General features: G+C 47.7%; 2 protein-coding genes across 2 annotated transcripts; both read left to right on the top strand.

The window, feature by feature from the left end:
• Window positions 1-14,588: 14,588 nt before the first annotated feature.
• Window positions 14,589-32,311, top strand: LOC144168625 (chitinase-3-like protein 2). Its single transcript, XM_077697572.1, has 5 exons — window positions 14,589-14,774; window positions 16,520-16,716; window positions 21,040-21,250; window positions 25,031-25,701; window positions 31,598-32,311. Exons 1-5 carry the CDS (start codon window positions 14,589-14,591, stop codon window positions 31,869-31,871), a joined length of 1,539 nt encoding a protein of 512 aa, XP_077553698.1. The 3' UTR covers window positions 31,872-32,311.
• Window positions 32,312-44,932: 12,621 nt separating this feature from the next.
• Window positions 44,933-52,361, top strand: LOC144168624 (acidic mammalian chitinase-like). Its single transcript, XM_077697571.1, has 2 exons — window positions 44,933-45,340; window positions 51,167-52,361. Exons 1-2 carry the CDS (start codon window positions 44,933-44,935, stop codon window positions 52,340-52,342), a joined length of 1,584 nt encoding a protein of 527 aa, XP_077553697.1. The 3' UTR covers window positions 52,343-52,361.
• Window positions 52,362-72,089: the final 19,728 nt, after the last annotated feature.

Below are 72,089 nucleotides of genomic sequence, written 5' to 3'. Positions count from 1 at the left end.
ACAACGTAATTCCAACGCTGGAATCCCGAAGAAAAATCAACCGATTAAAATTTCTTGCCGATCTTTGTAACCGCAAACTTCACATTGACCCATCAATATATCTGACCTGTCTTTCTTCCCGGCCCAAAAGGCAATACCACCCCTCTGAATTTACCCCATTGTTCGGCCACACAAACACTCATAAACATTCATTTTTCCCGCGAACAATATCCGACTGGAACAGTCTTCCTGCCTCTGTGTTCACTTCGCCTAATCTGCATGCATCAATTGATCAGCTTTTTCACATGTAGAAATTTTTTGTCGTTTGCTATTCTTTTGTTGGTGTTTCTAAGATAGAGATTGTATAATTAAATTTGCCTGATCTGCTATTTTTCTGCCTTTCCACTCCTTCTTGGGCCTAATTCTGGCCTGCAGTATTGCCTAAATGAAATAAATTAATAAAATAAATATTATACCTAATATTCAATATGCCATTAAGCTATATAATATTCAGATTGTTTGTAGGTTTACTTATTTTAAGTTATACACATGACATACACATACCAGCGCAGTACTAGAAGGATACAGATAATTTCGCAACAATGGTAAGGAAAGCAACAATAAGGCTTGATGGCCATGTGCCCAGCGTTTATCAATACGACAATAATTCGTAGGCGACAATACGGCAGTATGCTACATCATTATGTCCGTTTTGTTGCATTTATTTTTTTCTCCTTATTAGCCGCTGAAGTAAACGGCTTTTTCTCCTCCAACTCCCCCTCCTCCTTTTCCTACTCCTTTTTCTCCTCCTCCTCCCCCTCCTCCTGATCTTTGCATTTCTGTCACGTTGGCTTTATGAAGCCCACAACAACGAATGGAGTTTAGCTCGCGTTTTGAAGACTCCTAGTGCAGTTGTTAACAGGGGGGGAGGGGGATTAAGCAGCGTTTGCGTTAAGCAGAAGCGCAACGATAGTATTTCCGGCGTAGGAAAAAAATATTTGGAACAGTGATGCAATTGTCCGTCTAGGTAAGCTCAATATGAAAAGGTAACGCCTAAGCCATACGAGCATCGCATCCTACGCGATGGTGTCATTCCCCGTGCCATCATGCGGTGTCGTCAAAAGAACATATCCTCCTCCTTCGGCACGAAAAACCAGCCCTCCGTGCTGAGTCGTTCTTGATGAACTCGAAGCTCGTCGTTTGCTGACCGCCGCATCAGCCACGGAACAGCAGCATTGCGTTGTCAAGAGACCACAACGACACCAATGTTCGCTGCGGTTGTCGTCCCCAGCAAGATGGCATGGATCTCTTCCCCTCAGCCTTTTATCTCGCAGAGAAAGTTTAGGTACACGTCCCAGAAACGTGTGGAACTCGGCATTCCACAAAACAGCCGAGTCTTAGGTTGGGCCTTCGCTCTTTGACCATTTGCCCGGGCCTTAGATCTTGTTGCCTCGGTGGTGTCTTCTCCTCCCTACCGGTGCTTTTTTCCATTCCCCCGAAACTTCAGCCAGGAAAACGATTTAGACGCCACACACCAAAGCCTACATGGAGCCCTACTGACTTTATCTCGACGACACGCGCAAGGTATAGCTCCTGCGCCGTGCGCTCCTCATCCGAGTCCGCAGGACGCGGGAGAACTCACAATTTCTCTCCCTAACAAACAGTCACACTAGCTGCTGCGCTCAAAGGAGTAAGACGCCCCAGTTTTGTTTCATCCTAGCCTTATTTCTCCCCTACATGGTTTATTTCTCTTTTCCTCCCATTTCGAGAGTACCTCGAAGGGCCACACACACACACACATAGCAGTCGTCGACTGCATCCAGCCCTGGAGCTGCGCCTGCGAGACCTAATAAAATATGCAAATTACCTCGAAACACGCGTCGCGTCTTCTTGTCTCTCTTTCTGCTTTTCGCGCGAGCAAGAAGCTGCTGGTGCGCTCTACGCGTCTATTCACAAGCCGCTTTCGTTCTGAGCTGCCTCTCTCTTTTTAAGCTACTTCTTTATTCTCTCTCTTCGTTGCTCCAGCTAGCTGGTGGATCGTTGGCCCCGAAGAAGGGGCGCCGCTAAGCAGCAAGCGCAAATTGAGTTCAGCCTCGTTGCTGTCGTCCACCCACGCTCGCGTTTCTCTAACGCGTCTGCTCTTGTAACGCCAGACGCTCGCGCAGGGACTATCAGTCTTGCCGTTCCTGTTATGCGCCTCCTTTCCTCTCCCGAGTCCGCGGCCGAAAGAGCATCTAGGCTCGCTGCCGAAATGAACAGTGTGAAACGACATACGGACAAGGTTTTATGATATACGGCGTCTTTGCGTGCATGACTCCCACGTCCGCGCCGCCAAAAACAGCATTTTACAGGTAGTCGCCTCTGCTTCGCGGCCCGAGGTGTGAGTAAAAAAAGGTGTCTCTTTTTTAAGTCAGACGCCCTTGTCTATACGAAAAACTTTCTAGTTAAAAGGACCCTACAATACCCTTTTAACTCGAAAGTGTTTTATTCCGGACTACTCAAAGATTTCCATGATGTCATATCCGTCACGGAAGTGACACCAGTACAACGAAGCAAGCGGCGCCCCTGCACCCACTGACTGTTTAATGGGAAGTGGTCTTCTTGGGGGGAAGCAACCTTTAGTACTAACAGTACGTTATACTTTGGGTTGTTCGTGTTTCGATTTTATATTTTAACATGAAACTTTTTTTTTTTACACCAAGATTTAACAGACGTCATATCCGTCACGGAAATGACGCCAGTACATCTTTGCCGAAGCGACCCGCCAGCAGGACGCCGCTCGCCAAGCACACCACCGAGACAGCCGGCGACCCTTAAATCATGTTCAACAGCACATTTGGCTGCACATTTCACTTTCTTGTTTATCCGATTCCTATGACAGAGGGATCAACCACAGTTTCTCATTTTTCTTACATATCATAAATGCTTTGATTAGGGTGTCGCAAACTACTTTAGCCAAAAATGTCTTCTCTATGCCCATCAGATAGCTTAAAAATTCGCTCAAAACAAAGTCTTCGCTCTTTCCCGGTCTTGGCTTTCCTCTACCTCTGGGATTACATCATTGCAGCGGTTTAGCGGCTATTGGCCGTCTTTCCATCAACTGCGGCAATGAACGCCTGCGATAGCCATTTTAACAAGAAAGCCACAGAAGCAAAGCAGAAACGGAAGGCGTATTTGCTGTGACGAGCAAATCACGCAGTGCCGCTCCGTGCTGGCGATAACTATAGATTTCGCAGTGGTTCCCCACGCAAAGGAAAGAGTGAAAGCATTTATCGGAAGTGTTGCAGGGTCCCTTTATTCATTCCAAGTCACCGCTCTGATGTCGAAAAGCCAAAACGCCCGTGTGTAGAGATTTCGGCGCACTTAAAACATACGCAGGTGGTCCAAATTCAAAAGGAGCCCTCCACTACGGCGCGAGATTGAGTTTCAATGCACTTCATGTTGCATTTCTATAGAGTGAGCCAAAACTGTCATCTTAAAAACTGCTGCCATCGCCTCAAAATCGCCGATTTTCGCTGACCGCTTGCGGGATACACGCGCGTATTTCAGCTGTTGTATTTTGCATGTTGCTTTCTTTTTCAGCAGACTATACGGAAATAGTGTTTTCAAGAGCTCGAAATTTTGATTGCTGTTGGCTTTTAAAGGGACACTGAAGTGATATGTAAACATTGCGGGATTACTAGCGCAAACTGTAGTCCGGAGTCCCCAGGCCATGTTTCGACCACTCTAGGCGCGTTTACGCGATTTTATTTAGTAGAAAAACTAATTCTAAAACGCTGTCCTCCTCTCTTTACGCTCGCCCATTTTCTGTGGCGTTTTCGTGTGACGTCAGGAGGGGATGAGCTGGCAATTGGCTGCGCCACGGCTGCGCTACTGCACGGCTCCCCGGCCGACAGAGTCAGTCGGCCCAGCGTTTCGTCCGCCGGCCGCCGGCGGGTCGTCGCAATCAAGGAGGTTAAAAAAAATTGCTTGGTCGCAATTCGTTCGCTTAGTTGAAACGAAGCCAGGACACGTTTGTGAATGGAAGAATGTGCCTTTCTTTACTTGGTTTGTTTGTACACTGTATCTAGCTCCAAGTCAAGGTCGCTTCACACAAGCGCTACACATGCGACGCTTCGCTGACTGGTACGCCAGTAGGAAAATATAAGGCATCTTGAAGGCGGGAGAAGAGTCAGCGAAGTCAATATAGGTACTAAGGAAATAAAATCAACTGATATTTTTACCGTACAGCGTAAAACTAGGGCGCGGGAAGCACTTTTTTGCGCTGGGCGAACAAGCCCAGCGGTCAGCAGCACGACTACGCATCTGCGAACGCTTTTCCGTCTACGAAATGCAATTTCTAGACGTGAGCTACTGTGGAAACTCGGGCGACGCTTACTGCACGATCGCAGTACAACAAATAGTCACCTAAGCGGCTTGAAATGCCAAAACTAAATAAAAGTGTAAACCGGTTGTACAATATATACCCTACATTAGCAAGGCTTTCCCGTCCCGCTCCGTGGGCTAGCAGTCTGGGGCGCTAGGTATTCACCCCAAATGTTTTGCGAGTCACGAGTTCGAATCCCCGCGGGTACGTGCTTTTTTTTTTTTGTAAGTTAACTTTTTTGTTTTCCGCCGATGTTTTCTATATTGAGTTCAGCTTTTTTGGGGCCGCAACGTTCATGGCTACACGAACTAGTTCACAAAACGCGCGCAGGCTGGCACTGGCGCGCTAGCGAGTTCTCGTTGGCGTGCTGTTGCCATAAGCACCGACTGCTTGCAGGCAGTGGGCACAGGCCAGAATGAACAGACCCTTAGCCTGGTGCGAACACGCTTTTTACGATACAGGCATGAGGGAGGCAAGCTCCAAATATGGGGGAAAAGCGCATGACATTTGGGCGTCTGCGGGTACGCGGAAGGCATTCATGCACTGCGTAGGTCTCGGCTAGTGAATGCTACGACTACAAGCCGTCCTGGGAGGCTTATCTTGTGCATTTTACAGCCGACAACATGGCAGAAGCGCGGTACGATGATTACTGAGATATTGAGAATGCCCATCCAACAAAGCCATTGGTTATGTTTTACAGAACCGAAACCGAAACTTGTGTGATTGCTAACCTTGGGCATCGTCCAATCACGGCGCCCCTCCTCTCAACGTCACAGCCTTAGTTGGTGCGGCCGCCGCAAACCGCGCATGGCAGTTTTTCTTCTTTCGCGCTTTGTAAAATAATTACCGATTTGTCAACCGGATAAACGATGAAAAGTGTGCTAATTTGAGCCAGTCTACGCAGTGCAAGCAAAAACGGGAGCTTGACAAATTCACTTCAGTGTCCCTTTAAGCGTTCATGTTGCAGTCCGAGTTTGCTTAGGTGGCACAAAAAAGGCCCCCGGGACCGCATGTTTTAAAGTTTTAACCGGGACCGCACGGTTTCGAACTGTCCTTTTTGCTCCCCGGGCGGATTCGCCTCCAGAGTTTTCTTGCTGCACTTAATGCTTCTAGGATCACCGAACCATAGAAAACATGCACTTGTGACGCCAGTACCACGTTCGTTACAAGTGACTGCCATCTCTTTGCAGAATACGGCCCCTGGATGACACCTGTTGTGGAAAACGTAAATATCTTACTTTTGACGCCATGTCATCGCACACTCAAGTCATGAAATTGCGTTTGTGTAAGAGAACACGTTTGCTGGTTCTACAAGACATCGAGACAATGTCCGCAATTATGAGACTTTATCAAGCGCAGTCATGCGTCAGTTCACAACGTTTTATTCGCATTGGTTTCCAGTCATCCTATGTTACGTTGCCATTACGTCGTCGTTATACTCCTACCACTCCCTTTTTTGTAAATTAAGGGACCTTCACCAAACTGACATCGCCACTACCATTTTACATCTATCGTTCTCCACCCACTGCCTGCTATTGGAACAAAATAATGTTTAGCCTTTATGATTTTTAGGTGAACGTTTTTACGACCATGGAGGAAGTAGGAGCTATTGGTAAACGCTGAAAATTTTAATTGCTTCTGTGTATATACCACTTAAGCGTGGTTTTCCAGTATCAACCACGGATTGGCATATTCAACTAAACAAGGCAGCGGTGAATTCTGTAAGAACCGGATCCATTCAAAACAAAGAGTCAACCCGCGGCTATCATTCACCGGATCGCACTGTCATCTCAAGCAATGATTTGTTCAACCATGACACATAGTTTCATGTTCTTTGTCAAGTCTCTTTCCCGCATTTGTAAACGCAGGTTCTTCATCAGCCCTGAAACATAGTGGCGCGAATCGAGGCTAGCTCCAATATGAGTACTTAGTTTATTTTTGCAGCTCAACAGACGCTACAATTCAGCATTTTTCCCGGTCTCCTTCATACACCTAGTTCCACTAAAAACGAGCTCCTCCACCGCACCGAATTCTACTTTAACAAACTTCTGCCTCCCACTTTCCTCCTTTTCCCCAATCGTTCTTTTCGAGCAACGTCAGCTCCGCAAAGTGTTATTGACTTTTCATAAACCAGCATTCCCAATAGCAGCGTGTTCGCCGGCTTCTTAAAGCGAGTTTCTCTCCAAAAGAGTAATACGCGTCACCATATTAGATGTACGAAGAAGCCTCGTTGTTTTTCGCTACTACCTTTTTCTTTTCAACTGTGCCGCGTTACAGGCTCTCGAGCCTCCCCTTGCTTAACAGCTTCGGCAGACAGACACCTCGGCAAATTTTTTGTTCAAAGCTAATTTTTCCCCGGCTTTCCTCTGTCTCCCGCGTTCATTCACTGCTTGTTCGCGCCTTCTTGATGGGAAAAGAATCCCTGCTGCATCTTCCTCTCGTTCTCTGTGCATCTTTCATGCGGCGCAATACGACTGACGCGAGAAATGCGCTTGTGTGCTTTCGCCACTCGCCGGGTTGCGGTGTAGGTGCGTAGCGGTTCGCAGGTGTCATCAGTGCATGAAATATGCAAATGCCCTCGTCTCCTAGGCAACCACGGGACGGCAAGTTTGCGCGCGGAAACGAGACTTCCTTCCACCTGCGGTCCCCGTGCCTTACAGTAAAACTCATTTTCCGGAGAGTTCTGTTTTCTGTGCTCTCTCTCTGTCTCCCTATTCCCTTTTTTGCTTTCCTTCATGCGTGTCTCGTTGGTGTTTATAAAGGTAAGCCGGGACATAGAGGGAGGCGCGCTGCGCTTATTCGAACAACTTTCCTCGCTTTCATCCCGGGTGAAAGAGAACCAATATTAAACGCATTTCCGGGTTTTCGTTTCTTTCGCTCACGTGTGTGATAACTGTAAGTATAAAGTCCACTTTCTTTTTCAGCCTGTAAAAAGCTAGGAAGGTACTGTCTCCTTCTAGTGATGTTTATCCTTAGATTAGTCGTCTGAAAATGAGGTGCAGTTCGCAGACGTAGAGCCTTAAAGTGCACTCTCTGTTTGCATGTGTTACGCAAGTCCTCTGCTGGTTCGGGTGACTTTCAGATGCCCTCCAACCGCTGTTCCTTTGGGATGTCTTTTTTTCGACAGGGAAGACGTCGGCTAAGAAAATTTTACATTATTCAGTTGAAAGCCTTATATGTCTTATTTGAAAGTGACCTTGAATGACGCCTCTCAAAACGGCGCGTATTGTACGTGGGTCAGCGGTCTGCTCTCCATTGGCGCAGGTATCTCTCTTTGCCGGCATGCACTGCATGGCTCTTTCTTAGAGCCCTTTTCTAACCTTCCTCCCGCCCTGCTGTTAGCTTTCATGGCACGTGACCCCGGGCTCATGCACCCCGACTCGCGCAACTCCAACTTTTTTAAAGAATTTTGTGTACCTTAAACGATTTTTTGCACCTCACACCTTCTATGAAATAGAGAGATCTGAGACATTCGCCTTAAAAAGGGATCCTAAACGGATCGTGACCAGATGAAACAGTGGTCGGGCAAGAGCAGCAGTGTTCATGTGACACTCCTGGACAGTGATATCACGGATAATTCATCTTGCTTTTCTTGGTCTACCTCAATCCTCCTTTGCAGCGACGTTTTTTTTTTTTTTTGAAGATGCTGCTAAAGCCCACGGGCTCATGTCCGCCATCCAACACGGAAGGCCAGGTGACTGCCTTTACCTCGCCCACTTCCGTGTATCAGTATAGGCTCAAATCATGTCCCCCCCCCCCCCTTCTCTCTCTCTGTGAAATTTTGAAAAGTTGAGTCACGTAAGAGTAAAAACAATCCTAGACCCAGCAGCAGTGGTGATCCGTACAGAATTTCCCCTGCTGCAATGCTTCACAGTGTATTAGACGTGCGAAGGCACTCGCGGCATCCGCGAACGACGTCAAAGTAGCAACAATCAGAAAACTTTGGCATTCCGCCTATGTTGTGGGTAAAGGACGACGACGAAGATCAGTCCTGAATAGCTGCTATCCCTTTCGACTCTTCAGTATTTGTTGTTTCTAGTGCTCCCGACGATCATTTCCTCAAAGGCAGCAACGTACATAAAGAAATTTTCTCCGTATGCGCCCCATGGGCCACAATCAGCGGCCAATTCAATAAGAGGGCATGGAAGATCAAGTGATGGTACCACCATAGATCCCGACATGGCCGCTCCGAGCAGGAAACGGGTGGCTGTTACCCACCAGGTGACAAGCAGGGGAGGCTGGCACCGAGCGCACTTCGGACAGCGCTCCATCTGAGCATGGAGAGTCCACAGATGTAGGAGACGGTGAAGTTGTGGCAGAGATGTCGGATCTTGATGATCAGGGCTTCAAGGTGGTAAGTCACCGCAAAAAGCGAATTGTTGGCATTCCTGTCGTAATCTCTGCTGTTGAAGGCGATAAGGACTTGATGAAAGTAAATCATATTTGCTTTTTGTTCAGCACTCAAGAACGTACTGGGTAAGGCGCCACTATGTAGCCATTTCACAGCACAGGGAGCTTTACTTCTTGACGTGGGAACCAAAGAAGAGGTCAATACTCTTTGAAAATGCCATCGAAGCGGAGGTATTGCCGTGGTGGGTCGTCTACCTCACTCGTACCTGAAAAAAATTTGCTTTATCAGAGGAGTCCCGACTTGGTACATGAAGGAGGAGCTATTTGCGTACCTGAAGCCGCAAAAGAGTACTTCATGTAAGGAGAGTCCTCCGCTCTATCGATGGTGAGTCGAAAGAGTAGAAAGCAACGTCCACGGACCGTGTGGTTTTGTCGTTTGCACCCAACCGGGAACGACCCGACAAAATAAATCTTGGGTTTACGAGGCATGAAGTTGTTGAATATACGGAATCGCATGCTCGCTGCTCCAAGTGTCAACGCTTCGGTCTCGTCGCTAAGATTTTCAACGGTGAAGAGCGATGCAAACGCTATGCCGGTCCCCATGACTTTAAGATGTGCAAAGAAGACATCGTATGGGCGAATGGCCATGGGAATCACCTTGATAGCTTCAGTAGCTGTCCCTTCCAGGTCAGTGCCCTAGATCGGCGCATGAAATTTATCTCGGGGACTAAAACACAACCATCAACCGATGTTTTGCCTCCTTGTGGAGACGACTTTCCAGCGTAAAATGACCAGGAGCCTGTTAACGAGGCAGACGATGTCCAAACTTCCAAGAGTGTCAGCAAAACAGATCAGCGTAGTGTCTTCAAGGGCGGCCAATCATCTGCTGAACAGCTTCCGTCGGCACCGGCGCATCGTCAACGAGAAACCTGCGCAGGTGTCATGAAGACCCAAAGCACACGAACCAAGGAGGTCTATGATGCCCGGCAGGACAAGGTGGATGACTGCAAGATTCTTCATGTCCTTTTTGCTGCCTTGCCGTCCCACGTTCCAACTGTGCCTCCCAGCACAAGCATGACTGGGCTTGAAGCGATACCCGCCCTAGAATTTGTTGTATTAACTAGTTCACAGCATCCTTCGACCCAGCGAAATACCTTCCGAGAGCAAAATTCGCTCTTCAAAAGTGCCCTGGTTTTACAGTGGAACTGTGCCGGAACATATAGCCGTCTATAGGAGCTTAACTTGTTTTTAAAGAAATTCTCTATGCCTATATTGGCTTTGTCAGAAGCAGGATTACCCATGAAAAGGTCCCTATCCGTTTACGTTGGTCATAAGAATGTTTATATTCCAACTTTTCCAGACGGAAGTGCTGCTTTATAGTTCGGCGCGGAATGCTTCAGGTATATTTGTCTGTGGTGACCTAAACACTGAAACCTTCGAGGTTGTGGCTGTGAGAATCCAGCTGGGCATCCAAAAACTAAGTGTCGCATCTGTGTACGTGTCCCCACGATCACAGATGAATATGAGGTATTTCTAGGACAAGCTGTGTGCCAGTCGTACAGCAGCGCCGATCATTTGTGGCGATTTCAATGGGCACCATCCGCTGTGGGGTGACAAAAAAAAAAAAACACCCATTCGTGGGAAGCAACTAGTTGAATCTGTCAATCGAGTGGCTATGTGTATTGCAAACGATCGGTCACACCTTATTCCGGCCTCCCTCTTCTACGCGCGCAGTAGACTTACCACTTCATACTAGTGATATGCACATCCCCTGGAACATTGCTCCAGATCGAATGGGCAACGATCGTTTACCCTTTTTATTGGTACGGCCGGTTTTCAACAAAATGAGCGCAGAGTCGGAAGTGTCGTCAACTGGGACCGGTATAGAGACGAAGTGAGTACTTCTGACGGCGATATCTTTGAGGCCATGCTCGCGGCAAAGACAGCAGGAACAACTACCATGCTCAAGCTACGGACCCACTTCCCAGAACCGGACCTCAAGCTTAGGAACTTGTGTGCCGCACGGCGAAGAGCTGAACGTCAGTTAACACGACACAGACATAGCGTATAGCTTTAAGTTATTTTAACAGGTTAAATTTGGTGATTAGGCGTTACGCAAAGAAATTATGGAGATCGCAGTGTGTTGCATTTTGCGATACTCTAAGCGTATTTACCCCAGCAACATGCATTTGAAGCGTTGTCAATGGTATTTTCCGAAACCGGTGGTCGAACAGCCCGTCCATCGCTTTAGCCCTACATAATAACAAAACACTTCATGCCTTGAGGATTTTGCTGACAGCCTTTATGGGTATTTAAGGAGCCTGTTCAGTCGTGTACCTGGTCGCTGCGTTCGTCTGTCTTGGGTGTTCCTTTCACTTTCAGTGAGCTGCTGATCGCACTGAAATGTTTGCGCCGACGATGTGCAGTGGGTCCTGATAGGATAAGCAATCAAATGCTGGCAAATTGCCTTCAGAGAGCGAAAAAGACTTGCTCCGGTATTCTAAGTTTGTTTGGATACTGTACATATTCCCGCTTTGTGGAAGCTTGCATGGGTAGCACCGCTTCTAGAGTCCGGCAAGGATCAGGCGAACATTGCCTTATACCGGCCCGTTTCACTCGCATCGTGGGTGGTTTAGCTCATAGAAAAACTTGGGAATGCTAGACTGATGTGGTGGCTCGAGAGTAAGAAAAAGCTTCCGCTATGCATGACTGGCTTCAGGAAACGTTTGCGTGCACAAGACAGCGTCGTCGACCTTGTCAGCCATGTCGAACACCAGTGATCTTATAGACCCAACACTGGCTTTACTTTTTGACGTGTCTAAAGCCTACGACAATGTCTTACAAAGCGGCGTCATAACAAAGCTGCTAGAAATGGGAGGGACAGGAAATCTCCGCTTCGAGCACGCGTTCATCACGGGTCGCTCCTTGCAGGTGCGATTAGGGGGCGTTTTAAGTAGCACTAGAAGTTTATCGCGAGGTGTGCCGCAGGGAAGCGTTCTGTCCCCTAAACTTTTCAATGTGGCTGTGGCGGGCCTCCCTCGAGCCTTAAAAAATTGTAGGTCAGTGCACTTATCAATATATGCAGATGAGACATGTATCTGGATCTCGGGATATCAACAGAAGCGGTTGGCTATGATAGCTCAAGGGGTAAGTCGTTCCGTACAACCCTATCTCTCATCGGGGGGACTAACGGTCTCCGCGGAAAAATCTCGTTTTAGTTTTTTTCCTGGAAGGCAATAGAACACTACGCGCCTCAAGATAACCTTAGGTGGCTTGCCAATACGGCAATCTAATCGGGGGAGTCACCCGTCATATATGCTTCGGTTCCACTCGGCGCTCATCTTAAGTCGGGTTCTTTACCAACTACCTTTTTTATCTCCCTCGGAGTCACAGTATGCTCATCTGGAAGCACTGCACCGATAGGTTTAGGTATCCCTAGGAGTTACCCAGCCGTTGGCAAACCAGAGGTCCTTGCCGAGTCCCGTTTTCCTTTGCTACGCTCGATGGCGTCACAGCAGCTGCTCTCGCAGCTGGTCCAGCTGGGAGAGTCCGATGCCAGAAAGGCATTGCTCAGGCGTCTCCACTTAAGGGTGGAATCTCGCATACACACAGTACTAAACATTCTGAGCGTTCCCTACTCGCAATGGCTGAAGAATCAACATCACTTGGAACTGCCGTAGTCTTTCGAGAGTTTGGAGTGTCGCCTAGTCATTCCGGGCATTCGGTCGAAGAGATGTACACCAGTGGCTGAAGCGAGAATGCTATCACTTGAGCACTTGAACCGGTTGTACGGAGATTGTGTTCACGTATTCATGGGCGGATCTGTCGACAGAGAAATACCAGCGTAGCGGCTTTAGTGATTCTCGGCATGAAAGTTTGCTGGGCAGCTGGAATTGACCATTTGACGTCATCAACAACGGCAGAATGTATAGCGATTGAGGCGGCCTTGAAAACAATCAAATCGCTTCGGCTGCGGCGTTCGGTAATTCCAACGGATTCCAAGTCAGCCCTACAACATTTGGAGCTTGGTTTTCCCGCAGATAAAACTTGCCAATACTCCCAACATCTCCTTCAGCGGTTAAATTAAAACGGACTTAGCGTCCGCTTCCAGTGGGCTCCTTCCCATGTAGGAGTGCTTAGAAACGAAGACGCGGACAAGTTGACCCCTCAAGCGACATTTTGTACTCGTGTCCTGAAAGTAGCTCCAGAAAAACAGCGCATTTAAAATGGAATCATTAAAGAACACTTCCGATCTCCTTGGCGATCACATCAACCTGGTGTTACCAACGGAATGGAGAGGATAGAGGCATCCTTACTGTTCCGCATCCGGTCCAACTCAGCGCAGACACCGTGTGGCCACCTGCTCACACTGCGGTGAGATGTGTACCCTCTACCACATGGTTTAGGCCTCCCAGAAAAACTTTTGTGTTCACAAAATTCTTAACCCTTCTCATTAGCAGTGGGAGAGAGAAGTGGTCAGCTCCAGCAGCGAAACTCATCTTCGGCTGGTGGAGCGTGCGGAGAAGGCAGCAAGCTCCAACGAGATCCGGAAGAGAAGAATCGGACCACGTGCACTCTCTCTTTTCTTTTTCAAAAAAAAAAATTTCCCCGCATTTCCCCGAGGGGAAGAATGTGAAAGTGCGAATGCACGAGTTGAATTTGCGCGGTTCGGTAATGTTCGCGAAAGAGAGATCACACACACACACACAACTACAAAGAAAGAAAGATGCATTTATTCACAGACACCTATTTGTGTTGTCGTTGTACTTGATTGCTAGAGCGGATCTCAGCTTTGAAATTTCGTGCCAGTACTCCTTTAAGCGGGTGCATTAGCCCTTCTCACGCCCGATTCCTGGCCAATCCCCCACGTGGGTATGTGCCATGTCAGCGGTCAGGCAGCGCGCGCCCATCTCCCCCCGTTGCCAAGGAAGACGAGGAGATTCCTGGCCAATCCCCCACGTGGGTACGTGCCATGTCAGCGGCCAGGCAGCGCGCGCCCATCTCCCCCCGTTGCCAAGGAAGACGAGGAGCGCGCGCACCCGCAGCTGTTGCTATGTGGACGGACGGCGGTCGCCGGAATTCAGAGTCGCTTATAAAGTGCATTCGCACTTAATAAAGTTTACTCTCTCTCTCTTATCGGCGTGGCTTCATAATCTGAACCTTATCTCGTCAAATCTGTGCCCAACGTGGGGTGTAACAGGTGAAGTCAGGCATTTTCTTATGGGCTGCCGAGAGCATGCGACGGTGCGATCAGCTTTGATTAAGAAATTTCTAAAGACAGCCGCTCCGTATGCCTCTTTAGACGATGTCATTTTCCCTAAGGCCATTGGATCACAAGGAGAGACATTTTGCACCTTATTCACCAGCTTTACAAATAAAGATTTATTCATCATCATCATAACCATCCGGTTTCTGAGGAGCACAAGCATGAGTGACTCCTGGTGATTTAGCGCGCATAGTGGCAAAAAGGTGTTGATCGGGGAGCAGTTGTCGGCATACCACGCAAGGCTCGTTCCATCCGTTAATAAAATTCATCATTAGCACCACCTTGTGGGTAAAAACCATCGTCAAAATAGCAGTGGCTGCTAGCTGAAGGAATTCTGCTGCAGTCGCTTGTAGTCCTCTCCCCGCTGTCGCTATTGTTTAAATTATGAAGCACACAGAGTGTCCGTCATGCTCCTAGCCTCGCGAAGGCGTGCTGCTACAATATTTGTCGCCTTCCGGGGCTGGTATGCCCCATGCTACATTATCATCATCACCTCCGAAACTGTCCGGTCACGTGAGTGGCCCGTGCCGTCACGAGTGAAGGAGAACGCCAGGAGCCGACACTACTGTCTCAGAAGCGGAATAACACTGTTCCGTCGTCGCTGCGGAAAGAGAAGAGTGCCTAACGATGGACGACGTCAGCGTGTCATTCCAACGCGGTAGAATCCGAGGCGGCGGCGTCAACGAGCGCAGTCACGACGGCGGCGGTGCGGGGGGCGTCATCTTACGAGCAGCCCGGGATGGATCACTTGTGCCTGTGCTGTCGGTCGCGCTCATACTGGTCATCATGATCACCATGGCCGCAATGTTCCAGGTACAGAGCGCAGAACGCTGGCGAAGCAACGCGCAGAGTAAACTTTCATTGTAACCAAATCACACCAATCGAATTCTTAAAGTATGCGAGGTTCTTTGCGATCCCAACTGAAGTCCAAGCAGAGTAAACCGGCACCGGTTTTAACTCAGTGCCGCTTATAACGTAGAAGTTTCCTGTCATGTGGAGCTCGTTATAACGGGGCTTTACTGTATATATCCGGCAAAGCACGAGTAGTGAGGGAGGATGGGAAAGCGATCGTGCAAACCGGCGTGAACGACTCTGAATCCAAGTGCTCCATACATACAACTTAATTCGCTAGGAAACGATTTCCGGTTTCACCCATTCACCTGAATTAAGATATACAAATAGGGCTCACATTTTCCGAAAAATTCCCGACGTGTGTTTTACTCTATTTTTCATTGCACTCTATTGACCGTTCGGTAGCAGGTGGCTTTTCCCCCTTAAAAATAGCTATTTCTAAGTGATTTCTATAAATAATTGAAGCCGTATTGGGGCATTGTCGAATAATATAAAATCAGTTTATGTAGTTTCCACTCTCACTGTACGTACCTGGTGCCCCTACCCGCGTCCACTGGCGAGGCGCGCATCCAGGCAACCATGTAAGTGCACCGTCACTCGTTACGTCGGATTCCGCGGGATGGCGGTACTTGTTCGCGTTAAGCAGATGACTGTGTTGCACGTTGCAAACTATACCTGGCTAAACGGAAAGTATTGCCACGAGTCCAATGTGAGTGCGAATAATGTCTCTGTTGACGCCAACGTTGAGAATCTGGTTGAAACGGTACAGACGACGCCCGCCGGTGTTTCTTTTCTTTTGCGTGTGGGCGCCGTGGCCCAAACCGCGCCATGTCCGTGTCGCATCGGCCATGTGTGTGGCCGTTTCCAGAGTTGCCAAGGGAAGAAATTGACAGCTAAACTTTTCAAAGAATACCACTTATACGTGTTACTGAACGCTTTTGTGTTTTGCTGCAAACTTTTTAAAGTTTTTCATAACCGGAAGGTTGCAGGAGCTCTGTAGGACGGGTATAAAAAAAGGTGGCATGCAAACCAGGTTAACTAACGTTTGGGTTTGGGCTAGTTCGTTCTTAATTAAACTGTGAAAGAGCGCTTAAACGAAGATAGTAAGAGAGGGCACAGACACGAGCACTGTCAACTAAGCAATATTTATTGCCTGCGGAAATATAAAGGAAAAATACCATGACGTCACACCCGTGCGTAAAAAGAAACACAAACAAATGTACAAAGTACAGGCACATCTGCAATGCCATGATAACTCAAATCACATGTTCAAGTACCCAAGTTCTTTCTTACACAAGGCTACCGAACATGTATTTGGGTACTTGAACATGTTATTTGAGCTATCAAGGCATAGAAGATGCGCCTGCAGTTTGTACATTTGTTTGTGTTTCTTTTTCACGCACGGGTGGGAGGTCATCGTATTTTACTTTATATTTCCGCAAGCAATAAATATTGCTTAGTTGATAGTCAGCACTCGTGTCTGTGTCCTCTATTACTGTCTTCGTTTGAGTGCTCTTTCACAGTTCAATTTCAAAAGACGTTTAGTGAAAGTGGTAAACCAGCACTGGTTCCGGCACAGAAGGGCACATATAGGGCGTTGGAAGCCACCGACGCTTGGTGGTGCTTCAAACGTATTTTATTTTCTTGTTAGACTAGGCAGAGCAGCGAGTTCTGCGCCATTTAGCGCTCTTCGTATTACCGCCCAGGTCTTCCTCGTGCGGAAGATCCACGGGCAAAATCGAGAGCTCCAATGGAAGCCCTTCCAGCGGTGGCGCAGCGCCCAGCAGGAGAGCTACGCGGATCAGCGCGGCGCTGAGGCCGGGGGCCTCATGTCGCACTCGGACACCGACCCGCTGGACATCGAGCTCGACGAGCGTCCGCCGGACTTTCCGGGAACTCCCAGGTAGTAAGAAGGACGGCAATCAGCCCAGGAAGTGGTGTATAGCATTCCTCCCGAGGAGAAAACCTACCATAGCACGTATACCAATACCATAAAGCTACCAAGTTCATTTACGGCATACACTTAACCGTAACAGGGTGCACTAGCGTCACTAAATAAAGGTTTTTAGAGTATCGGCACTCTTTTCTCGTATTGTTATGTGCCGCCGGAATTTTCATTTGTCGGTCGGCACCACGTGATATTTGTTTACATATGGGCGCAGCCATTTTGTTTCTGGGCGCCTATCCTCTCTCTCTCTCTCTCTCTCTCTCTCTCTGCTGCGCGGACGCTAGAGCGGTCGGTCCCACTGCCCGTCACAACCGGCAGCAGTTTCGTTGCAGAGATGGCAACACTGCAAGCTAGAAACAAAATGGCCCCCACAGGCTTCTGGGTGCACGAAGAGTCGGTACTCTTAAGCGTGGCTTATTTAGTGACGCTAGGGTGCACCATCTTGCGTAAGAACGTTCTTCAATGGTTCTTTCTGTTGCGTTTGTACTGCCATGTCATATTATCTAAGATATAGATCTTGCGTCGCGGTATTACAATTCACTGGGTTTTGATGGCTGTCTGAGCAATATGAGCGGCGTTTCCACACAGGAAAAAAATGAGGAGCGTTATTCTGAACGTGTTCATCTTACGTATTTGATAAGCAATTCACATGATAGTCGTAGTTCTTTTTTCAGCCTATTAACGACAGAATCAGGGTGAATCAGTGATAATATTAGTGAAACAGTCAGCTGAGCCTGAACGTGAACGCGTCAGCAACATGGAAACTACGACTTTCCCCTTTTCCCCACTTCTCCCGCAGTTTTACAGATCTGTTCATTCCCCATAATCGGTGGTTCTTCAGTGGTCCATACACCGATATTGCAAGCGAATCAAATAGTGTACTCTGTATGACAGAACACCTGGGCATTGCCTAGAATTTCGGCTTCATATTTTGCATTTTGCGTACTACTACTTAGGGCTTGGTTGATATCATATCGATCAAATTCCGGAAATACAGGGAAGGAGTTTCCGTCTATCTGTCGCAACCTTGACAGATACCTAATGTGTCGGCTAAATGTCCCTGCAAACGCGAGGTAAGTTTCCAAAGCGCTATTGCAGGTTCAAGCCGCTGTAAAATTCAGGCCGAAACTTGAATGCTCTTTCGCTAGTGTCGCCTACTGTCTGAACAGGCGTTACACGGGCGCGAAGTTTCACTTTACATTATTGTCCATTATACCACGTAGTGCCACGCGAAGTCACGGAAGCTAAACTGGTTTCTTGAAAAAAGATATGGAGTAGCTTTGTATTTGATTATGCTGGGGACCTTTCACGGTAATTTCAAGCCAGGGACATGGGAGCTCATAGCTTGGGTATTCATATTTTTGCCATGCCCTGGTGTGCGTGTAATCACGTGGCAGTACTGAGCAGGAAATCAGGCCGCCTGTTTTCCATCTCGGAATACAGGAATACTCGATATAGAAAGCAAACACGACTAACCATGTTTCTCCTCGTGTTAGCGCATCGCGATTTAGGTTAATATCAAATCATTCCTGACGTCTAAGCTACGGCTGATACTGCAATCACTTATGCTACAGAACGTAACGAAATGTGCAGTGTTTGTGTGTTGGTGCAAACGTATGATCAAAAACGATGAACTCGATGTAATATACATACAAGGGTTTAGGAGTTACCTAGTGCGCCACGTGCACAATCGTTGTCAGGTTCTTCAAACATTGCCGCAACGATCGGCTTAAGATATACAGGCCTCCAAGCTGCGCTGGCCGTATGCGGCCCGTAGTGACTGCAACCTGTTCTGTTTTCAATTGACTCGTAGCAGCGTTAATATCTGCTGTTACGGTAGGCTCTTTCGTCAGTGCGACATGAAGTGTTTTGACTTTTAGAAGTGTTATGATTTAGAAGAAAATGAGAAGGTCGTTTCACCATGTGAACCCATATTTTACGTCAGCTTACCTTTCTTATCTCTATTGTCATTGTTTATCTAATCATAACTGCATTAACAATAGAGGGGGAATGTCGGAAAAAGAATTTTCGCTGTTGATCCACGGACACAGAGCGGCAGAACAACAGAGAGCGAGGTTCGTGTGCGTAGAGGAATGACATTAAGCCCTGCCGGCGGGTATATGTTGAATGCTGTGGAACTGCACTCGCGCCTTGCGGCCTACAGTATCTAGAGGTAGCGCCAAGTCGAGGCGGCAGCCGTGGCACTCGAGCACGTTTTTGCGCGTCTCGACGCCGTTTGTAAGCCTCGATGCGTAGTATGAAATGGAGTGCGAAGCGACTGCAGGGCCGGGTAGACGACAGAAAAGATGGAATGCCAAAATTTTTGAACAACAAAACCAGCGGCAGGTATCCAATGCCAGCCTTAAATGAGCCACGAAGAGAAAACACGCCTGATTCATTCAAAAGCTATTGCCTCGTTACAATCATACTGACACCACTTCTATCGTAAAGTTCGCCCAAATAAGCTACATGATTAGGAAAAAGGGGAATGGTCATGCGACCCACCAGCCCATTTCCCGCAACAGAACCTATGATGTCATACAAGCCAGCTCTGCGATTCGCGGAGGGCGGCAAAAGCAAACGCAAATTACGCAGAGCTTATAAGCTTGCCGGACGAGCAATTTGGGCTTAAATTTAGGGGACATTCTTTTTAAACCCGTAAGAATGGTGGGACAAACAGTGGAAGTTACGAAAACGCACGTGAACATAGAAGTACCCATGAGTACTGCTGTTTGTACTGCGCGTATTGTGCTTGCTTTAGCTGCACAGGACTGCGGGGCTTTGGGGTCGTCTCAGACGACACTGGCTGACTGACGCAAGCGACGGTGTCTTACGTGACATATTTGTCGATCGAGCACTATGTTTTACGAAACGATTATTTTCTCCCTTAACAAAAACAATCCCGATTTAAATACGTCAAAAACAAACCAAAGGCAGAAAACGGCTTGTCACGGTATGGTTGCGCCATCTAGGTTCACTAACAGTAATCAAGGCTTCCCAATCGGCTGTAGAGCAAGAGTGAACTAGAAAGTATTCTAGTTCACTCTAGTAGAGCGGTCGGTTCCCGTGATGTCATTCCTGACAACGAAAACACACGATTTAGCGGGAAAATCAAAAATTTTAACTTAAATCAATTAATTTCTCAGGGAATAAAGCATCGTTTGCATTCGGACAAGCGCAAGGGACACTATAAAACACGAAAACTTTTGAATAACACAAACTTGTATTTTGTCTTCATGGCTCCTTTCAGAACGCGAAGGGGACTACCGAGGCAGTGGTACAACACGAAGTGCGCTTGGCACGATACGCGGATTTCGCTCGCAAACAGCCAAAAAAAAAAAAAAAAAAAAAACGCCGAGTTGCGAGCTTGGAAAACGAAACCAAGGCGTGCAGTTCTAGCCGTTTCTTAAGTTGTCGAGGCAGACGTGGCTGTGAGGGTGATGACCGATTATTGCTTTTGATAACATAGGGCAAATGTCAAACAAACAGTTCTAACGTTGCCTGCGTAGTCGGAGCAATTCTAATACAAGCCAAAAATTACGTCTCAACGGTAAAGTAATGACACAACTTCACGAAGATAACCACATGAATCCTAAAGGATGCGAAGTTGACGCATTATTAAGGTAAGCTACTTAAGCAGGAGCTAGGCTCGGCGACAAACCTAGACAAAAGACAAATATTTGAAGACAAAACAAACTCGAGAAAGAATCTCGAGAATAATTGAAATCATGAAACAAAAAGTTGTTGCATAGAGAGCGCAGTCTTTCTATTGTGCTAATATTACCTCCGGGATAAACATACGTTTAAACCTGAAATGTAGAGCTCATACAAGTCTCCAACAATGCGCACGTACAGGTGCCGTCAAAAATAATTGGAACAGGGTCTCGTAAACTTACTGGAATTTCTTCTTCAGCAAACTGCCTGACTCCATTGGGGTGTGTTTAAAGAAGTCCTCCCCAATAGAAAAATATTCCCGTCAACCGGTAATGGGGTCATAAAACCAGTAAGACAAATGTTTCGTGATATCCACAAATCCTTGTTCCAATTACTTATGACGGCACCTGTGCACCGGAACCATAGCTGCATGGTGCCATGTGTGTGGCTTGCTTTTCGTCGTCCTACGCCCGTGCGATAGGCTTAATATTCTTCTCTCCCATTTACGTCAAACTAATCACCGCTGTTATCTCTCAGTACACTAAAGAAATACCAAGCGAGCTATGGGCCCTCTCTGCTTTGGCGTGACGCCATCTGAGTGACGAGTACGTCCTCTGCTCGCAGGCACCCACTGCTGGCCGACGAGTTCTACTTGGGGGACCGAAAGACCTTCTGCCTGTTCAACGCCAAGAACTCGGGGATCTCGCGACACGGCAGCGTCTTCAACCTGAGCAGCTTTCCTTACCACCTGTGCACGCACGCCATCTACTGGTGCGCCACGATCGACAGCGGCAACCGCCTCCAGGCCTCCAACGTTGACGTCGACCTGCTGCAGGTGATGAATGTTTCGCGGAACCGGCTGCGCCGGAGAATTGCAGCGTTCCTTCACACGTGGCCACGAACTCGGCTAAAGAAACATATCCGTTTGAGACGGTCACGGGGGGTTCGGGGGTTACATTTATATTAGTTAGAGGAATACGACCTTGAGTTCATTTATGTAGAGGCGTCGTTCGGTCTTAATGAAGATAAAACATAATTTTGTTCAATATAAAAACTAGCCTGTAGTGAACCACGCCACTCCGGTCCAGCCACGAAAGACTTTTAAAGGAGCCATGAAGAGAAAATACAACTTCGTTTAATTTGAAAGAACTAGGATTCAGTATCTCACTCAGCTCCATTACAGCCACAAAAGATGTTTTTTTAACAAAAAAAAAGCAAGAAGTATTTAAAAACTTTCAAATTTTGCGCCACAGTGACGTGTTATGAGCAAGAATGACGTCATACGGGCCGACAATAAAACATAATTTTCAGTGCGTTAACTGCCCGTTAGCAGTCAAGTGATGCGGTCAAAGGGAACTAGAGGCCCCATTACAGACGTCCAGTCATGTGTCGTCACGACAGGTCAGTTAGGCTGCCGCCAATCGCACAAACAAGGTTCTGTGACGTCATAGAAAAGTTGCGGGAAATTGGCTAGGGGGTCGCCACGGCTTCACACGTTTTATTTAATATCTCCGTGATTTGTTCTAAGATTGCGATGATATTGGTATCATTGTTATCGGGACTAAGCAGTCTTTCTAATAAACCCAACTTGTATTTTGTCTTCATGGCTCCTTTAAGTGCGAATGCACTTTATAAGCGATCCCAAACCATCCACCGCCGGCGGCGGCGGCGGTGGCGTCGGCGTCCGCAGTGCTCCTCTATATTTAAATAAGAAACAGCATCCGGCGCCAGGTTTCGATCCGAAGACTTTGCGGCCGCAGCGCGACGCTCTACCGACCAAGCCACGGACTTTTTTTTTTTCTTTATTGCCTGGTTTGGGTCAATACATACATGCAAATCATCGACAAAATTACACCACGTGAAAAAACACTAGCTCATACCTTGCTAGTGAGCCACGGACACGACGCTGATATCAGTGTTAGTGACGCGCCTTATATCTTGAACGCATACAAACTACGTCGTCAGCGGCGTGCGTTGGCGACTCAGCGGCATTATAGCGGCTTGATAACTGCGTGGTGTACACGTGATACTACAAACCCGATGGAAGAGATGGAAGAGAAGGCGGCGAGGCGGTGGGCTGCGGGGGCCGAGCGCAAGCGCCGCAAGCGGGCCGACAACCGTGCATTCGCACTTTCACATTCTCCCCCTCGGGGAAATGCGGGGGAATTTTTTTTTAAACAAAACGCGAGAAACATAAAAAGCTGGGGTTTTTCGTTTACTTTTAGTGACGTAATATGGGCAGGAGTGATGTAATATGGGCCAGCACTAAAACATAGTTACCAGTGTATCATTTGACTGTTAACATTCAATTAGTACAATCAAACTTAACTAGAGGTCCCACCGCAACTGCCGAGTCATGTTTCTTCACCGCGGACCATGTCGGCGACCGCCAATCTTACAAACAAGATTCTCTGGCGTCGTTGAGAAATCGCCGGAATGTGTTTGGGGAGTAGCCACTGCTTCATAAGCTTCCTTTGACAGCTCGGTTACTCTTTCAAAACTTGCAGTACAACTGCTACTTCGATGTTGGGACAAAGCAGTATCTTTAATGAACCAACTCTGTCTTGATGTCCCCATTAATAGTCGAGACGTCGAGACATTTTGTGCAATGCTCTCACACGAGTCCATAAAAGCCCCACCTGTATCAGGTTATATCAGACTCCTATGCTGCTGGTGAACTTAGAAAGACACGAAACGGCTCCTGGGGTAGACGGAAATGCCGTATTTACTCGATTCTAAGCTCCCCCTTTTTTTCTAGCATCGCGATGCCCGAAGTAAGGGGGTGCTTAGATTCAAAAAACCTGAATTTCCTCCCCCCCCCCCCCCCTCGCAACTTTTTTTCGCGGGCGTATCTCGACAAGACGGGTGCAAAGAATAATATCTAATTTAACGAACATTCAAAACAAAAGTAGGTACAAACAGTAAAGTCACCGCTTACGTACGATACTGAGTCACCCCCACTACCATTCGGTCCATTGGGCCACTTGGGCCGCCCCTTTCAGTATCTCCCAGCAGGTCGTCTTCTGTTCCGTTAGGTGGTTTTTAAGGGAAAACATAAATGGCTTGGCCACAACATCAAATTTGACCCGTGTTCCCGCGTTTTAAATCCACCTTATGATGGTTTCTTAGAAAAGGGGGGACTTAGATTCGCCTGCAAACTTTTTTGCAAATTTTTTCCCGAAAGTAGGGGAGTGTGCTTAGAATCGGGAAGTGCTTAGAATAGCAAAATACGGTATATTAAAACTTGCGGACGTTAATAATTGTTCACTGAAATCCTTCCTCCCCATTTTTATTGCTCTCTGACCCTGCTCCGCCTCCTCGCTTCCACCGACGGTCTTCATCATGATTCAGCTAAACTCCTCGCTTCCACCGACGGTCTTCATCTTGATTCAGCTAAACTCCTCGCTTCCACCGACGGTCTTCATCTTGATTCAGCTAAACTTGACATGTTCTCTGTGACTACAGCGTGTCCACAAAGTGGTTCCTGCCCGCTTACATCCCGGACAAACTACAGTCCTAGGAATTCTCGAGGGTCTGACGGAGTGGTACTACTGAAGTTATACCGAAATGTACGGCTTAATTCAAGTGTCACGAATCGAGCCCATTAAGAAATTTGCTATCGACACAATTACGGGGAACAAAAAATTCCCATGAGAAGGTAGGGACCACATGGTGGACCCATCCTCCACGTGCTCTTTAATCACTGTAACTTCATAACACTAGACTTATCTACTACCCAGCGGGGCTTCAGACATCCTCGGGAATGAGGGCAGTAGTGAGGGTTCTGCAGGCACCGGGGGCCATCACTGTTCTTGCTAGGTCAAGGGTTTATCAAAAAAATCTTAGGGGCGAGTTTGTCTCTTGATATGGCAGGATAAAATGCGCGAAAAGGATGGGACGAACTGAAAGGAAGCACTACACACACTGCGCTGTGGCGTGTCATTTTTCTGTTCGTCCTGCCATTTTTGTGCATGTTATTTATTAAGGGTTCATATTTTTGGTGGTCTTGGTGTCTTTGATCGTCCTATCTAATGACCATCACCACGTTTTAGAATAAGGGCTATATAACCCACTTACAAAATTTTACCTGCATATCACGCAAATCATAAACATTTTTGTAAGCCTAATCATACAGTAACCAAACACCAGTTTTTCGCGCTCTTTGGATATCGATGGCCTCCACGCTAATAACTGCAAATGCTACTACTACTACTACTACTACTATTGCTACTACTACTACTACTACTACTACTACTACTACTACTACTCTACAGACCTTTGTAGAAGCACGCGTATTTATTCCCAAATTAAAAGCATTCTCAGTTAAGCTTTTTCTAGTTTGATAAAGAACAATTTTTATAAAGATAAAGAGAAATTGATAAAGATCATTTTTTTTTTCAAGTTTGCGTCATTACGTTAATATTTTTGGCACAAGTTCTTTTGGCACAAATTTTTGCCTCCATGCGTAGCACTGGTAACTCTGGTACTCAATCATTTAATTTTAAAATCGCAGGAAACTGGTGGATAGAATTGCATGACTGCACTTAAAGCGAAGCAGCAGAGCACGTGCACGTGCCGTGCCTTTACTGTTTCTCCCGATTGCGCATGCGCGCAGAACGCCTTCGCCAAGTTCCCGGGTCTGAAGTCTGGCAACCCGTTCCTGCGCGTTTTTATCGGCGTTGACGACGACCCCAGCCTGCACCGCATCGCGCACGACGCCGAGTCCGTGGTGAACTTCACGCTCAAAACGCTCCACTGGGTCGTCGAGCACCGCTACGACGGCGTCTTTCTGCGCTGGTCGCCTCCGCTCAAGGAAGGATCCTCCCAGTTCCCGGCTCTTATATCGCACATGGTAAAGACGTTCAAGAGGGTGCGTAGCCTCTCCGTGGGCGTCGTTGTGCCGGTGTCCTCTAGCGGTCGAGACTTCTACGCCGACGTGGGACACCTCCTGAATATCCTCGAGCCCTACTCGATTCTTGTCGACCCGCTCACCGCGGCCGGCTCCAACGACGGAGGTGGCACGTCGTACTTCCGAAGCTTCTTCCCTTACACAGCGGACAGCATCGCCAAGTACCACGACTTCTTCGGGCACACGGTGGAAACGGAGCGGGGAAAGTACCACTACGTCTGTTACCCTCTGGCCATCGCCGGATACTCCCTGGCAATCGAAGATTCCATCGGAGCGTCCAGGAGTCGACGGATGCCCCCTCAGGGTGCCGGTGATCTTAAGGCCGGACTGACCGCGCTACCGTACGATGCCACGTGCACCAGAAGCACCAATTCCAGGTGGGTGACCTGATATCAGTTCCAGAGCATGGACCAATTTGTTGTTTTTAGGCACGTAGTCGGTAACTGTAACATTGCAACGAACCCATAAGGGAGGCTCTAGAGGCCGCAAAAAGAACATTGTGGGTAGGAATACCTTTCAACTCGACATTTTGAGGAGATGTTCTGGCACACGACAGCCCACTGCTTATACTAGGTGCGATGGGTTTCCTGCAAAGCTCCGGCTTAAGCTTGCCTTCGTCTACTCACCAGACTAATCTGGTCCTCCAGTCGACAGCTGCAAAGTGTGCCCCAAAGACTGGGAAGTGGGGGGGGGGGGGCAGGAGGATATATGTGTAGTACTGTGTGTACGCATTCGAGGAATATATTGTGTAGGGTGCCTAACTGATATAAAATTTGCACTTAGATGGGGGCGGTACTGTGTGTACGGATTCGAGAAGTATATTGTGCAGGGTGCCTGATTTATAGAAAATTTGCACTTAAATATGGATGGTACTGTGTGTACGCATTCTAGGAGTAGTGTAGGGTGCCTAATTGATAGAAAATTTGCACTTAGATAGGGGCGGTACTGTGTGTACGCATTCCACGAGTATATTGTGCAGGGTGCCTAATGTATAGAAAATTTGCACTTAAAGGAGCAATGAAGACAAAATACAAGTTGGGTTTATTATAAAGACTGCTTAGTCCCGATAACAATGATACCGATATCATCGCAATCTTCGAACAAATAACGGAGATATTAAAGAGAACGTGTGAAGCAGTCGCGACCCCCTAGCCAATTTCCCGCAACTTTTCTATGACGTCACGGAACCTTGTTTGTGCGATTGGCGGCCGCCTAACTGACCTGTCGCGACGACACATGACTGGGCGTCTGTAATGGGGCCTCTAGTTCCATTTGAGCGCACCACTTGAATGCTAACGTGCAGTTAACGCACTGGAAATTATGCTTCATTGTTGGCCCGTATGACGTCATTCTTGCTCATAACACGTCACTGTGGCGCGAAATTTGAAAGTTTTTAAATACTTCTTGCTTTCTTTTCGTTAAAAAAAAAACATCTTTTGAGGCTGTAATGGAGCTGAGTGAGATACCGAATCCTAGTTCTTTCAAATTAAACGAAGTTGCATTTTATGCACTCCAGGAGTATATTGTGCAGGGTGCCTAATTTATAGAAAATTTGCACTTAAATATAGATGGTACTATGCGTATGCATTCCAGGAGTATATTGTGTAGGGTGCCTAATTGATAGAAAATTTGCACTTAGGTAGGGGCGGTACTGTGTGTACGCATTCCAGGAGTATATAGTGTAAGGTACCTAATTGATAGAACATTTCCACGGAGCAGTGTACTGCGTGTGCATAAGTAAGTGCATTCGGACTGGGGGCACGAACGTGCCTGTTTGTGATTGTGACGATACGAAGGCTGTTAAGTATCAATGTCGGCGGAGGGCGGAAAGGACATGCTGCTGAACCGGTAATGACTGCACTTATACCCCAACCTCGTCGAAATATCTCCACTTACGAACATGCAACCCAAGGCTAGATTGTACATATCGCGGGGACTGTGAAACTTGTTTTAGTGGACAGGATAACTGGATGAGTTATTTTTCGAAGTGGCATTTGAAATCAGCGCTTTTTGAATAAAAGAACGAAACGAACCTACGTAAACAACCGCGGTTTCTCAGGCGACTTTATTTGCACATTCCTAGAAGATGTATACAGATGATCAATAGCAGACCCGCAAGCTTACAGTAAAGACAAAGAACAGATATTGTAAGGTTAAAACGAACCCCACGCTTGTTAAACTAAACAAACTCACCGAAATGGAATGACGCCCGGATAGCCGTAACGCCTAGTGTTACAATACCTTCCCAAAGTAAAAAAGAAAAGAAAAACACAATAACCAATTCATTCATTGAATAGTTTTATGGGCACCCTGAGGAGGCAAGATGAAAGATAAAATCATACATGTATGTTTAAAAAGAACACGGGAAGACTGGCTGCAACGGAACGGTAGCACCGTTTATTTTGAGGAAACTGGGGAAAAGGTCAATGACCCCGACGCTTACTTACAACCCGGTTGTAATATAGATAATAATACTAATGCTTATTTCATGAAAAGTTGCCTTTATTTTAGGAATATTATTAATAATCTACATTTCACATGTTTCAATGTGTTGGAGTATACCTGCATTGACAGCCAAAAAAAAAAAACAAAAAACAATGAAAAACAAGAGTGTGGTAATCATGTCTCTGTATCTCACCGCCTTACATCATTGCTTTGCCGTCCGAAATACCTGCGTGTTGCAACCCGAGGATGAAAAAGTCGATTTCTTTTTTGGGGTGGGAGTGCGTCACAGAGGGCATGTTAACGCAACCGTCGTTCAGTGTTTCTATTTCGAGGGTACCTGGTTACCAGGCAAATAATTGAAGTCACGAGGACGAAAAAAACTGAAATGAAAATTGAATGAGCATGTTCTCCTTGGGGCTCTCCCAAAAAGGGGGAGGAGGTTAAAAACGTTCATTTATGGAGAATAAAAGTGAGATATGGAATGTTTGACCACCGAATTGCTTACACATGTTGCTATCGACGCAACGCCCGTATACGTGAGTGATGCCGGAGAAGCAACGCACTCGGCGACACGTGCCTAAGTTGTTCTAACAAGTACAGTGGAATCTCGTTGATGCGATCCGGCATAATACTGTTTTCTTTTCATTCCCCGCTGATGTCCCTTAGAAACAATGCATTCACGCGCGTTTAATACGATCACATTTTTGCCAAAAATTGGATAATACGATCGCGAAAGTGGACCTTGACCGAAATTTCTAGATAATTACTTTTATTCTTCGTTATACCAGCTCAACCCGCCTTCCAACAAGCCACGATCTGCACTTTGCAGAGCCGCTGAGGCCGCGGCAGCGCCGGTTTTGCGGAGCCAACATTGCTGCCAGGCGCGGCCGCTCTATCCAATGATGATGATATCTCAGGCGATCCACCGCGCCATCTGGCAAAACGTACCCTAATCAAGGCAGGTGCGCAACGTGAGCAGTGCTCTCGGCAGGCAGCGACCTCCCTGCCTGACTTCTCACCGTGCACTCTGTTGCCCACGCTGTTCTTAGTTCTCTTCCCGCCTTGTTGGTGCTGCTGTGGTTATGAGGTATTTTTAAGTGCAGAGCACTTTAGGGGCTAGCCTTTTAAATGCAGAGCATTTCAGTAACTCACGATGTCACCCGCGTTGACGTCCGTAGTCCGCACCCTCCCTACTATATAAAAAAAAAATACTATCCGGCGCCCGGTTTCGATCCCTTGACCCTGCGGGAGGAACCCACTGCGCCACAAAGCCGACACAGAATGGGACGCTACGAACGCGCCTTATATCGTTGACTCATTCAAATTACTGCTGACGAGCGCTCTCTCGTCAGCAGTTGCCACAAGTGCAACAACATTAACGTAACGCAAACTACTTAACGTCGTGCGCCCCCGGAAATGCTCTGCATTTGATCGTGCCCCTCGCGAGGGGGATGTTTCACTGCGTCTTCTCTCGGTCGCGGGACCCGTGGCGCCGTCTGGCGGAGGCGCGGCACAACTCGTAGCATTTTGAATTTACTCTTGCGCGCATTTTTCGTCGTAGCTCGCTCGCTGGACCCAAGTAGAGCCTCACGGCGTTCCGTCGTAGCGGCTGTCTTCACGGCGTAACCCAAGGCTTCGAAAGCCAAGCTGTTTATATAGTCATAAGTGTTCGAAGCTCGTGAACCGCTTGCGCTTGTCATACATCTCCCCGTTGTTTAGCGCAAAGAAAGCTGTAGGTACATTTGAGACAAAATATACCTAATTACCCGCCAGCGCCCGCGTTAAGTTAGGAACGCTCGTTGGGTTCGTATTTATGATATAAGTGAAAAAAAAAGTGGCAGTGTAACGCCGTCCCGTGCGAGAGGAAGAGCAAGCACAAAATGAACAGAACTCCCGCTGCCGCAGTTTCAGGCAGACGGCACGGGAGCACTGCGAACGCGGGAAATTTGAATTTCATTGGGTGTAGCAGTTAGCGGATAACGGCGCTACAGCCCAATATGGCGAATCACTACTCTGCACTTCCGACATCTTTCACCTTGAGTGGAGCGGCTTTAATTTTTTGTTACCCTCTGGCTGCCCTCTTGCTGCGCACGATGGTGCGACCAGGCTTGCGACAACTTCGAGAAAACGAAAGGCACTCCGTTGAAAAGAAATTGTGCGCAAGTTCGAAGAGAACCCAAAGAGCAAGCGCGTGGACTTGGCATGCGAGGTCGGTTTGCCAGTGTCAACGCTCAATACTATTGTCGGTCAGCAAGGGTAACTGCGGGAGGAGCTGTAGTTTTTCAGCCCCGGTGTAAATTAAAACGCGAGATGCGAAGTATCAGCAAATAGAAGACGTCCTGCTTAGATGGTTCAGGATAGAGAGGTCGAGAAAGCTGACAACATCGCTCTCTTCTTGGACATCGATGACGTACTTCTAAGCGTCCGGCGGCTGGATTCATCGATTTCAAAAACGGCACGTATTGTCATACAAAACAGTGTCAGGCCAAGCGAAAAATAACCGGCAGATTCCTTTTTTATGTTTCAGAAGAATTTACTCCTGGACGTTAAAAAAAGAAAGTGTAGCACAAATGCACCGGCTACTTTAATGTTGCCCAATAACAGTGAGTTGCTGACGGAATATGCCTATTTTCCTCTTTTTACCCTCTTTGGATAATACCATTTTTGCATTATGCGTTTTATATTCGGGATCCCGTGGAAAGCGTATTAACGAGATTTTACTATACCTTAATAATGCATCAATGATTAGAAATGTCCCAGCCTCATATGCTCTTCCAACCACTCACTTGTAACGCTAGATAATGTCTTTCTTTCCTGAAGCATTTTTGTTGCCTAACACAGGCTTTTAGATCAACCTGTAAAGCACTACTCTTGTCAAGACACTATCAGACGAATGATGTGGAAAATTGTCAGAAACTGTAAGTTAACCACGCGCGTTTCCGTGTAGTGTCGGCTTTCTCAGCAGATTTTAGCTTGGGATAACTGCCTCGTGGCTTCGCAACAAAATTCAACTTTACCACCCCGAACTACAGTTTATACTCCACAACGTTGGAAATCTTTTCCTAACTTTTGTGCAGTGCGTTTACGTAAAGCTGGAAGCACCGTGCCGAGTCCTTCATGACGGCAAGGACTCGTTGTCACTGTCTTTTGATTGTGGAGAGTGGTCTTTCTTTCTGCGCCGCCATAAGGGGAAAAATTGGAATGAGGATCGGAAGCGACTACCGCCTCACGCTTCGCATCCCTAATGCGAGGTATGAAAGGTTTCATCTCCGCTCCTTATTCGAGACCGAGACGCGCACTGACGCGCAAACATCGATACCTTTGTCCGGTGCCCTGCTAATTATCCCCGAAATATAAACATTCGATTAGTTTTGCTGGGAGAATAACCAAACTTCTACATGCACAAAGCTTAGCACTAAGACAGCGCTAATAAAGGAGTAGAACGGACAATCGGGCTAGTTGGGAGCTGCTCATCTTGAGGGTGGAAGCACTCACACAACAGGGGCAAATTTAGAAAAACCAGAGACAACACGGCGCTACCTCGCACGGCACTAACAGGAACGCACCACGTGAGATGTTGCAAGTATGTATTTGTGTTTCTTTTCAATAAACAAATGGTTAGGAGTAAGCGCCGTGTCGTCTCTGTTTTTTCTACTTTCATCCCTGTTGTGTGAGCGCTTCCAACCTCAAGATGCTAATAAAGGCTTGCTCAGAGCTGAAGAATTGCTGAATTCAGTTGGTGGCAACTGCCGTGCACCGAAACTATGGTCGGCAGACAACGTCAAAGTGTCTTCTCTCTCGTTCCCTCTTTGTCCCCTCCCTTCGCAGCCGAAACATGAGCATCCGGCTGAAGTACGGCGTACTGTCCGCGCGCAAGCTCCAGTGGATTGCGTACCAGGACAGGAGCAGCCTGTCGCAGCTCCTGGAAGCCTTGCGTCACGTGACCGGAGGCGCTCCCTGTCTGGGCGTCTGGGACCCCGAGTGGGACGACTTCTCGGGGCACTGCGGCCCGCCGGGAAACGGAACGGACATGTACCCGCTTACCAGAACCATCTTCGCCAACGGCCATTACGCGCTTTCGGCCGCCTTCAATAATACCTGAGCGCGGTTGCCCCGCCAGAGCCGTTTGCATGGCCTATGCTGGGGCAACAATTGTTTCATAAAATGTCGTAGTAATATTGACTGCATACAGAAGAATAGTTCAATTGTATTTCGTACATAGCCGTATTCTTCAGTGTACGTTATTTGGTCATTGCAATTATAACGCTGTATCAAATTAGTTTCTTCTTGCCATACGGAACCACGTGCTGAACATGTTTAAGAAAAGGGATCCTCTACACATGCATTTTGGATCGTTGCCTTTTCAAGTGAGGTAGGGGGGTTGCACTAGAATGATTTAGAATCACCCACTGACGCATCTTCTGACGTGTCTTTTTAACTACGAGATGTCTTTTATGACTTCTGCGAAAACATCTTCCTCCCACGCTTACGCCATGAAGTTCCGGCCTGAACTCTCTCCTTGTGATGCTCTGTTCTCCTTGTGAAGCTCCGTATTTTCCTCCTGACATGAGGCCTACCAGATGTTCATCCATGTAACTAACATTTGGTTCCTGCAATTATCTGTTGTCTGAAATAAACAACGAAAACAAACGCAAAACACGCAAAAAATATTCTATGTATACCTACCTTCTACGTCGCCACTTTAATGTTGTCCGCAAAGCCAACTAATGCGTGTCATTCAAGCTTCACCATCACTGCTCAAAACATTTCACCTGCGTTGTATGAAGCTTGTGTTTGAAAATTACTTTCAGTGTTGTGCGGCCGAGTAGTTCAGAATGGGTCTGACATCTTTATATGGTTTCCCGTATGTCAGGCTGATTCATAGTGCGCAAGAACTGGATGCCTCCTCAGTGCCGAATATGTTTAATGTCCTGGATAACACAGGCTTCAAAAGTTACCAATATTTTTGCTGGGGTACCTGAACTATTTTTACGTGAGAATGCGCGCGCACCACATATGTAAAAGTTGCGTAAGCATTCGACGCCGCACCCAAATGGGAAGTAATCACTGGTCATTGCACCTGGGAGGTCATTATGTTACGGCTATATTCAGCCTTAATATTACGTGACCTTCATATTGAGCATTACGACGTGCCAAGCAATGTCTAGCTCACTGTACTTAAAGAAGTGGCTACCGATTTTAGACCCCAAAGCGCTACGTTATGGCTAACATCTGGCTGCTGGATATCGCCGCTTGCAGCCACGTTACCTCTCTCCGCATCCCATGGGATGTCGGAACTGCAATTTCCTCCCACCCTTCGCAGCCAATGGCAAACTTTGAGAGGTCTGTGGCTACACACAGCCTTTTGTGCCAGGTTCTATCCACATGCATCTGGAATGACACTTCTCAATGCGTGAACGTCACACACATTACTTCGGTCAATTGACCAAAAAATCTGCTTCCCCAGAGAAGCGCGATGCTAGAACCTGTTGTCAAACCTCCTAATGGCTACTAAACTTATCGTCAAATTTATTACTTGCTGAGTATAGCCAGAAACTGGCCATAATATTGCCCTTTGGCTGCAAACGATGGTATGTGCCGGCCTGGCGCCCCCTTTGTCAGCGAAGGGGCCTGTATGGCTGCAAACCGGCGCCAACTATGTGGCAAGGCTGCATCTGCGCGGGCAACTCGTATTCTTTCCTTTTGGCTCCAGGAAGCCAGTTAGCATACTTCACATCAATAAATTAATATATAAAAATAAAGGGAGGGGCTAAATTCATGCGAAAAAAAATATGAACTGTGAGCAATAGAAATCGGACTCTGAACTCCGAGATACTTTAGTATAAGAAAAAAAAAACGTGTGGAAGCGGATATATACACAGACTCGCTCAATGCTGTGAAGAACCTGAAAAAGTGAAAAAGACTCCTTGATCTGCCAGCAGATTCGCAGCCCCCACAAGAAAGCACAGCTGGTGATACGCGTACATTGGGTACAGGTGCACGGGCAGAGTTTTCTGGACCAATTAGCAGACAATCTTTCGTACTCTCCTTCCCCACTTGAGTCTACCCCTAGTCCTCTTCCTTGCGATCCACGTTCCCGTCTTTTAGCCGGGACATCTGTCCACAATGCCCCCGCGTGTCTGCTCGCCCCCCCCCCCCCCCCCCCTCCTTCCCCCTATCTTTCCCGAGAGGAAAAAGTTTCTCTCCGGAGGCGTCGGGTTGAGGTGGCTCTCACACTTTCAGTCCCCTGGAATTTGGGGCCCTCAACAGAAGACCCAGGAACATGTGCCAAGTGTCCGGCTCCTGCGGCTGAAGCTGACGTGAAGCATCTCTTGTGTATGTGGATAGTAAACAAGGACAGCTCGGCACAATGAGCTCAGAGAGGATGGTCTTCAGTGGGTAAAACCGAGTGACTTAAACCGGTGGGTGCAAGAAGACCGCTACTGCAGGTCGCTAATGCAATTTCAACACGAAACCGGACTGCATGCATACCTGTAGCCTTGACTAGTGTTATCGGTTTTGTGACTACCTGCGATTTTGCTACCCCATCTCTATTTTACTTTCCTAGTTTGTTATCTTTCTCTTTATGTCATACTTCTCTCTTCACATCTTTCCTCCTTCTTTCATGTGCAGCATGGCGAAAACACGAAGTAAAAATAAAACTAACCGGGTAGAGATAGGGAGAGAGGAGGGCACTACATTATTTGATCGCAAAATGGGACGTACACCTGATTGGCGAATTTTTCAGTATGTACAGTCTTTCTCAAAATTTTCTAGGCCAAACTTAGGCCTTCTGGACCATAAAGAAATCTAAGAATAAGCTTAACCTTTAACTGTGACGAAGTTATTTTATGACAGTAAGAAAAAAAGCGTTTTCTCCAGGTTTACGGCATAAAGCGTTTCAGCCTCGCTTGTACATCAAATTTTTTTGCGGCCTGTGCGTGGCCTGTCAAATTTTGACAAAAACTGCATGTTACCAAGGCACCTCCTGTTCAATGTTCCCTCTGGCTGACACAAATCAAAATACAGTGATGGTTGTCGAGCAGGTTCGCTGCTGGACAAGTGCTTTAAGCATCTTAATTACACTTGGAGTATTTCTTTCTACATCATACATCAACGGTTACGTCGCTATGTCTATTCCGGCAATGACGCCTACGGTCGCGAGAGATTCCGACTGACCTGCCAATAATAGCTTCGCTATGAACAATTTTCATATAATCGGTAGCTAAGCATCACTGACATAATGTATTCTGCCGCCTTGTCTTCGTAGTATCATCAGCACAGCCCAAGTGGCGCGTGTGCCTAAGCCGGCCGCGTGAGCATGCACAGAAGAAGCAGTAGCTGCAGGCAGCGACGAACGCTTCCAATGCGAGTCGAAACGCACGAACTGCGCCCAGTAATCGCCAGCACCTCCCGCAGCGAGGAGCAGCCTGCAGAGGACCCGGCGCCCGCCATCGACGACATCGCGCCCCCGCTGCCAGACCACCGCGTCGTCCAGCCCCAGGCGCCTCGACCTCCGCCGCCACCCGACGAGCAGGCAGACGCCTTCGCCTCCACCGCCTTCATCGCGCTCACCCTCGTAGTAATGTTCGCCCTGATGGTGACGCTTCAAATCTACCTCGTGGAATCGCCCACCATCCAGGACTTCCTCGGCTTTAATATGAGCTTCAACCCCGATACACTGTTCGTTTCAAACGCCTCGGGCCCACCGCCCCCTCCTGCCGCTGCGACGCGCAAGTCCCCCATCTCTGCATCCAGACGCACCCCCGAGTATGGGCGCGCCACCACTGACGACACGAAAGGAGTCCATGAACGCGGCGCTGGCCGCAGAGCGGGGCAGTTCGGCGACCTACCCACAGGCAGACCCGTCCGTCCCGTAGAGCCGACAGCAGCAGAAGAACCAGCGACCGGTGAAGTTCTGACGTCTTACACGCTCTCGTCGGACGCAATGTACCACCGCTACCGGTCCGTGTGCGTATACAAGGCCCGCAGGAAGTCTCGGCTGCGAGGCGGCCGCAGCTTCGGCATCGACGTCTTCCCCTACCACCTCTGCACGGACGCCGTGTACTGCTGCGCCGCCATCAACGCGTCCGATGCTACCATTAGGCCCGGCGATACGACGGTAGACATATTCCGGCAGGGATGGCGCAACTTCAGTCAGCTGAAGGACAAGAACAACTTCTTGCGAATATGGATCGCAGTGGGCGGGGGTGCTGGGGGCGACGAAGAAGCGGATCGGGGCGCCTTCAGCAAGATTGTGCGCGACGAGTCGATGGAGTCGCTGTTCGCTGCCAACGCGGTCGACTGGCTGGAGGCACAGTCCTTCGACGGTCTGCTGCTCTACTGGAAGTTCCCCGAGGTCCACGAAATGAGCGGGCTCGTGGACCTCCTTCGCATCACACGCGCCTCTTTCCGACGCCTCGACCACTCTGTCGGCATCGTAGTGCCGCTGGACCACCGACTGCGCGAACGCTTCGACATGCGGGACCTGGTCGACCTCATGGACGACTACAGCATCCTTGTCGACCCCAACGAGGCCGTTCCACCCACTTATGGGCGCACAGCGCTGAAGTGGACGCAGGACAACGTCGAGCGTTACGCTGAGGCCTTCCGTGAGACACAGTACACCATTCGCGGTCATCGGCGTAGCGGACGCTTTCAGCTCTGCTACCCTCTCGACATCGCCGCCGCATCGTACACGCTGTACGCGACAGACGCCGAAGACAACACGACGGACGAAGGTGTGGACGCGTCGGGACCGGGACAAGAAGGCCGAAGCACGCGCTCGCCGGGCAGGCTAGCGTACGACGAGCTGTGCCTGAGGCGCCGTTGGGACGCCATGCAAGACCGGCCCTATTGTCGAGTGTCCCTCTATGGCAACCAGTGGATCACGCACCCGACGCCACACACGCTGGGGGCGTTCGTGCGGGCGCTCATGAAGGCGACTGGCGGCACGCGGTGCCTGGGCATATGGGACCCGTGGTGGGACGATTTCGCGGGGCACTGCGGTGAAGGGGCCTATCCCTTGACGCAGACTATCTTCAATGCGGAGCGTGGCATCGGCAGAAAGAAACAGCGGCACCCATGAATCAGACTGGCCGCGGTTGAGCGTGCGCCGCCGGCTGCCAGTTAAACCTTATCTCGTGCTTCTCACAAGGCTGTTCGCGCACCTTTCTATACAGTGCGGCTCTATTTCTTTTTCTAAAAACTTTTGGTATTTTTACATTTACAATTGATATTTTTCTCCCGTAACTTCAGTAGGAAATACGTAGATTAAAATACTACACATATTTCGAAAGGAAGTGAATTTACTGCAGTAGCGTAGAAATTTGGGCTTGTTGGTACATAACTTTCAAACATGTAGCGGAGAAGACGAGAGACACAGAGGAGTAGACACATGAAATGAATTTTCTAAGACACGCTCTCTGGACTGTGATCGGGGAAAAGTTCAGCCACCGTACTAGTCCGTGCGTCACTGGGCTATTTAAGTGAAGCTTGAAATTACTGATTAAAGTGCGATGTGGGTATGTTAAACGCCATACAGTAAAGCGCACCTTAAAAAGCTCTGACGATGATGATAACCTGAATTCACGTTCGCAGGTCTGTGGGTAAGCTACTGGTAATTTGTTCGGCCGAACAGCAGGCGGTTATGAAAGCACGTACCCTTCGTCGTAATAGTGAGCGTACTCGGGAGCTTTGTGCGGACCCCGATTTCTGCAGTTTCGGCAATCGGAAAGCCTGGAGAAATGACATGAGCGGGTAGGTTTGGCAGGGATTACTCGAGATACCGGTTTACGGTTTCACGGAGTTGAACAACCTTCACGCGCACCCATGTTCCCGGTATCGGAGGGGTTCTTATTGTTTTTTTTTTTTTTGGAAGCACATCTATAATGCTCAAACGGCCATAAGCTTTACCTATGGCTTAAATATTCCTTGGAGGAAAACTTGACAATGTATGCCGTCTGACCACGAGAAGCGAATGACAACGCATTTTTAACAACTGCTGCTAGAACCCCAACTCGGCTACATATCCTTCAAGTAATGTATGGCCCGTCGTAAATGGCCTTACAGCAGTAAAAAAATATACAGCATGAAAATTCAATCGGGAGTGTGTTTCATGGCCAGCACTGGTACTGACACTCAACTGCGTTGATGTATCATGATATCACCCGCATATCCACGCCTTAGTCCTATGCAGTGCGTTCGCGCTGCTCGAACAGCCAGTCAGAGGAAAATAACCTGTAAACGAAGCCACAATCGCCAATTCTCGCGTTATTTTCTGGGAAACATTATGCGGTTTTTATGAAAAAAAGTCACCGGATGCGTGTAATTAAACCATGAATTACGTGCGAGCTGAGCAGGTGAGGAGGTGGGGCTGCGTTCCAATTCGCGGACAGCTTGGTAGACAGCCTACAAAGCAGTCTAACTAGACGTCTAAAGGAATAAAATTGGAACGGCGCCGCGGTCGCAAACGCAACACCAGCGCAGACGACAGCGTCGTAGCAGATATGTTGAGATGCGCAAGCCGCAAGTATCGTAGCCAATATTACCGTTGTTATTACAAACATTACGTGATTGAGAAATTAAACAAAGTAATCTTCATCACTACTAAATTATACTAAATATTTCAATAAAAGAACAAGTGTTTCTGTTTCAACATTAATACGCAAAAGGCGGCGCTGGCGTCACTTATTAGTTTAGACCTGTTAAGACAGGAAGTTAGCCTGCATTGTTGCTGACTTCGATTCTGTCTACTCGAAGCAGTCTCAGTGTTGCCAGCTGTAGGGTTTTCGCCCTACATGTAGGGCGTTTTGGAAATTTTTTCTTGTCGTAGGGCCGTTCTGCCATTTTTCCGCCGACCGTAGGGCGATTTTAAACTTTTCTGTTCAACTTTCCATTTTGCGCCATATGAAGCCGCGAAAATCTGAAATTATGTCCTCAACTAACTGGTTGTAATGAAAATTTTGACCGCTAGGTTACGCTTCCGCAACCCGATCTTTCGGTGGAGAGGGAGTGGAGGGAGCAAATGAAGAGCCATGGAGGAAAGAAAAGCTTGCGAAGAGCAGACGCAGCAGAAAGGCACAAAAGATCAAACTCTGGTGTTGCCCTGTGGATGCCCTGTGGCATGAACAGGCTGCTGCGTTGCAAAGTTGGTTTCCACCGCTGGTAGGGGGTGTAGCTATAATGAAGACCGTGAGGGCATGGCCGGGCTGGCGCGGGAGGCGCGCGCGCGCAATTGGAATTGCTACCAGCGCAGCGGTACAACGGTTGCTATGGGGGTAGCATGAAGGGTGCCTCCATAGTGCTACCCCCACGGTGGAGCGCGTGTTTTCGAGCCAGCGCCGCGGCTAAACATGTCGAAACCATTTCGGAACTTGTGTTCCCGTGATAAGGCGCCGATTGGAGATCTCGCAGATCGCGGGGCGCCTGCTCCATAATTTTCGACGTTCGATTTTTACAGCAGTTGTTGAAAACTGCCTCTCAGAACAAAAGGTACTTTTGAAAAACATCCTGGGCCTGGCATGTGACAACGCCAGCGTTATGCTTGGCGAACATATTTCCCTGGCCCAAAAAATTCAGCGCAAGGCAGACAGGAGTTTCGTTAGAGTGAACTAGAATTCGTGCTCATTCGCTGCATATGCCATTCCACCCACATTGTTGCCAGAAAAGCTGCAATGAAGCGTCCCAGATACCCGTAAGATCTTCTGCGAAACATCAAAACAGCAAGAGACAAGCACAAGTATCTGGACTACAGAAGATCCTCCAGACTGAAAAAAGGAAGATCCAGCGGGCATGCGAGACCCGGTGGCTCGTGCTTTATGCGTACGCTGAGCGTGTACTAAAAAATGGGAAACCCTGCTACTCTTTCTCTTGCAAGCCTCCGTGGAAGACCGAATAGTGGCCGCCGAATTCATTCTAAACCATATGAACTATAGTGTCACAGAGGCTTCTTTCAGGTTTATGAAATTCGTGCTCAAATTTTTTAACAGGCTACGGAAACGGAAGGCAACGGAAACGTCATCGGAGAACTCCAGGCAGAGAGAGTGAACGCCTCATCCGATGTCTGCTACAAAATTTTGTCCAGCCGTCTGCTCTGGAGAGGGATGACATAAATACCATGGACCCAAGAGTTCTGCTGCCCCTTAAAGAGGTATACCTGGGCGAAGGGTGCAATTCTGTGCTGAAGTGTGCCGGTTTGCGACCTTCGTATTCGCTGTCTGTCTTTTTATCAGACAGCCGCCGTTGAGGTGAACAAGAAGCTTCCAGTTTCCGGGCTCTTCGTCATGACCCCGGTTGCCATGACTCTTTGTCAGTTCGTCACCCCGAAGACAGCCCTAAGCACAGAAGATGGAGGGAAGCTACCTGCCTTGCCGACGCTACAGAACCGCTACGCACACAGTCGAGGAAGAATGGCGAATGCTGCCTTCCTACTTCAGCAAAGATGAGAAGCTGTCATTGTTAGTCAAACCACCTGCTTTGTTTTGGGTTGATCTCCACTAAATGAGAACGTTCGGAGACAAGCAGGAGTTTCTCAACATCGTAACTTTGGCTCAGCTGGTACTATCTTTGCCCCACTCCAATGCCGCTACTGAGAGGAGTTTTGCACATGGCCGACGTGAAAAGAAAAAAGCACAATAGGCTTGGAAATGAGAATCTCAACTCCGTGCTGGTCATCAAGTCGGCATTCGCAGCTAGTGGACGCACTTGCGCTAACATGACCGTGGAACACGGGCACCCGAAGCTCCACAGCAAGCAGATGTATTGATTCTGTAGCCGAAGCTAAATAACTAAAATTAGTACAAACAAAAATTTTAATATTAGGAAACAAAACAAAACCATTTAAAATAAAAAATTGCAATTTTTTGGCGTAGCGCGGGGCGTAGGGCTATTGCGAATATTGTGTAGGGCGATGTAGGGCTTTTTGAGGTGCGGTGTGGGGCGATCTGGCCGAAATTGGTTGGCAACACTGAGCAGTCTTCGTTGACTGCTTCGTTCGAATTGGAACGGGGCTTAACATGGCGGACTGTCCGCGAAGACGGCAACGAAGCTGTCTAAACGGTAAATTGGAACGCACCCTAAATGTCTAGTGCCGCAAAATTCTGGTAGTGGTAGAGCCGTTGTTTTTATGAGGACTCACCCGTTAACATACCTATGGGACTTACTGCTTCGTGTCCCACGCACTTAAAAAACATCGTGCACCAATAATAAAAGCTTTACAAATAGATGTCGATGTTCGCAACGGCCTAATTTGCTTATTCCAGAGATAACTCACTTCTGTACTGAAATAAAACAAAATAACACTCTTGCTTGCTAGACACGTAGCGCCATCTAGTGAAAACTGGATAAACCAAAATGCGCTTCTTGATTATTTTTTGGATTTCAGTAGAGAAGTGCTGTATTTCTAAAAGAAGCAAACCAGGCCGTTAGGAACATTTCTACAAATTTCTAAAACTTTGCATTGGTACACGGTACTTTTTAAGCCCGTGGGTCCTGAATTACAAAGACCTATGGGAATCTGATCGGGTGAGTACCCCTTAAACACTGGAGAGGATGCCGCCAGGGCCCACGGACTCCTGGCGGTCGTCTGACGGGAAGGGGTTGACACTACTCTCCCAGTGATCAACTCTTTTTGCGCAGCAATCGACAATAGAGTTTATCTGACCTGACCTGGAGACCAAAAATTTAACTATTGGGGGAGGGGGGGGGGGAGAGAAAACACCATGGGGAAGAGTTCAAGGCACACTGAAGTAATTTGTAAACATCGCGGGATTACTAGCGCAAATTGTAGTCTGGGGTCTCTAGGGCATGTTTCGACCACTCTCGCTGAGTTTATGCGACTTTATTTAGTAGAAAAAAATCAATCCGAAGGCTCTGTTCTGTTGTCTGCATCCTCCTTGCCGATTTTCTATGACGTTTGGTATGATGCTTAGTCAAGCAGGCTTGGCTTGACTGCGCTACTGCACGACTCGCCGACCCTCCAGCAGAGTCAGTCGGCCGGCCGCCGACGGCTCGTCGCAATTCGTTCGCTCAGTTGAAACTAAGACACGACATGGTTTGTGCCTGGAAGAGTGTGCCATTAGTTTGTTAGTTTGTAGACTGTACCAAGCGTAGTAAGGTCTATGAAGTCAAAGTAACTCAACACAAGCGCACCTGCTACGCTTCGCTGACTATACGCGAGGAGAAAATCTAAGGCGAATTAAAGGCGGGAGCAACAAGCCCTTCAGTACAACCTTTTGCGAGAGCAAGGTCACAGAAGTTAATATAGGAACTATGGAATTACAGCCAACCGAAACTTTTATTCCAAAGCATGAAACAGATTTGCGATCGCATTTCCTGCTAAAGGAATGCAGTTGTGAATTAGGGTAACGCTTACTGCACAAGCGTTATTCAAGATATAGTCATCTAAGGTACTGGTAATGTTGAAAATAAAATAAATAAACAGGCTATACGATATATACTTTATATCTCCATTCAAATAGCGTTGTGGCTATGGCCGAGTGGTGCGAAGCACTGGGTGCATTTTATCACAATTAGCAAGTTCAAATCCTAGATAAGACTTGTCTTTTTTTAGTTATTTTTTTTCTACATAGGTAATGTTTTATATACTCAATTCACCATCTTGCGCTGAAACCTTAATTGCTACACGAGCGAGTTGGCAGACTGCGGCGCTCTGTCAAGTTTTCGTCGACGTGGTGTTGACATAAGCTGCTTGCTTGTGGGCCCAATGCAGAACTCAGTCGACTGTCGGAGTGGTGCGAACATGCCTCACGGACACGCCCATGCTAGCTCCAAAGGTAGGAGCGAAGCGCCTCGCAGTTGAGCGTCTCCGATGAGATGGAGGGCGTTCAGTCACTGCGTATGCCTCAAATTGTGAACGTTGCGAATCAAAGCCGTGCTGGCAGGCCTATCTGACGCATTTTGCAGCTGGAAACGTGGCAGAAGCGCGGTATGCAATTCCTGAGATATCCAGAATGTCAAATTAACGATAATGTCGGACGCCAAGCATGTTGTTGCACAGAACCGAAACCGAAACTGGTTTGAATTTCAATCTTGGACATCGTCCAATCACATCGCAACTCGAAAACGCGTCACTGCTGTTGTTGCGGCGGCCGCAAACGTCGTACGATGTTTTTTTTTTTTTTTTTTCAGGCTTTATAAAAAATAAATGGTGCTTTGTCGACCATATAGACTATGAAAAGTGTGTTTATTTGAGCCAGTCTATGCAATGGAAGCCAAAACAGAGGTTTTGCAAACTCACTTCAGTATCCCTTTTAAGATGGGGATGATGATCAGCGCGCTTGAGTGCTGGCGTCATTGGTCTGATAATGCTTCATGCGATGAATGAGTAACGATATCGGCTTTTACCACAGAGTTATTTTACGTCACAGGGTACACATTTGCGCTAGACACTGCAGACAGTGCATTGAGAGTGCACTTGCTAGGCCGAATAAAAAAAAAAGAGCATGCATTGCAAGGGGTGCCCTTACCTACATTTTGTCTCCCGTTGCTACTTTTGCAATGCCGACACCACATGAAAAAGCAACGGAGGCATAAATACGCAGTTACGTGATGTCCATATAGCAAACTCGAAGAAGAAGATGATAGGCACGATGATTATTATTCTGAAGATGGTGAGAGCACATACTGCTGATAATAATAGTAGATGCTGAAGAAGCGCGTGGCTTCATCGTCTTTTTCCAACGTCATTCCCGGCAAAACCCGTTTACCGCGGGCATTCAACATGGGGACGTATTAGGTCCGTGGTCACGTGCCTCATGTGCGACAGAAGCTCTGATCGCATACCTGTGAAACACAGGTTTGGACGAGGCACTGGAAAGGACTGAACGCCTCCATGCGCATCACCTTAACAACATCCCCATCTCCATTATCATCGTCACCAAATTCATCTAGTGTGGCCAGCTCGGCATCTTAGCTCGGCTAACTTAACCAGACTTCATTAAAGACCCTTTTCTCTCTCATAACAGACCGACGGAAAAATTTCCATAAGATGACGCGTGCATGAGCTGAATAATGTGGGCTGGCGGCACGGACTGCACAGTAAGACCTACTTATAATTGTTCTCGGTATCAGAGATTATGTTCGGATGATCATCATGTTTGAATAAAATGATGTTTCAATAAACAAGCTTCTGAATATTATAAACCGGGAAAGGTCGGCACTGGGACCAGCCGCTCAAAGGTATGTAATTATACCTGTCAAACACCACTAGATTGTGCCGTTCATACACGGTGCGCCGGCAACAGTAAGAGTTGCAAATAACAGAAGAGAACGACATCTGGACGCAGGTATTGGCGCACGCGGTGGTTGCTGAACGGCGGGGGCATTCGCGTGCCAGGTGCGGTGGAATTTTCGCAGTTCGCATACAACTGAATCTAATGGAATTATCACCAGGCTGATGACCACTGCGCATCGATGGCGTCTGCTATATCGTTCTGAGGGTTCGCTGAGAGATAGCTGAGCATACAAATACAGTCTACACATTTCGGTTTAAGCTTCCCCGCCAGGTGCACAAACGACGCCGCAGATGTGCGCAACAGCCCGAGGCAAGCTGTTGTAAGCACAGGAGCCAGGACTTACAGTATCTCCGTAATTAAAGAACGATCTGAGTTTAGTTTCGGCATCTCATGGGTGTCTTTTTCAAAAAAATTGCGAGAATGTTCCACATGCCCCACCCCCCACCTGCGAATCCTTAGTGCTTTCAGACTTCACAAACCTAGCCTTCAAAATGCACGCCACGCGCGCATCACCTCAGCGTCCAACTAGGATATTACCAACTCTAATTACACGTTTTGGTAGGTGAAACCGCTCTAGAATACCAAACAATTGTTATTTTACAAAGTCGCCGTATTCTAAAAAATGTATTTGAGGTACTGGCGCTAGAATCCAGGCGGTAAGTGGGAACCCCGACGACTATACCCATACTCCACCGAGGCTGAAAAGCGTAGCCGTTTTAGTAGTTGCTCACAAAAATACATGGAAAGTGTTAAGCAAACCAGTAGGTGGTATTAGTGGGTCAAGCCCGCACACTTGAAGGGCCAGATGAAATGCGCGAGCACGCCTGGCTGGAAGCGAGGAAGAAGAAGAACCACAGCGAGGCCGTCAGGACACGATAAAGTTCTGCCCCGAGGAAGAACCCGGACGATGGAGTCAGCGCTGCCCGTGACGGTCGTTCAGCCGAGCGACCCTCCCACATCCAGTAGTGCCGAGGCGGCGAACCCAGCGGCGGAGAGCCTCTGGGCGAGGCAACTCGAAAATTCGACCTCGGTCATGTGCATCGTGATGACCCTCGTAGTAATGTTCGCCCTGGTCGTGCTGCTTCAGACCCGCATGACGGACAACTCGTCCTTCCGCGACCTCATGATCCTCAGAGGGGTCACCATGGGCCGCAAGCGCACCGGGAAGTTCGACCTACTTGAACCGGACTCCGCGGGCGACGAGGGCGTCAACGGCACTGCCGCACCCGCCGCCACTGCTCCCGCAAGGAGGCTTGCTGCCCGTCGCCGAGCCCCGTCAGCGCTTCTGCCGAAGCAGGTCTTTGACAGCGATGAGGTTAGGCTGCTACGGCTACTCACTACCTGTCCTCACGCTTCACCTTCTCAGAATGATCGTTAGTTGCAAATCAGCACGAAGAACCATTGCGGCCAGGTAAACTGGCCTTACCATGAGGCGGCTATAATACGCATGCCCAAAACTGGCCAGTGTCGAAGGCTTGACAACCTCATTGTCAGCCTATTTTATGTCTCCTGCAAAACGAAGGCCTCTCCCAACTCCGCCACCCGCTATCATGCGCCCTCCAAATCCAGTTTAGCCAATAAATTCTCCGACGGGCCTCACCCCTGCCTGTATTTTCGCATCTCGGTAGCCGTACTGTTACTCTGGTGGACAACGAGTGTTCAGTGTTGCGAATGACATGCCCAACCCAAGTCCACTTTTCTACCACACCACATGGGAATGCCAAAGCGCAACGGCTTCCCCAAAATCAGAAACCCTAATGCGGAGCAATGGGAGGCACTGCTGGCCAGCGCCTGCTGTGAAGACCAGATCGGTCTGATTCAGCGGGCGCGCAAAGCAGCAGAGACCGTTGGAGCCGTGGACCGAGGGTACCACCCCTGCTGACCCCGACGGAAACTGTAGCACGTGGCACGAGCCCTCGGTGGAGTGCCGCCCAACCACTGAAAAACAAACGTTTTCCCTCCTCCTCCTCCTCCTTCATTTTAGCCGCAATGTCTTCCACCCGAGTTTGTTTTCTGATATGGGACGGTAGTTTCCTATCCCTTAGAGTTGCTGCTGTCACCATTCTTTCAAGTTCTGTTTGGGCCGATCTTCATTTGAGCAGGGATAGCGTTTCTGCCCCATCCACAACTCACTACCGGCAGTACGCTTTGCTCGTATAACTTTATTTTTACCGACACAGATAGCCTCCGGTTCATTACTTCAGGGTGTTTGTCGAATGCAACACAGGCAAAGCTAATACTGTGCTTGCTCTCCTAACGTTTCTTATTGCCACTAACCACTTGTCCAAGTATTACAGGCTGCTATTGTAACCTAACCGACGATGTAAGGGCGTACTTATGTTTTGTCTGTATGCGTAAAGAGGAATACGCATTATTGCATACTTGCAGGTGTGACATAACTGCGATCGCTCGCGAAATATGTGTATACGGCACAATTACGGGTAGGTGATGACAGACGTCTGGCGTCCGAAATATCTTCCAACTGTGCTGACGTGCCAACCAGTCTTTGTTACACGGCTGCTACTTGGGCCCTTCATGCCACTTGTTAAAGGAGTACTGACACCACATTTTGACGCCTAAACATTGATACAATTGGCTTCAGTAGTTTGTACAGATGTCTCACAGAAATTTTTGCAGCGATCCGAGGCCGGAATCACATCTAAAATCGATTTTGATTGTCTCGACAGCGAGCTTCCACAAATCGGCAGCACTAGCGAAATCGCTTTCGGTGTGACGAAACACCGGCCTGCGTGTCTGGCCGGTTCAGGGTGACGTCATATAGTCGTTTGCGGAACCGGAAACGATATCCTGCGCTGCTGTTGTCGGTGGTATTCGTTTGGGCAGGAGACGTGGGCGTAGCTGTGTGAGCAATGCTTGTAAACTTTGCGTGTTCAACGTCTTTGCTCTTCAGTTCGTGGCCGGCACATGGTGTTCCCTTGCACTGGTGCCGAAAACTGCGCGGTGCCGGCACCGCGCGGTGCGCGATGTCGACGAGCTCCGCGGTGCACGTCGACGAGCTCGCCCAAGTTGTGCTATGGCAAGCTCGCGGAATGCGAAGTACTGCTTGTGGAAGCCTGTCCGAGCAAATCGACGACGACGCCAAGATGCATTATTTTCCACGCGACGACATGCAGCGCTAAACGTGGACTGAGTTCGTGCGCGGTGGCGGCCGCAAGAACTGTCGCCCAAGCCAGCGGGCTCGGCGTTGCTCTGGTCAGCTTGGGTGTTGGGAACTTTAGGCGACTATTTGATCGCTGGTATCTGTACAACTGCGAATGACCATCCCTTACGCAACTTTTCACCACACTATCATCCCCTTTTTCGCGTATGGAGCTTTATTTTGGCGATAATTTCCGTTTCAGCGATCGGTGACCAAGACATCTGTCGTGGTGGCGCCATCTAGCGCGCAGGTGGCGCCATCTTTCGGCCGCTCGCCGCACCGCGGTGCCGGCAGTGCTGGGTCGGAGCGCCGAACCTCCGCTGCCGGTCAGCGTAGGCTTACCATCGCAGCAAATATCTGAACGCCACTTTTAAATTCAGCGCTGATAAGAACCTCTAGCACAATTTTTCAACACACTAACATCTACTTTCTCGCAAGTGGAACTTCTTTTTCGCAATCAGATTGATTAGAAGAGTGGGGACAAGCTGTTGCTATCACGGTCTGCGCCGGTTCAAGCCGCAGTGATATTAAAAAACGGACGACGGCGAAGACATCGCGTGCCTAATCGCCTGGCCAAATAAAGTTGTTCTGTCTGTCGGGTGGCAGCGACTCATCCGAGTCTGACGATTCCGACATCATGTCGACTGCGCGGGCGAGTGCGGACCATGTGCAATCGTAGCAGACGATGCGGCGACCGTCCCTGACGTCACGGGTGAGACCGTGACGTAAGGCTGGCCCCATGGCTGGCGCGCTTGCAGGCTGGCCTTCGAACGGCCATTTTCTCGCGCGGCGACCAAATTTGAAACTGGTTGCAATAAACATGCTATAATTAATTCTGCGTTGGCGGCTGACGGCTATCGGTTCGATTTTCGTAATTACTGGGCCAATAGGTATTCTTTACAGCATAAAAACTGAAATCGACAAATTTCGTGTCAGTACTCCTTTAAATGACGTGGCGACTCCCAAGCTGCAGGCCACGTCATCGTTATGGAGTGGCTGCAAGGAACGCGAAGGCGACTAGACCTGAACTCCTGACGGAAAAGACCACGGGATGCTGCGTCACCGAAGCGCTTTCAGTATTAGCTGCCATCAGCATAGGGCACGTCTTGTGGAACTTGGCATTACCACTGTCATGAGGCGAACCAAGAGAGGAGTGCCGATACACAATCTGGATGTTTCGATGATCTGCTATAACAGATGATACCCGAGACAGTAATATACCCGCCTGAATACGGAATGGGAATGTGCGAATAGGAAGCTCTTACTTCGGCACGTCACGTGACCGCCATAAAACAGGGTATTTTTGACAAATATATGGTAATCAAATAGTACATTCGCTTCAAAAAAAAATTTACACCATGTTCGCTTCTCTAAGACTGCCAGAAACGTCAAGTGATTGTCCGTAGGAATTTTATATATGTGGAATGTATGGAAAACACATGGCGTCTAATTTCGTCTGTTATTGAAGGCAGAAACACGAAAACTCTGGCAAACGTTTTTATTGTGAGAATAACCTAATTGCATGGTTTTTCGAAAGAATATCTGGTTTAGTTATGCCTCGGCACGATATGCTCTGTATGAACTCCGTATTCCCATAATTCCGTAAATACAGAACGTTTCAGTACGGTACTACCTGTAATATTTATATTACCTGTAACGTTATGTGTATACTTCATGTGGGCCTTACGAAGGCGAGAGGTGCTGGCCAAAGAACAACAAAATAAATTAACATGAATACTTAAAACAGCGCTTGGGATTGTGCTTCCCACAAGGAAACACATTAATCAATTTCCGCTGCGCTAGGCCGCAATTTAAATGTTCAGAGATGTGCGTAAAATTTGCAACACACTCACCTAAACGCCACCGCACCAGTTTTGCCGGCATAGTTTGATGAGTGCAGTTTATTATATACCATGTACAAAGTTCACGAAGATTCCGCTGACTATGCTGACTCCGGTGATTCCGCTGACTCTGAACCGCAGAGATGGCTCAGAGGTACAGCACTCGCCTGGTATGCGGGAGGTACAGGGTTCGGATCCGCGTACCACCGGACACCCACCGGTTGCTTTAATGGGTACAGGCATCCCTGGTCGAGTGCGGACCCTTGAAAGGGGAACTCACCCCTGAAACGTTGCCTTTACCCTTGCGAGGGCCCCTGACCCTTGTCCACCTGGCGGTATCCCCTGCCATTATGCCACGTTTCCGCATGGCCGGGGTTTGAAAGAGTCTGGCGGCATGTCCTGCCACAGGTGGTTACAAGTTGAGCGTCCACAGTGGCTGTGGAAGGCACCATTTGCATTGTGTGCCTTGGTGGCGCCGGGCACCTACCGGTAAAATAGGTACAAGCGACTTCCCTGCCTGGCGCTCAGCCCTTGTGTGGGACTAAAACGCTTGGGAAGTTTACTCGGCTTGCACGGGAAATCGCCACTATGGAAACGAGTGGCTGCAAAAATGCAGGAAACTCTTTTTTTGATTAACCGGTAACTTTATTACTTGGAAGTAAATTTAGCGGATTAAATGTGCACCTTATATTCAGGGCTCACGGTTTTCGAAGTTTATTTTTAGTAAAATTAGGAGCATGTTTTTCAGAATTTATTTTTTAGTGAAATTTGGTGTTTTTCGAAGTTTATATCTTGTAAATATCCTATTATTCCTAATCCGGATTTTATACCGTTCTATTTTAAACACTCCAAATAATAGGTGAATTGATATCTGTACACGAACAACTCCAAACGGTCAGAGTAAACTTTTGTCTCAGAGGTTCCGATGGCAGGCACATACATATATGCACAAGCACGAAGAGTTACACACAAGTCATGTATGTTTCTCCTATTACAACCTTAAAGCTTGTTGGGGCAATACAATGTTATTTCATAGCTCTGGAAGTTTGCAAAATCGTTCATGAGCCGGTTTATGCCACTATAGATAACCCTTGTTTAGACAACTGTACTAGTCTAGAAAGAAAACAAAGGAGCCCCGTTGTGGGACCGGTGGCCATTCGTAGTTATCGCCAAAAAGTGCGGAGGTCCAGGGCGGCGCCAATACCTTGCCGTATATCTTGAAGTCCGAACTTCAGCATATACCGTCATTATTAACATGAAAGTGTTTTATATCTGGGGTCCACCAGGATCTCACGACGTCACATCCGTCACGGAAGTGACATCGCCAGAGAAATTTCGAGTGACGTGGCTGCGCCGGGATTCGAGCCACGAATTCTTTCGCTGCAACGGGAGGTACGAAAAGCGGTCCCGACTGTGCTATGAACAAACCCGTGAATAGGCCGACAAATGCGCCTTAATCGTTCCTTTCCGATGGTGCTGCCATCTACGAGAGGCGAAGCGAAGTAGTGCATCATGACGCTAATGAGCGCCGACAGTTGGCGCCTCGATGCCACCGCCTACGTGTACGCGGGACGCGGAACGTAACTTGTGGATGTCGTAACGTAACTTGTGGATGTCACGCTCGTGACGCAGTCTGCTGCTCTTTTCGCTGCACAAACGCTTCACTGCCAACACGTTTGGTTTCGTTCGCACGGGCGGTTTGCGAACGCCAGTGGTTTCAGTCAAATTTACGCAATGCTCCGACGCATGCAATCCAGTGTCTCACGTTGATGCGTATAAGGGTGCCATACCGACGAAATATAAATAGCGATGTGCAAGATCATATCGGTGCACAATAAATATTCAACTGCTCTTGTGAAGGCACATTTCACTTTCGTGTTTTACCGGTTCCGATGGAAGAGAGAACAGCCACATTTTTTTTTCAGCACGATGGTCATTACGGTCATATTTTGGCGTCCTGTACTCTAAAATCGGTGTTTATCTGATAAATCAGAATAGTCCAAACTTTCACCGGCGATTGTTTTTCGGATTTTCTCAGATAAATTCGAAAACCCGGAGCCCTACTTATATTTACGCCGCATTATAGTACCATAAACCATTTTTGTTCGGCATTTGTTTTAACGGCGTACTTTTTTTTTAGGTGGTGGCCCGAGACGACGCCGTAGAAACTCCTCCCGAGTACGCAGATTTGACCTCCACGTTGCTACCCGAGGCTGCCCTGGGCCGCACTGCACGATCCGTGTGCATGGTTCACGACCACCCGAGCAACAGTGGCCGGTTACACCGACCGCGCACCTGCAATTCGACGGCACTGGAGCCCAGCCAGCTGCCCACCCACTTCTGCACTGACATCGTGTACTGCTGCTTCGGCCTGGACCAGTTCTTTAACGTGACCACGACGACAGAGATGCTCAGGTTTCTCCAGAATCTGCCCCGCAAGACCGAGTTGACGCGCTTTTGGCTGGCGGTCGGAGACGGAGAAGCGGCCAACGGAAGGTTCTCGGTCGCTTGTCGGGACGAGAAGTCGGCTCTCATTCTGGCCATGAACATCCTAAGTTGGCTCAAGGCGTACGACTTCAAGGGAGTCTTCCTGCACTGGACGTACCCGACCCTCCAGGAGACCCACCTGCATGTCAGGCTGCTGAAGCTCATGAAGGAGCTGTACAAGCTCACGGGCAAGGTCGTGGGCGTCGTCGTGCCGTTCGAGCAGCAGCTGCGGGAACGCTTCGACATGCCGGCCCTCGTGTCTCTTCTGGCTCCCTACAGCATCCTGGTGACGCCACCGCTAATGGCTGCGCAGCAGCCTTCTTTCTCGAAGACCTTCGCGCCATTCAAGATGGACTTTCTCTACAAGTATCCACGCATCCTCTGGGAAACCAAGGACAACGTTCTTCGCAAGGATGGTCGCTACCACCTCTGCTACATGACTTCACTCGCCGGCTGGTCTTTCACCATGGCTCGCCCGACCAACAGGAGCGGCTCTGGAAGTATGGCTTTGGGTCCAGGCAGAGCTTTTCCAGGTTCGGCGCAGCCTGGGCGACTGGCGTTCGATGACGTCTGCAATGCGACGTACGACATTGAAGACGACACGAAGTTCAGCGTGCTGGCAGTCAGCGGCCGGAACTTCGTGGCCTACACGAATCCCAAGGTGTACCTCAAGATACTGAGTGCGCTGGCCAATTCTACCAAGCATGGAGGCTGTCTTGGTATTTGGGACATGTCTTGGGACGATTATTGTGGCTTCTGTGGCTTCGGTACATTCCCATTCACTGGCGTCCTTTACAGCGCCCTCTTCGAAACTGAGCAGGGGCATTAAACGTGGCTTCAAACCTGCCTTGACACCCATTCAGTATTTCAACGTTGATGAGTGTATCCTAATGTTGCCGCTACCAGAATACTATCGTGCGTAGTAAGTCTACATCTCACCGGTAATAAATAGCGATGCATTTCATATAATATAAACTGCAGAGAATGTGGCTGTTTCTTAGGTACTTGTAGTAATTCCGCCTTGCGAAGACAATAAAAATATACAAAACTTTCAATCTGTGAAGCTCACCAGCTAGAACAAAACATTTATAGACCACACTTTTACTGCAAAGGTCGGTGTGCCTTCCTAGTGAAAAATCAACTAGTATGCACGAATGCTAGGAAGGAGTTTACTAAACAACACGCACAGCAGCGTATTTAGGGGCGACAATGTTACTGGGGCACCTAGCTGGTAGCTTCCTTCTTGTATAAAATCATGTTTCAATCTAGCGTACACCCACCGCTGTATATGCACATACCGGTGTTACTATTGTGGTTACACACATCGAAATTCTTTCTGGCTGCTGAAAAGAATCAAGCCTCGCATGCGTACTACGCTTTACGTGTGGTTAAAGATTACTCTCATCAAAAATGTTTAGGTACTAGTAAAGTCATCGCATGCAGCTGCTACAGTTAAGTTTTCATGAACCCGACATGAAACACGACTGGCATTCACGCTAGTTGTACAATGTGCAAGTGTGGCATTAGACTAGTCTGTAGAAGCATTTATTGTCGGCAGTTCTAGCGGTAAAACCAAGCATCAACTTTGCTATTATCACATCGATGCATCACGCACACAGTCACAGTACACGACAGAGGCCCTAGAGCACCTTGTCTGGCAGTTTAAGCCTCTTGATGAGCCGCCCCCTCGCCGTGGGAGGGCCAGGTTTCTTCCTAAACCACTTGAGATACCAGGGCGTGTCGTCAGACTTGCTCGCGTTGGGCGTGGTCGTGGAAGAAACACCATCCGCGGCACTCTGGACCTTGAAGACGACGGCGGTCTCGTTCTCCCCGGGCGGCGTTCGCGAGTAGAAGGCGAATTCGTCCGGAAACGCGTCCACAGGAGGTGTGTTCCAGATGTCGTCGTCGCTGCCGTTCGTCCTGGTGCCACCCCGACGCCTCGAACCCTGCTGATGGTTGGCGGCCAGCCTGGAGGCCGACTCCTCGCTGTGTTTCCGCAGCCAGACGTGCATGACGAGCACGATGAGCGTGAACATGGTGGCAACGTAGAAGACCACAGCCGGGTTCTGGCCCACCGATGCGCCCAGCGGCGTCCGGCCCCGAAGCACGCCTAGCATGGTGTGCCGCCGCCTCTGGTTGTGCTGTTTACCTCTGGGCCGGCTTCGGTGATCTATTCCCTGGCCATTGCTGCAGTTGGGTAGCCTTTAACGGCTACACAGAGGCCGAACTGACGAGAGCTGGAGATTGGTGACGACCAACGCCTCTTGGTTCCGCTATTTACCTCTTGGCCAGCTCCAGTAACCTATTCCAGTGGCCATAGCGGCAGTTTGGCAGCTTTTAACAGCTACATGGACGCTGAACTGAGGAAAAGGGGGATTGGTGGTACGGTCACTCCTTCTGGTGTCGAGGGCAGTTGAAGAGGAGCTCGAAGGGTCTTAAATTGAAGACTCCTCCACATTTCTCTTAGCAATAAACGATTATTCTCTCTCTCTTTTATCCCTTTTTTTCTTTCTCTCCCTCTCTTTTGGCGACTTGAATTATTGTCATGTGTACCCTTTTGTGCGAAGCGACCCCTAAGGAATGAACTATAGAAAAAGATCCGGTCTGCGGGTGGCTATTTTTACAACTAACACCTATAACTTCCCTGCTAAGCTCCGCCAACTTCTGAGTTAGCTGTTTCATTCGTTTCTGGCCTTAAATTTCCACTATGATTCACAAGCGGAATCCACATTCACGGGCCGCTCGAAAAGAAGAGGACGCATTTTCAAAGGCTATGTCGCTGAACAGGCAAGAGGTTTCCCTGCTATTCATTGGTCAATCCTGTATGGCGCGCAGTGTATCACACTTAAAGGATCGTCATCGTGCCCGTAACACTGCAAGGACACGTCGTCCCAAAATATCACTAAGGTCTGCCAATGGGTTCATCCTGTGAGTCTTTTTTGTGTAAAATGAAATCGGTCATGTGTACGCTTTTGTGCGAAGCGACCCCTAAGGAATGAACTACAGAAAAAGATCCGGTCTGCGGGTGGCTATTTTTACAACTAACACCCATAACTTCCCTGCTAAGCTCCGCTAACTTCTGAGTTAGCTGTTTCATTCGTTTCTTGCCTTAAATTTCCACTATGATTCACAAGCGGAATCCACATTCACGGGCCGCTCGAAAAGAAGAGGACGCATTTTCAAAGGCTATGTCGTTGAACAGGCAAGAGGTTTCCCTGCTATTCATTGGTCAATCCTGTATGACGCGCAGTGTATCACACTTAAAGGATCGTCATCGTGCCCGTAACACTGCAAGGACACGTCGTCCCAAAATATCACTAAGGTCTGCCAATGGGTTCATCCTGTGAGTCTTTTTTGTGTAAAAGGAAATCGGTCATGTGTACGCTTTTGTGCGAAGCGACCCCTAAGGAATGAACTACAGAAAAAGATCCGGTCTGCGGGTGGCTATTTTTACAACTAACACCCATAACTTCCCTGCTAAGCTCCGCTAACTTCTGAGTTAGCTGTTTCATTCGTTTCTGGGCTTAAATTTCCACTATGATTCACAAGCGGAATCCACATTCACGGGCCGCTCGAAAAGAAGAGGACGCATTTTCAAAGGCTATGTCGCTGAACAGGCAAGAGGTTTCCCTGCTATTCATTGGTCAATCCTGTATGGCGCGCAGTGTATCGCACTGAAAGGATCATCATCGTGCCCGTAACACTGCAAGGACACGTCGTCCCAAAATATTACCAAGGTCTGCCAATGGGTTCATCCTGTGAGTATTTTTTGTGTAAAAGGAAATCGGCTGTTAGTGCTTTCCACAAGCGCCTTCTGCCTTATCCATACAGCCACGTGAACATCATTTATATCGATGTCGCCTCGGTCGGCTGATGTTGTTTATTTATTATAAATGCTGATTTTGGGGCGTAGTTTGTTAGTTAGATCCAACCACCAGAAGCCGATTCTCAGGAATGTGGCACCAAGCTCGAACCTAATTTTATCTCGTGATGATGATCATTTGTGTTTATTGGCGCAAGGCCAGCTAGGGAAAAGAGCACCAAAAACATGGTTATTTATGACACACTTGCAAGTGTAAATACTAAAATATTACAGTAAGAACAAAACAAAAGTGAAGCGAAATAAAATCCAATGAATATGGCTGGTGCATAGGGCAAGTTGGTGATTACACATGATATGAGATGAGTTCTAAAAGGTGAATATCTGTCCAAAATTTACAAGTACATTTATCCGAAAACATGGGGTTATATCCCAGAAAGTATAATGGATGCAGCGGAAAGTTGTATCTGTATAGCTCTGGAAAGTGTTTATGTCATGTTGTGTCTTGTGCTTTGCATTGTGTGAGGATGTGTGTTACAGATAGGCCCTCTCCGCACCAGCTACCCTAATTTTCTCTCACGTAAGTGACGTTTTCTCTTTGAATTAAAAATTCAACGTTCGGTTACAGCACAAATGCCTCAGTTACTGTTCGAAAATTCCGCTCTGATCCGCCAACATTGTAAACTGACTCAGGCTGTATGTGCTTTTTTTTCTGTGTGTGCACAGAACTGGAAAAGCAGAAAAGAAAATTTGGCGAGTGTCGCTTCAGCTATGCGCATCCAGAATCAACCTAGAATAAGTGTTACCATGGATACAGATCGCCGTGAATCAACTCGACACGTACCACGCCCCGCACGTAATACGTACGCGCGGGTACGTAGTAAAACAAAAACGCTAGGGCCGAAGCGAAAAACGCTAAGGGTGCGATGATCATCGTCAACAGGAACGGGGAAAGACGTGGAACGGGCGGCGACACGGACGCATCCAAAACGAAGAAGTGATTGATGAATCTCGAAAAGTCGTGCGCGCGCGCGCACGAAGCGTGAAAGGAATAGGTTTTCTTCGCACGCCCGACGCGGGCGGCTCGTTGGTTCCTTTCCGTGCACCCCACCTTCTTTATAAACAACTATCGCGCACATCGCCCGCACGGCAAGCGAGAGGAAACAAACGGGCAAACGTCAGACACAGACCGGTGAATTGACGAGATAAAACAAGATGCAACAGTCACCCTCCACACACCCCCGCCATTTTTCCTCCGTTTTCTTCTTTGTCGCCTTTTTTAGAAGCTGAGGTTCATGGTGCGAAAGGAAGATAGGTTTGAAAACGCACGAGACCTGTGACGATCTGCCGAGAGGCGACTTGTTCGCAGCATGACCCCAGCGAACTGAGGCGCTGGTGTCTCTGCGAAGCCCACAGGCGGATTCGCCGAGTCAATTCATACCATTTATTTGCGGTGCTGAAAACTGACTCCCGCATTTTTCTCGACGTAGCTGTGAGTGGAAACGTTAAGGAAGTAATTGAAGTAAAATTGGCACAGATTTTTTGAAGAGCAAAGCTCTTTGGCAAATCGTAATTTTTTGTGTCCGCAGTTAAACCTACGAAGAAATTGCCGAGCGGGCGGACGTGAACGCGGGCCTCGCGGAGACCACCTGGCAGTTAACAAAACCAAGAAAATGCCGAACGCTCACATTACGACCGCCCAGTGTCATCAGCGCACGTTTGTCAAGCCAAGCATACCCACTTGAGAGATTGGCCAAGATTGGCCAAAAAAAAAAAACAAAAAAACAAGGAACTCCAGCGTCCGCCGTGCGTATAGGCGTTTCCTAGTCAGCACAACCAAGCGACGCTTGGCGCCGTCTAGGGGCATGTCTGAAGCTATGCACACGTGCATGTGGCCTTCAATATAATCGCTCACAACCCCTTGGTCTCGCAGCGCCGTAATCGCGGCAAAATCCAAAAAATGAGGGGTCTATTCGATTCAGCCTGCACCTCTTGAACCAGTTCACAGCGGTGCAAAGCGGGTTCCGCCATCGGCGGAACCAGACCTGCACATTTTTCGTCTGCTTCTGCACCTCCTCGTCAGGGAGTGCAGGCAAAGCCATGAAACCGTCCTGCACCCGTCGGCACCACCGGTGAATCGAACGGCGCGGTGCAGGTGCCGCGAGCTGCACCGCTGAAACGAACGGCGAAGTGCGGCACCGCCTGAACTGGTTCACGCGGTGCAGGTGAAACGAATAGGCCCGAGGAAAGCTCACACTTATAGCAATAATGATGGAGTAAAGATTGTTCCGGCAACGAAGAAGAAGCAAATTGGCTGTAATCGTGCATTTAAACCGTCGTGATGTTCGTGAAGGTTGCGTAGAGCTTCGCTACCTTCATGTCTTACTCGTTAGTGTAAGCTTCCTTTATTTTTTCATCTACCGCGGCACGAGCCACCCTGTCTACTTTCTGCCTCGTTTACTCGTCTTTCACGCAGTCAAAACTATATCAACGTGCCCAAAGCTTGATTTTTCTACGGGAACTACGCATATGCCTCTCCTAACTGCAGGAGAACGTAAACCGTTATCCCCCTTCCCCTTCGTTTTCTCTTGGTGCCACAGACTGAGGAACTGAAACTAAATAGTAAGTTAATGGTAGGGACAATGACATCGATCTCCAACAACCCAGGGAATCAATTCACGCAAAATTCAAATTTCTTTCTCTGAGTAACACGCGCTAGAGCGCTACACAAGGACGTTAAATATTTGCCTCTTCGCTCAAAAGTGAGGACACGCTGAATCTTAAGCGAATACTGCTAGTGTTGTATATACTACCAGTTTTGGGAACAGCAAAATTAACTTGTGTTGCTGTGAAGTCTGTTCAGACGGGCGAGTCTGTTATTTTTCAAAGAAAAGTTCCCATGGCACAGCATCTATCAGGAGAAGTTTGAAGGCACTGGAACCAGAAGGTTGAGCAATTTCGGTACCATTTTATGCTTGCTACAGCTGTTCTGGGACTAGGGCGTTCTGTGCGGCTGAGCCTGAGGCCACGAGTTTGATCCCGGCTCCAGTGGCGGTTTTTATGATGAAGGCGGCAAGTAAAAACGCCTGGTGTCGAGATTTTGGCGCACTCAAGATTCCCAAGCAGTCAAAATTAACCCGCAGCCCTCCATTGCGGGGAACCTCATAATCCAGGTGTAACGTGAAACCTTAACATTTATTATTCCCATTAAAGAACAGAGTTTTTAAACTATTGTGTCAAGTAACTGTAAAAATATCTGTGGTTTCAGTGCAAAAATTACAACTCCAGGCAAGCCACATCTTGCTCAAAGTTAAATCACAAACATAAGCCAGTCTGTTTTAAAAAAAGAAGCGCTTAAAGTATAAAATCAATACAGCAGTAAAAGGCATCACCGCTGACAGACTCGACTGAAAATTGTCGTTGCGTCAGCGCTTATATTTACCTCAAACACTTTGAACCCTGTTTTAGGTGTACAAAGCATGAAGATAGTTGTGCTTCCCATCTCGCGCGCAGTGGCTAATTTCCTCCGCCACATTGTTCCATAATCATTTCAACGTGGCTCGTACCCTGCCGTAGGCAAGCCCCTTGCATCCTCGAAGAAACGGTAAAGGAGATGCGCACGCTAGCGCAGGGACAAAGACCGCGCTGCGCAGCCAAAATTCGCCGGGTGTTGCGGTCCCTAGTCGACTGTGTAATAAATCATTCGCAACGTTTTTCGTCGGGTTCGTCGCCGCTCGCCTTGTCCCAGACCTCTGCACCGTTGGTGCCGCGCTCTCTCGGTTCTCGCATCCCCCTCACTTCCTCTTGGTCCTCCGCTCCCTCCGAGCCTCGTGGCGGGCGCAGTTCCCGAGTAAACGGTTTTCTCCCAGAAAACAGTGGACGTGACGCCGCATCCTCAACGTTTATTTCCCGCCGACGCGACTCCCCGGGTGCGGACGCGACGTGTTCAGAAAGACGCCTTCTTGGCTCGCTGGCAGGCTGCGGGATCGTTTGTAGCCAGTTCGAGCAGCGACCATGCCGCGCCAAATCAGCCATGCTCCTTTGAAACAGGGCCGCTTTTGTTTGCACTTGCACGGTCGTTTAGCAGGCCTTTCCCTTCCCCGTAACTCCTCTAACTCAGCGCCGTGAGGGAGTTTATTTTAACGATTCCTCGGGAAAAGCACAGTGTCCACTTAAGCATCCTGCCTACGCCTATACGCCAGTAGAATGTCTTCTTCGTTTCCAAATATTTGCACCTTCCTTTCACTATTTTTAAAGACGATAGTCTTTCTTGGGCTACTTAAACGCAGAAATCTTGGTCTGTCTGTCTGTCTGTCTGTCTGTCTGTCTGTCTGTCACTCGATTCAGCCACCCGGCCAAAGCGAAACAAAAGCTGCGCAACAGTCTTATATACCCAAATCCAAATATAAACGTCTAAGTCCGGTGTCAATTTTCATACTTCTCAACATGGTTGAACAAGAACAAGACGTTACGCAAACATAAGGCAGCAAATCAATACATAAGGTATATTTTCAGTGTTCCTTTATTTAAAAAAATTTATGAATGCTTGGTTTTTGCGGTAGCAAATGAAATACTACATAAACCGCAGAAAACCGTCGCCTGGTGTTGCCCGCGCATAGCTCCTGGCGGCATTTAAGAAATCAAACGGCAATAGCAACGAAAGGGCCCACTAGATAGGACCCACGTTCCGCTTGGAACGCTCGTGGAGTAAGGAAACGTGGTTCTAAAAATGTTTTAGTATGGTGCCTCAATTCACGCGCGTCTCCGCCGTACGGCAGCACTGGCATCGAGACACCCGACTTGGAGCAGTGGAAGGCGGTAAATTTAAATTGACTTGTGCAAACCTCTAGCGTGTTATCTAGGGAGGAAACAGGACTGGACAGGAACAGCATGAAAGGTGAGAGGAAAAGAGAAGGGAGGCATTTACTTGGCACGGGCGCCAGTCGACTGTCGTCTTTCGTCGACATTTGCAACTGAAGGAGCAGATACGTGGCCACTTTTTCACCTCCTTCTTTGCGTGCCTGTTTTATCATACAGTGTCTCCTGGCAGCTAATTCAATTTTGAAATTCCACCGTAGCTAAACAATAATCCATGCAAAGGTGAAAGCGGCTTCATACCTTCCAATAGACCAAATAATTCGAGCCGTTGATTTTTGCTTCTTTCGAGCTTTGTTCATGCGGTCTTCAGTGAGAGAGAGGGACAGGGCGAATGGTCCTTAATGGGCAGGCGTCAGTGACATCGCAAAAGTAAGCCACTGAGCAACTGAGCAAACCTGCTAGTGGCGAGAGAGAGATGCATGAGGCAATCCAGCCACGTTGCCTCACAGAACACGAGGCAGGTTGATAAGCGAGCAAGATTCCCAAACTAGGGGACAAAATGATCGAGATGAGTAAGTATGTGTACATAATTGTGCATCTTTCTTCCAGTCTGCCATTTCACCACAAGAAGCATGCGAACCCGCATTCGTGCTCGAATTTCGAGGATATGTTTACTAGAAATATTCCAAGCTTGAGAGATATGGTCAGGGAAGCACAGATGCCGTCGCAGCTTGACTCTAGGCCCTAGTGCAAACACGGGCGGCAAAACGGCTGCACTAAAACGCCACTGACAAAGTGGCGCGGAAACGGAAGCTTTAGTCACAGTTTGAAGAACCTCGGAAAATTGAGATAGCGAGAAGAGCCACAAGGCGAAGATTGTGCGACTCCCGAGTGGCTACGGGGAAAAGCCGTGGGTGAAAAAAAAATCTTCGGCTCTGATCGTGACTTGTTTTCAAACAGGCCAAGTAGCAAGGGCGAAGCAGGCCCCCGAGATCTTTGGAGGAACCAAAACAGTATCGATTTTTTTTTTGCCTCGGTTCATTTTTTTACGCACGCGAGACGAGTAAATAGTTCCCGAAAAAGAATGCGGGAGCATGCGACGCCGATCTACTTGTAAAAAATATCAGGAAATGTAAGAATCTGGAATTACGCGTATGACAACGCGAATATAGACACTTAGCGAGCATATCAGCAGTGAATATATTTTAAGCCTGATTGTAAGGTAGAGCTTCAGATGCGGCAACCAGAATCCTGGTGGAGGTTCATTGATATATCCGAAAAGTGGTTAGGCTACCCATCCAGCTATAATAGGTGATCTAACGGATCGGACCTAACCACACCTTGTGCGTAGGTCTCACGTGCAAATGATAAAACCCATTGTCAAGAACAGTTTCGAACCTTCAGCTATATACCTACAGGTCAGCTATACATCCCTGCTGAGCTAAAAGATGTATTTTTCATGCAAGACAAGATTTCTTTTCTAAGGGTTCATAAAACACTATAAATCTTCAAAAATTGTTCATGTACTCCCGGCTGACGAAACCCGGAAAGAATGTATGGCTTACATTTTTCAAATGCAGTAACTGTTACATTTGGTGTTCTAATGATCAGCATATTTTATGAGTGTAGAACCCATTTAGTCCCTCTAGAAAATCAAATATTATCGAAGCTGTCACGTTCCTCAAGAGTGTTGCACCACAAAGAGTGAAGGGCTTAGCATGCAGTGTGCCTATCCGTAATATCTAACGCGATGAAACATGGATCGTTCCGTCTAAGGAAAATATGTTTGTATAGGGTCTTTTGAGTTCAAATGGGGAAATATATTGTCATGAACCAAAGACAACGCATTTGTCTTCAAGGAAAACAAGTTTATTGGAGTAAACTTGTGCTCGCCTAACAACTCAGAATACACAGGTGGCGAAGCAGCAGTCAACAAAGTGACGTGCGCAAGCGAGCGTCGGTGATCGGAATACCGCGACGTCTGCTCTGCAGGCTTTTATCTTTCGGCGCAACTGTTTCTTGAACTGTCGATTTACATCTAGAACATTGCAGATCAAAGAAGATTATTCGAGGCTAGTGACGCTAGGGCGAACCGCTCTCCGTATCATAATGAGATAACCCGTGCGGCATATAAATAAAGAATGGAACACGCGCTTATCTTGAGACACAGGTAACACAGCCGGGCGTGGCCGTGCAGTAAAAACAATACAAAACATAAACAAACAAGCCCAATGCCTACTTCGCGGCAATATGAAGCTCACGGTGACCTTGCTTACGCATATTTACGATTAAACGTCTAGAATCGATGCGTAATGATTTGTCGCTGGAGCAATGGGTGGTGGATGACAGCAAAACTTCCGCGTCGATCTCGTCGTTTTGTCACCGAACGACCGCTAGCTAAGAACGAAAACCGCGGCTATCTCCACTAACATAAAACCTGGCGAGGGGAGAAGCATGCAGTGTATAAGTGTATTCTTGGCGCCTTGGCGTTCTTGCCCACGGAAATGAAACGATTGTGGGGTAGAGGTATATAGCTTTGTTGTAAAATTCTCGTGACTTTGAAGCACAAAGCGTTCTAGCACGAGGCGTTGAAAAACGAATGTCCCGTTGTGTTCTTTTAGTATGCGTTTTTGCCCAAGCAGATGAAACTTTCTAGCGCGAGTCGTTGGAAAAGAGTGCCCCGGTGTGTTCTTTTGATACGCGTTACGTACTAGCGCGAGGCGTTGGAAAACGAGTGTGCCGGTGTTTTAGTACCGTGACTACGTGAAATGACGACGATGGCAGGAGACGCCGACAGCCCATTTACCTCCCATTTATTTCTTGCCCTCTATGCTACACGTTAACAAAAAATCAAGGACAAAACCCGATTTAACAAAGCTATTGCAGGTTTACACCAATTCAAAATAAATAAAATGGGACAGCAGACGCGGACAGCCCGAACCCCTAAGGGGCTCGGGAGCGCGCGCATGGAGGTAGCTGCATTTGAGAGTGGAGATGTGGCTCTCATTAAAATCATTGCTCATTCAAACGAACCGTCAACGAATCTCGTCTCCTGTTGCTCTGTTTAGAGGCGAAGCCCCTCAGGGGCTCGGGCTTTTGGCGTCTTAAGTCGTCGTCGTAATGGTCGTCTCATGTAGACACGCTACTGAAACACTGGGACACTCCTTTACGCCTTGCGCTGGAAAGCTTCGTATTGCGAACTAAAAAAATCATCGGGAGCTCGTTTACGCCTTCCGCTAGAACGCTTCGTGCTTCGAAGAAACGAGGCTTTTACAGCAAAGCTGCACATCTCTACCCCCCCCCCCCCAATGGTTTCATCTCCGTTGGCAAAAACGCCAAGCCGCCAAGAATACACTCATATGCTGTATGCTTCGCCTGTCCTCAGGTTTTATGTTAGTGAAGATGGTTAATACTTTTTCGCCCTTCCCCTTTTGCTAGCCTTTTTGCCTGCTCCTGGCTTCGTAAGCGTTTGCTCGGCGCGGGTTCCCGGAAAGATACGATTTCCGCAGTGACGTTGCGGCAAATCCGCCAACGCGCGCCACAGCGCCGATGAACGACCGAACAAGGCGTCCCTACTGTTCCAATTGGAAAGCATGCCACTCGACAGGCAATATTATACAGGCGCCGTTGCTCGGGGTAACATGAGGTTCAGTTAGCTGCTGTGGATTCCAGCATGTATATCGTATCTCGACGGCATCCGACAACGTGGAGACGAGAGGCTCAAACATTCCTAAAAAAAACACCGATTGATTCTCTATTAATGTTTGCGGGAAAATCATTGAGCAAACAAATAATAGTTGTAACTGCGCAGCTTCGATGTCAGGCCGTTGCCCCTGAAATCGCCGAGAGGACCTTTATGCCATCGAGGCCGAGCGGCGAGTCCTTTCAGCTCGACAGAATTTTGATAGTGTTAAAAGCGAACCCATACACGGCGTAAAATGTACACATAATTTTCCGGGATGGTATAGTTCGGTAAACAGAATGCTACCTTCTTAGCGCCATACTGAACAGGAGATCTTGTTTAATTACCTTTTCACGTTTTTTTTTTATTTTAAATCCATACATAAATTTTCAATGTATTTAATTTACCCGTTATACCTCGGTGGAACGGGAAGGGTTTCAGTTCTTGAGCTTGTTTTAATAAAGTCACCTTCTCTCAGGGTGCAGTATTATCAGTGCAAGTTTACTTTCAACCTTGCGTACTGACCTTTTCTACTGCTTCTTCTTTTACTGTCTTCGTTTAAACGGCGTTTTCACTGTTTCACTAGAAACCGTAAGGGCAAAGCGTATAGTTAAAAAAAAGAGTGCAGTATCTGACCAAATAAAAAAAAAATTAGAGGCCTTCCAATTCTGTGAAGATAGAAGAGCCGAGAAGCTCTATTTGGGTATAGCTATCTTGACTTATGTATGGTGCTTTGCAATATTGATCGAATAAAGACATGTGCCCATAACTACATTATACCTAATTGTAAATTAATTATCATATAATTTGTTCCGGGATACTTTTAATAAGGACAGGAGCGGCGCCCGTTTTCCCTAACCCAATTCCCGCCATAGACAGCCACGTATCGAATGCAGACAGGAATTCTGTAGCATTTAGTCTAGTATTGCCCCTCTACACTAACTAATTATTACAAGAGAACCAAATTCGGCGCAATAGGAGGGTAGTCTTGACGACTAATTTCAGTATATTCTTATTCTAAGACACCTACCTTAAACCGCGAGCTACGGGTAATTTTACGCTAGCTCTGGAGCGAACGCGTGCAGTTCTTTGTCGGCGCTACCCGACAGACGCTTAAATTTTGGTCAGAACGCAGCGCATGACTGCTTCTCATTTAAAAAAAGATTTTCTTTCCTCCGGCTAAGCTTTTACAACTACTTACTCCATTCAGCGATAATTTAAAGGATCTTACATTCAAAGGTACTTCCAATGTTCCCCGAAAGTTTGAACGAGTTTTTTCAAGCGTCCGTCTCAAAGGAAGTGGCTTTTACTGCGGCCTACGCACTCAAATGTCTGCACAGCACCAGAAAGCGGTATCCGCTGCTGAAGCAGGACGAGTTGCAGATTTCGGCGAAAGAGCCGGGGGCACCGCAGCCCAAACCGACAAGAGTGCGTCGCCCTTTCGTCGGGAACACACTCGCGAGTACACAGCTCACGGACGAACACTGGCGCCCGACAAGAGCAGGAACGGAGGTGCCCGCCGGGTCAGGCTCGATTCGGGAAACAAGACGACGCGCTGGCCACCGCCGCCGCCGTTACGGCGATAACGCGCTGGTAATTGCCTTGCCCGTGGCGTTATTAATAAAGCTAAGCCTCACCACGCAAAAAAGTGAGGTCGCGGCGACGCGGAAAGACTACCGAATTGCCCTCCGGGTGAGGACCCGTGGCGTGTAATAATAATCATAGCGATGCTCACGGAGCGTACAGAGCCGCTGTTAGCGACGGTTACTCCGTGCTCGTTGACAACCGCGAAGAGAAAAGTGGAGCGGCTTCTCGACGACAGTGCTGTCAAGCGGAGGCTGCACATGCCGGGCCTGGGTAGAACGCAACGAGGAGAAAGGCGCCTCGATGAACTCAAGAACGCATCGCAGAGAAGCCAAATGGTGGCCCGGAAATTTCGCTTTGCTGCGGTGATTGAAGATACATCAGGCAGGTTAGAGGGACGCCATTTTTGCATGCGCTGATCCTTAGCGGCTCTTTAAAACTGCACAAGGCGTCGTTCAAATTAGTTAGTATACCAGGGTGTTACGTCCAGGCTAATGCCTGGAGGCTAGAGCAGGCTAGAGGCTAGAGCAGGTTGCCTGCGAACTAAGAGTTTTGTGGGGACGTATTCACAAGACGATGGGGTATGTGTGGTCTGCGGAAAAGAAACAGAAACTATGCGGCGCATAGTGTTAGAATGTGAGGGTATCCATCCAAATCTACATGAAGAGAATATGGGGCTTCCAGAAGCCCTGGGAGTTAAGGGTATCAGAGAGGAAGTTAACTTCAAGGCTGTCGAGGGGACAAAAAGAAGATTAGAATGCTGGTGGACGAAAAGCAGAGAGGGCAATATTGCCTAGGACAGTTACCACCTGTAACAGGGAAAAGAAAGTATTTCGGGCCTAATAAGCTTTAGTACCTGCCCTAAGCAGCGCTAGTATTAAACCAAGAGTGTAAAAGATGGTTATATTAGTCCTTTTTGGTAAGATGACATGTCATCACCCCACTTAAAAGGGGAAACCAATAGCAATCATAATCATCATAATGTGTCCTAGGAGACAACATTTCTTAATCCTGTTAGCGTTAGAGCCAACTGCAATGCCCACTGTATCATAAAAGATGCGCAATCTTTCGGATTTTATAATCCTACCTGTGCCTTTCAACTGCCAAGAAACACTGGCTGTATCATTTCTGATACCTCCTGAGCATTTTATTAAAAAACCTATAGTTCTATAATTGACCGTGTGGAGTCCCACATACAGTTTGAAATACACAACCTTCCATCGTAAGCGTGCCCGATGGGTCTATCCCTGCTTTTTATGGGTATATCATACACTTCTTATGGGTATGTGATACTTAATATACCTACTTGTATATGTAGGTATATATATACCTACATATAAATGGTTATATGATACCTTATATACCTGCATAATATATGTAAGTATACATATACATACTTTTTATGTCTATGTGATACAGTATGCATTTTTATAACCTCGGGAGCAAAAAATGCTTTTTCGCGTTTCTTGATTGTTTGAATCCCAGATTATAATCTAATAACGTAATAGAATTTCTATCTACTGTTTTCTTTGTGTGAGCATTACAAGGTTAACGTCAATTTTTTAAATTTAAGGAACCTTATCGCACGTGGATATACAGGCTCTTTTCTAAATCCTAACGCTTGAACATTTCTGCATCTAAACCGAGAACTATCGGACAAGACATTGCAACAATTAGGACACCACCAATTACGAAAACTTAAAGTAGTCAAAATTGCAGATTTTTAATGAACTTTTTAAAAATGCTTACAAGATAGTTACTTCTCCTAAGAATTGATCTTTACACTAGTTCGTGACTGCGAGGTTTACCAGAGCATCGCATTTATAAATGTCACTGCTTAAATCACAATGTTCGCACCTAATTCAAAAATTCAGTCATTCGGCTAACAGAAATTTCACCAAGGCAAAAATTAAGCCACTCCACCAAGAAAAGTACTAATTTAATGCCGCATTCCATTCCTGGGCGCACCTACACCAAAAAGGCCGCATTATCTGCAATACTTTTTCTTTAACCGCACTCTTTATACTTTTCTATCCCGCAATATTACCTCATAATCAGGTTTAGCTTACAAGCACTATGTTTCCATACGTAATTGCTGGGGCTTCATACGCGTTTCTAAGGAACACGCAGGCGATTTATACTGCCCTAAATGGCGAGCTCATGTTTGCTTCGATTTGGTCTCATTGTTCGCTTTTATTTATCTCCTACTAGTGAATATGTAATTATTTGTGTTTAACAGCTATTGAGGCGTTCCTGTCCCGCTTCAAAAAACTTTGTTAGCCCATACATAACATGCAGATGGCGCGAAACAATTTCCGCTGACAGTCAACAGAACTTCGGAGTGGGCTTCACCTCATTCAAAGCCATGCTGCAAGGAAGCACGCTTGCCGGGCACTGCGCTTTGGCGGGGGCAGCGCTCAGAATAATGACCACGAGCGAAAGTTTGCCGAACTTTAATTACGGCCAAATAAATTCTAATTTTAACCCCTGCCTGTGGTAAACAAAACCCAGGTCCAGGCGCCCCAAAGAATCGGTGCAGTGGCTAGCGGTGAAGAGAAACTCGATTACGGTAACGCCAAATGAAAGCAACGGCTGCACGGTAAAGACAGAAAGAAAGAGAGAAAGCAAGGGAAACAACTTTGATTCGTTTGTTCGGGGCATCACACAGCACAGGAAGCAAACTTTGGGGCCATTCAGTCTCGCGGTGTGCGATGTGACCTTTGCTTTCATTTCCTACTTCTCTGCCGCTGCTTCTTAACAGCGAGATAAAACAGTCCAGAGCAAATGAGATTGTACGGTGTCTTTAATTAAGTTATTACCTTACCCACGCGGACCTTTCAAAATAACTTCTTTTTGGTTGTTGATGCAGGAATACAATAGTATTCAGCTTATTTTATTGTTGCTGTTGGCATTCAACGAGCCATACGCACAAAGGGTGCCGATTACATGTACCGGTATATGAAGCGTCCGGCGGAAGCTATAACTACTTTTAGCTTTCTTTTTCCGCCCGCCGTGGTCACGTTGTGGCTAAGTCATTGTGCTGCTGAGACTAAATATGCGGGCTCGACCCCGGAATGGTGGCTGGTTTTTAGAAGAAGGCTAAAGCGAGAACCGCCATGTGTCGAGGTTTCAGCGCACATTTAAGATTCCCATGTGGTAAAAATTAATCCGGAGCCCTTCCAATACAAGGAGGCTCAGAACACAGGCGTAGCTCCTGTACGTTAAGCCAATCAATCAATCAATCAATCAATCAATCAATCAATCAATCAATCAATCAATCAATCAATCAATCAATCAATCAATCAATCAATCAATCAATCAATCAATCAATCAATCAATCAATCAATCAATCAATCAATCAATCAATCAATCAACCAATCAATCAATCAATCAATCAACCAATCAATCAATCAATCAATCAGTCTTTTAACATTTCTTGTGTATATTGCAGCCGTATGGTGCAAAAAAATGTCGAAAAGGAACAGGACGAAATCGAAATACTTTTTTAATCAGCAAAGCAATATGGCCGCATATTCACTCCCTTTTCAACCCGCAATTCCACTATCCTCGTTGTTGAAGTGCGCAAACATAATGTTTGAATGCCTTTTTTTCCTTTGTGTCACGTTATAGTCATCTTTCTGGCAATGTGTTCCATACATACCAAACACAAATGCTTGAACACAGGTCCTTGAGATGGCCGGAGTTACAATGTAAAGATACGATGCAAGTACGGCTGCTATTTTCACTGTCTTGCGCCTGAACCAAACCATCCATACACTTCCGCAATAGTGGTAGAGGCTATGGCATTTTATGTGAATATCACTACAAACAACGAAAGTGGCATTTGTTTGAAAAATACTGGGTGATATAGGGTTTACAGAGGAAGCTATTTATCCCGCCAGATGATTATAGTAGGAACTCAGCTTAGGTTAGGCATAATTTTATTGATGCCGGCAAATCGACGGTATTTACGCGCCGCGACACGAGCTTAGCGTCAACCTAGGGTTTTTATTATTTTTTTTTTTATCCTGCACAGCGCCAACGCATCCCGTTGCCGGGTCGCCTGGTCTTTGTTTTTCGAGCGCGCCCAGAGCCTGCTGGACGGCGCAAAGTTGAACGTCCTTGTCGTTACTGCGTCCTGCTTCTTGGAGTTTCAGAGGACAACTCATTGTCTTTGCTTCGTCTGAAAACCGGACACGGTACCAGAAGGTGCGCCACTGGTCTACCAGACCCACTTTACACAATTTGCACGCACCACTCGAATAAAGTCCTGGATGTAGGAACTTTAAAAAATTAATTAGGCAGTAGTGCTTATGTCGCTCTAAACTTCTCATTTACTGAATTGTTTTTCATGACAAGAAAATTGTTCAGTAGCATTGTGTTTTCATTGAAATATGATAGGTGGCAATGAATAGCACCTCGTTTCTTCTGGATAAACGAAGGAACAGGGATAGCAAAAGCTACACTGTTACAGCTTTGGCCATCCTAAAAATTTTGAATGGCTATAATACGCAGCAAACACGTCTCCAGCAAATCTTGCAAGTTCAATTAAATGTTTATTCCTATTGTATACGCCAGAACATTTCTGATGAGAATGCTTTTGTCTCAGCTCGGCCTGCCTCACTCGGAGACCGACTGTGGAGTTCTGAGCCTTTACAGAAACATTTCAACAAATCTAATACACATGCATATCAAGTATTCCCAATAACAAAAGCCAGAATGGAGTTCCCACTGAATATAAACCGCAGACAGTGAAATTCGACGAGAAAAGAATAAAAAAATAAGCGTGTTAGAGATGAAAACGAAAACAATTCTGAAAATGTAAATATCTAGTAATCGATGCCAGAGAATGGCGCCTGTTATTGCTAAATGACAGCTGGCATTACTTTCCATGAGCTTGCTTCAAACCCAGACAGTACAAAAAACCATGGTGCCATATTGCTGGAACATAAGCATTGTTCGCATTTCATGTTTTTTTTCCCCTGCTTCAAAAGTTGCAGGGTATATACCCGAGCGTGTGGGCTTATTTTGATATTTTTAAGCGTTATTTTACAGCAGTTGGAGGCCGCTGTCTTTACGACGTCTTGTTTGACCATTTCACCATCAACCACGAGAAACCACTGGAGCAAGAACGATGTTTTCCCCACTCAAGTCTGCAACACCGATGAACAGTTTTAACGCCCCGTCAGCTGCCGCCAGGGAGCCAAACGAGCGTAGGGTTGTTCTTATCGCCACCTTCTTTGTGTTGTTGCACTTCTATTCGCGCGGAGCACATACTGATGTCAGCTGGATCAGCTATTTTTTCGAAAATGTTTACAAATGAAGAAGAAACAAGAAATCAAGTACACGCTGTTTTTTTTTCTACTGCCTTTATCTATGGTTGGTATTTTGTTGAGGGTGGGTACTGCAAGTTGCTGGCGCTTGCAATAACCTTCACCTACAACGTCTGTGCTGCTGATAAAATAAAAAAGGCTAAAGGCATTGTCACTAGCCCACGAATGGAAGCGGCGCAGTTACAAGAGCGCTTTTGGGCAAGGTTAAGTTTGGCCTTAGTTACTTTAGTAGCACCTCTTTGCGTAGAATATGGCAATTCATCCTCTTTAAAAATTTTATGGCTTGCTGTGAAGTCAGCTTGTAGAGAGCGTCCTTTCTGCCGGGACATTTTAATTGACCGTAACACGAAATTCCTGTTAGCACGTAACCACAGTCGGATTTGTGGAGTGTAGTAGAGCATCATATGAAAATCTGTTTGTCTACTTTGTCTGTCGCTGCCGTGAGACATCTTGAAATATGGACACTGAAAGGTTCTTCCTCCCAAGCGGTAGCGGCCCAGCTAGGATGCCGGGGTATCTTCTAGGTGCCTCCGCTAGCTGGGCAGACGAGAATACCGGCTCAAATCCGGGAAGGAGACGCCTGGTGCGTGTCAGCTCGGGCGGCGGCATGAGGCGACTCGTTCCCTTCCAACGATGAATGAGCTGATGTCCAGATGATGCGCGTTAGTCGAGGATTCGTAGAAAGGATGTTCGTAGCTTTTGTTGAAATGCGTGTAATTTACAAGTTTGTCACGCAGTTTGAGAAGGAAGGAAGGGTGTAGAAGGAAGACAGGAAAGTTAACCTGGCTAGAGCCTAGTTTGCTATCCTGCACGCGGGAAAGGAAAAATAGGCAGAAAAGCGAAAGCAAATAATGAAGAAAAGTGGGAGCAGATAGTTATGCCCAGCGCTAGAGCACTAAACATTGAAGTTCAGTGAATGTCACTGAGTCTTTTAGTATATAGTCTGGTGTTTAGGTTCGTAGCCCGTAGAAAGCGTAACAGTTCTCCAATCGCCTTCTGAGCGGGTGACAGAGAAGGCCAGTCACACAAAATTCTCCTGCGAAAATGGCAGCCGAGAGTCCAGGTTGCTCAGTGCTGGCAACAGCTTCTATCTTTCAGTCGAGTAGCGTGGACACTCGCATAAAACGAGGTGTATCCCTTCTGGCGTGCCGCACGTTCCGCCCTTTTCACTTGCTGTCATTCCTATAGTGTATGAATAAGCATTTGTGAATTCCACCTCCAGCCAGAAACGGCAAAGAAGAGTTGCGTCAGACCGTGGGAGGCACAATAGAAGGGGACGTTGCAGGTACGGGTCAAGGGCACCAATACGTGCACATGTGAATCTTGTGTTGACCATTGA

This window comes from Haemaphysalis longicornis, unplaced genomic scaffold (assembly GCF_048455015.1).
Source record: "Haemaphysalis longicornis isolate Haplotype H1 unplaced genomic scaffold, Haemaphysalis longicornis Haplotype H1 scaffold_2, whole genome shotgun sequence".
Taxonomy (NCBI): Eukaryota; Metazoa; Arthropoda; class Arachnida; order Ixodida; family Ixodidae; genus Haemaphysalis; species Haemaphysalis longicornis.
This window is presented reverse-complemented; position numbering and strand designations above follow the sequence as displayed.

Bases quoted from the DNA above. Each gene is read 5' to 3' on its own strand.
- LOC144168625 (XM_077697572.1), top strand. From the start codon at position 14,589: ATGGACGACGTCAGCGTGTCATTCCAACGCGGTAGAATCCGAGGCGGC. The intron at 16,717-21,039 runs GTAGTAAGAAGG...CTCTGCTCGCAG, and splicing joins GACTTTCCGGGAACTCCCAG to GCACCCACTGCTGGCCGACG. The intron at 25,702-31,597 runs GTGGGTGACCTG...CTCCCTTCGCAG, and splicing joins ACCAGAAGCACCAATTCCAG to CCGAAACATGAGCATCCGGC.
- LOC144168624 (XM_077697571.1), top strand. From the start codon at position 44,933: ATGGAGTCAGCGCTGCCCGTGACGGTCGTTCAGCCGAGCGACCCTCCC. The intron at 45,341-51,166 runs GTTAGGCTGCTA...CTTTTTTTTTAG, and splicing joins AGGTCTTTGACAGCGATGAG to GTGGTGGCCCGAGACGACGC.